The sequence below is a fragment of the Astyanax mexicanus genome, chromosome 11 (genome assembly GCF_023375975.1).
Source record: "Astyanax mexicanus isolate ESR-SI-001 chromosome 11, AstMex3_surface, whole genome shotgun sequence".
NCBI lineage: Eukaryota > Metazoa > Chordata > Actinopteri > Characiformes > Acestrorhamphidae > Astyanax > Astyanax mexicanus.
Window position 1 is genome coordinate 45,179,046 of NC_064418.1, and position 72,089 is coordinate 45,251,134.

Genomic DNA, 72,089 nt, shown 5'->3' on the forward strand with positions numbered 1-72,089 from the left:
AGCATGCTTTTAAATATATACAGGGGTTGTACAATGAAATTGAAACACCTGGTTTTAGACCACAATAATTTATTGTGGTGACGGATAGTTCTGGTGGAAACAGGGGAGTTGAGGTGCACATTGAATTCTGAGCAGCCGTGGTTTTATGTTTTTTTGGATACAATCCGGGTTAGCAACCGAACATCCCTTTCAGACAGTTTCCTCTTACAGCGTCCACAGTTAATCCTGTTGGATGTGGTTGGTCCTTCTTGGTGGTATTCTGACATTACCCTGGATACCGTGGCTCTTGATACTACACAAAGACTTGCTGTCTTGGTCACAGATGCTCCAGCAAGACGTGCACCAACAATTTGTCCTCTTTTGAACTCTGGTATTTCACCCATAATGTTGTGTGTATTGCAATATTTTGAGCAGAACCTCAAACAGTAAAATTACAGGTGTTTCAGTTTCATTGTCCAACCCCTGTACTTTACGTATACATTGATTTAAAGTAAAAACAGACCAGTGGTGAAGCAAACAAGCGCTATGGGATTTTTTCTTTTCTTGCTTTCTTCTTTTTGTTTTTTGTTAACTAATGCTCGTGTGCCATGACTCATAACTCATAAAACATGGATCTTTTATTTCTTTATTTCGTTAAATCTGTGCATCACACACTGCAGCTAAGAGAGGGATCGGCCACAAGGTGTCAAAATAAACTGTACAGTATGTAGCAAACACTGTGGAAACAGGGTGGATAAAACCCTCTTCGAAAATAACAAGCAGCTGAGAGCAAGAACCGGCAAGGAACGCCCGGACCAAAACACAGAGCGAGGCGGAACAGTGTTCCCCGAGCCCGTAGCCACGGGCAGCTCCTTTATTCCAGCTAAAGTGCTTTAGCGCTAAAGGCTGCATGGTGGAGGATGGGATTACTGTACTTCTTCTCTTCACAAACACCCAGAAAAGAGGATTACGGTTTTGGTCTCGACGCTTATTATTTTTTTTCTTCTGCTGTAATACGACGTTCAGATGTTTTTTTTTTTTTTTTTTTTTTTTTTTCTGAAATTCAGTGAGCACTGTAAATATATCTGGGGTTTTATTTTGAGTTTTTTTGGGAGGATCACAGAATATTGAAATAATGTGAAGGGGTTTTATATTATTATTATTATTATTATTATTATTATTATTATTATTATTATTATTATTATTATTATTATTATTATTATTATTATTGTTGCTTTAATCAGTACGTTTCTCACAATATTTCTTTCTTTCTTTCTTCTCATAGATAATATCTTATTAAAGAAAATGCCTAATGTTTATTAATACCCCCTCCAGCTCTTCATAATCATAGCTCAACATATATATATATATATAAGGAATAAGTATTCTATGATAATTAGGTAAGTGGGTTTATATATGTATATACAGGCAGTCCTGTGCAGTTTTAAAGGCAATCTTAGGAAAGTCATGAAAATGATTTGAATATACTGTATTTATCTCTGCAGTAAGTGTCTTTTTGCCTGATAAATACTATGTATGTGTGTTTGAGAATAATAAAACGAGAGATTGAGAGATTGAGGGAGTTGTATTGAGAGTTAGTTATGAGATTTAATACATATTTAGAATAAATAAAATGTAATCTACCTTTTAAACTCAATAGTAGTGACACTAATGCGTCACTATGATTCGTAAACTGTTTTTAGTTTAATCACATGCAATAACATGTTAACATTAACAAAAGTCACTTACTGCCCTGATAAACAGCTTTACAGATCATGTATTTATCCTGCACAGAACTGTATGTATATTGCCTTCACCTGAAAGAGAATTGTATATTATGTGTATTTTGATGCAATAAGTTTATCCCACAGAGCTGATTAATGTATATTACACAGTACAGACCTCTGAGCTTGTGTTTTCTGTAGTCAGCAGTACGCCCAAATAAGGAAGTCATCTAAGACAGTTTTATCTATTGGAAACATTAGTAGTATATAAAAAAATAGAAAAGTTAGAAATAATAAAAAATGGTGGTTCACACTCATATCTCACCTCAAAATACCGAATATAGTTTACTCAGCCAAATAAAACAAAACATATAAGCTGGCAATCATAGCCTTATAGTTATCCACTTTGAGTTATGAATTTGACTTTAAGGGCCCTATTTTACACCCTGTGCAACTTACAGTATGTTCTGATGCTCATTGCTCATTGCCATCTTACACCCCACCATCTGCCTGCATCGTTAAATAAATAGCAACAGTGCTAATAAGTATACAGTTTGATATGGAACATTACTCTGAAAATCATAACTGTAATTGCAATAGAAAAAAATATATATATAAAAATATATATTTAAGTAAATTTTCTAACGTCAAAATATAACAAATAAAAATCATAAGATTGGCTCTTTCCTGAACTCTATTTTAAAATCAATATTTTCATGAATGCAAATTTAACAGTTCATTTCCTCCAACACTTTGGTTTCATTGCGTTTGTCTAGTTTTTATATCTATTTTTAAACCTGCAGAATTTGGGTTGATTTCAGGGTACCACTATAAAATAAGACTTACTGATTATTAATGATTTTTAATGGTTGTAAATGCCTTAAAAACATTAATAATCAGTTATAACACATACGTAGAAAGGGCAACAATGACCTGTTGTTTGACAAAGAGTGAACGCACAGCCATTATTGTTGCCCTATGCTATGCCCTATTCTATATATGTGTTAAAACTGATTATTAATGATTTAATTTTTAAGGCATTTACAACCTAATTAGTAACTATTAATAAACTAATTGTAAACCATTTATAAACCCTTTATAAAGGTAGTCTTATTTTGAAGTGTTACTGATTTCGGTTACTGATCTGGAGTTATTAAGTAGAGTATTTTCAGGATGTATATAAGTTATTTTACTGCAGAAAAAAAATAACAAGGGGTTTTGTATCATCTACACTTGTAGCCTATATACATGGCAAGGCATGTTAAGGGGGTTTAACTACAATAGGAAGACACATCCTCAGAGGTCTGATTTCTTATACAAACCGAACACTACCGTTAAACAATGTTAAACAAATCAGTTCTGCCCGAATCTGCAAATACAGTAAATACGAGGCTCGTTCTTGTCTATGAGGGATGGGCCAAGCACTGAATTACACTGGGACTGGGTTCAGGATGATAACTGATGGCTAGTAACGATAACTGATGTATTCACATTGTCGTACGTTCATTACTTTTCCGGTTCTTCGCTGGCGTCCGCCGGCGTCACGCTCTGAGGGTCCAGAGAAGACACATATATTTAAGCACAGTTTACACGCCGACCATTCGTTTTATATTACGATATTACGCTACAGCAGCCAGTGAGGGGAGGGCCCGGCTCTTCCTGAAACACAACCCCTTTTGGAACGGTTGTTTCCTCGCGATTTTACTACTACTGTTAAACTGAGAAAATGTGAATAGTATTTTTATAGACTGTTGAAGAATCGGCCTGGGGCATTTGTAAATAGATGGGTAACTCTAAGCTCTTTTGGACTGCGATGCTATATTTCTCGGATTTTTTTGATTTATTGTTATTATCTTGATTTATCCTGATTTGGGTTTACAGCGTCTCGATTCATCTCTGTTTAACCACGTTTTTTATTTTTATGTTTATTATTTTATTTGTGCGTGTATGTGTACGCGCGTGTGTGTGTGTGTGTGTGTGTGTGTGTATGATCAGTTATTCTTTATTACTTTCTGTATATATCTGTAATTTGAACAGCACATACTTTCTTTGTAAAGCTTGTGGGTTTTTTGTAGTGCCCTGATGTGATCCTTGTGACTGTATTTAGCACAGCTTTTGGTGGATCTTGTGTTCTTTAACCTCTGCCCGTCACTCAAGTGGTGGGAGATGATTTTAATTTTGCTTATGTCGGGTATAGCCCCCCTGTGTATCTTTAATTTTATTCATATTTTGTACAGAAATCCCACTGTGGTGGTGTTTTTGAGGTGGGTGTATTGAGAGGTGGAGTCAGGTGAAATTTTTTGCAATACTGTTTAATCCCTTCCCTCAATGTGTTACAAACTCAGTTACCATCCTTTTATTTTTTATTTGATCCCCCTTTTTTATTTTCTCCAGCTCCAGCTCTGCTGTTCTTCTCTGCACAGCATTGTTCTTCCTCAGTACCTTCAGTACTTCAGTTCCCTTTAACACACTCAAGTACTGAATACAGCTGGTACTGAATGCGCTGTCCTGAGCCCCACGTTAAAATCACAATCTCCAGTAGTGCTCAGTGATACTCACTCAGTTCACAATACGACAATCTTTAGTCTGAATTGAATTGAATGGTCACTCTGTGGTAAAATACAGTACATTATAGTCTACACTTTCAAATTATTTTTCAGTTCAATTTATGCTTAACAATTACATTCGAAATAAACACTACATTACATTAAAATGTTATTTTTTTTTCTATTTACGTTGCAATTGTAAAAATGCTTTAGAATCCTCAATTGTATTTAACTAAAATCTATACTTTCAAATAGTTTTACACGTTTTTTTATGCTTACATTAAAAAGTTACATAAAGAATGTGTTTTAAATTACATTCTAAATGAAGTATTTCAGAACCAATGCTTCAGATTATATTTTAAGTGAAATACATTAGAACCCACAATTTTTAATTACATTCTAATTGAAATACTTCAGACCCAGCACTTTTTAAAAAATGCATTACTACAAATGCAGTATTTATAATTGTGATATAATAAAATCTGCTAATTATAATGTCATTGTATTATAATTGTGATACACTATCAAATGATTTTTCTATTAAATCCATGCTTAAAAATTACATTGGAAATTCATTACATTTTGGCACAATTTACTTTTAAAAATAATTTGTGATTGAAAGTGTTTGTAATTAAACCCACCATCTACATTTTCAAATAGTTTTTCAATTGATTTAATGCATATAATTTACATTAAAAATGTTATATTAAATGTATTTTTTTTCTTACACTGTAAGTAAAATACATTAGAAAGCACACTTTTAAATACATTAATACAAATATAATACGAATTGTGATATAATTGAATCTGCTAACTAATGTTCAGAATCCATGCTTAACCATTACACTAATTGCATTACACCAGAGCCACACTTCAGATGTACGTTTTTTTTTTTTTGTGTTTTTTTTTTTTATTGCAGAATGTTAGAATCTACACTTTAACACTACACTGTAATTGCATTAAATCTAAATCGATTGAATCTACACTTTTATATTGCTTTGTAATTGCATTACTTCAAAATATGCACTTCAGCATTACAATGTGGATTGGAATACACGCTTTTTTCCCCACTCTATTAAAATTGCATTATATTTGCATCACATTAGATTTTATCACTTTTAAAACTGCACCTTTGTCAGGACTATTCAACCAGTGAAAAACAGTAATTATATGATTATACTGTATATGATACATGTATTGACCACAATAACAGCGAGTTCAGAAGGTTAATAACATAGCAATATAGCAATTATTATTTTGTACTACACAGATGTAGAGTTTATGTGGATTTAATTTACTGTATTCTGAACTGCTGAGAACAGCTGACTGCAGACAATGATAAAGATAATATAGACAGTACAGTTACCAGTGCAATATAAATATATATATATATATATATATATATATATATATATATATATATATATATATATATGATAATTCTATCCTCTATACTACTGCAGGTAAACATCAGCATCATGTTGATCATCTGACTGCTGGTATTATTTACTGTATTTACTGTATCGCTCAGCATTACTCTCACTCAGAGTAACAGTGATAATCCAGGATCAGCTTCTCAGCAGAAGCTGAGCTCCGTTACTCTGAGGAAACCTGAACCGGCGGGACCTCAGGGCCGCGGTACCTGTCTCGACGCCGCTATTCCGAGTCGCGGCTGCGGCGTGGCGGCTCGCTCCCGTTAATTGCCCTCTAATGGTGTTTCTCCCCGAGATTAATGTGTCGTTGTGTGTTATCCACTCTGACAAATTGAATAATTGATTGGACGGCTCGTTTTGCCACTTTAGCTTTGAGTGATGACCTGTCAGAACAGACTCTTCTCTTCTTTTTTTCCTCCTTTTTTTTTCTTCTTTCATTTTTTTTTGTGTCTATTTTAAGAAGAGAGGCACCACAGAGAGCAGCACAGTCCGTAGCTGGGTTCCTGCTCACGCCTGCCGCCTACAGGCAGGAAACGAGCTCGACCCCCCACCCCACCACAGCTCTCCCCTCCTACCCTCGACGAAAAGCTAGAGCATTTAAATACAGTTCCACGGTTTTGTTACATGAATCTGTCAAAAATATATTTTTAATTTAATATAAATAAATAAATACCAATACAGTATCTAAACTACTCTGTGTGTGTGGTTCTTGAAGTGGGTCTCTACATTTGTGAACATCAGACATCAATAGGTTTGCACGTATAAAACAACTGAAGGTTCCTGGCTTTTTCTTGGCCATAAACTATGGATCTATAAGTGAGAGTTAATTAAGTGACTGTTTTAATGTGATTTTCTAAATGTGATAGTTGAGATTGTAAATCTGTACATGTAGAAGCTACAGAGTGAATCTCAGTGGAAAGACATTTGCTTTTGTCAGAAACCTGTAAAGAAACTCTTTTATGTGGCAGTGATTTTCATATTTTACATTTTTCCTTTTTTTTTTTTTATAAAATATAAGGAAACTGTGTTTAATATAAAATTTGCAAGTAAGGTTTAAGGGAGTGCTTTAAATTTAAACAAAATGGAGATTATTATTATTATTATTTTTACAATATCGACCAGCCCTACCACAAATCATATTGAAAATCTAACTGGGTTCTAAAATTTAAATAAATGTTGAGAAGAATAAAGTTGGGATGCATAAAAACCAACACTGATATAAGCATGGAGACTTATACCAGGTGTCCTACTCACAGTGAAGCTCCAATATTGAATAAGAGCGAAATAGAGAGAGAGAGAGAGAGAGAGAGAGAGAGAGAGAGAGAGAGAGAGAGAGAGAGAAAGAAAGAAAGAAAGAAAGAAAGAAAGAAAGAAAGAAAGAAAGAAAGAAAGAAAGAAAAAAAAAGAAAGAAAGAAAGAGAGACAGAGAATGAGAGAGAGACAAGAGTGAGAGACAGCAAGAGACAGAGCGATGGAGACAGAGAGAGTGAGATAGACAGAGTGAAGGAGAGGGAGAGAGTAAGAGAGAGTGAGAGACAGAAAGAGAGAGTGTGAGAGAGAGAGAGATAGAGACAGAGAGAGAGATACAGACAGAAAATGAGAAAGACAGAGAGCAAGACACAGTGAGAGCGAGACAGAGAGTTAGACATATAGTGAGATAGAGACAGAGAGCAAGAGAGAGTGAGAATGTGAGACAGAGAGAGTAAGAGGGACAGAAAGAGAGAAAGAGAGAGATTGGGGAGAGCAAGAAATAAAAAGAGAGAGAAAGAAAAAGAAAAAGAGAACATTGAACATATAAAACATATAATCAGATATTAATACAGAATACACAGAATTAGACAATCTAAAAAAAAAAAAAAAATCAACAGTGACCAGCATTGTAGTTTGGTGCTTTTGGAGGAAAAAATGGCTAAAAAAAACCCTCCTAAAGTACAGCTGGAAATTACTTCAAAATGTTACATATATAATAGACTTTAGATCATCAAAAGAAAGTGTAGTGTAGTAGAACAATAAATGGTTAAAAATTTATAGAAATATAGGAAACATTTATTAAGCTACACCTACAGAAGTAGTGTGTAACGTATGCACTACCGTTCGTTATTTTATTTTATCCATCAATAATCAACTCCGTTAGAGCATTGTATATCTCACTCTGGATTAAAGGGTTTTCCTGATGCAGGAAATGTAAATAGGTTTACCGTATCCAACAATATATAACATCTACAATAAAACACAATGGGTTTTTTTTCTCCTTAAAGCCGAAAACCCAGCAGGTCTTGGAGTTTTTTAAGCAGCCGCACACAGAGCTGTCTCAGTGGTCGTATAGTTTTAAGTGGGGTTTAAGTCACCCCTTCAGTCCAGCAAAATCAGCCCTAATGGCTCTGAACTTTCACCAGCTCTCCTAATGGAGCACTGCAGGCTCTTTTATCCAGACTGAGAGCGCTACTCTAAAATGCAGATGGCTGTCAAAGTCCTGCTGAATGTGCTCTCTGGTTATCATGCTGCAATCAGGTTTCTGCAGTGATAAAACTGGCAATACAGAGGTCTTCCTTTAAGGGGGAAAAGCAGTTCCAGAATATTTATTACACACATTATTATTATTATTATTATTATTATTATTAATTATTATTATTATTATTATTTTTATTTATTAAACGTTTTGTTATATATATATATGAACACATGTGGAGTTTTATGTACTTAATAAAAAAAGGCGAAATAAAAAAAAATAATAAGTATATTTTAGTTTCTTCAAAATAGCCGCCCTTTGCTCTGATTACTGCTTTGATTACACACTCTTGGCATCATTCTCTCAATGAGCTTCAAGAGGTGGCCACCTGAAATGGTAACTGTTTTCCAACAGTCTTGAAGGAGAAGGAGTTCCCAGAGGTGTTTATTAGCACTTGTTGCTCCTTTGTCTTCTTCACTCTGTGCTCCAGCTCACCCCAAACCTCAAATCTGGATTGGGTTCAGGTCCGGTGACTGTGGAGGACAGGTCATTGTTTTGTTAAGTACATAAAACTCCACATGTGTTCATTCATAGTTTTGATGCCTTCATTGAGAATCTACAAGGTAAATAGTCATAAAAATAAAGAAAACGCATTGAAAAAGAGAAAGTGTGTCCAAACTTTTGGCCTGTACTGTATATTTTTCTTTGTGTGTATTAAAACAACAAAAAAAAAAGACAAAAAAGCAAATTTGACAAATCTCCAGTGATATTGATGTTCCTTTTTCCTTAAACTACTAATTAATGATATTTGGCAAAGCCCATATATAAAAAAAAAAAAGAATCTTATCCAAGTGATCCAAGTGTGTGTGTGTGTGTGTGTATTTAAAGGGTATTTATAGAAGCAACTCAATAGCAGCTTTGCCACAAATGAGTGCCAATTACATCAACACCGCAAATGAACTCAATGTACACAAAGTGCCAGATGCAGACCGAGCTGCCAGCTAAACACTGACCCGGCGCCTTTTATTAAGCATCATTACAGTTAATGAACACTAGAGCTGCTGTGATTACCTAATTAAACTCAAATGTGCTTGATTTAAAACAATCATTGGGTAAAATTAACTTTTTAAACGAATTAGAAAAAAATGTGGCTTTTTTACAGGCTTTCCTGTTAAATCTATTATCTAAAATATGAAAGCTTCAACACGATTCATTCAATCATCAGACTATTCAAACATTGGAGCTTCCCTCTGCTGACCACTTTTATGGAGATGTGGATTTCATTTTCCAGCAGGATTTGGCACACTGCCCACACTGCCAAAAGCACTAATAGGTCTTATATAATAATCTAATTATCATTGTATGTAAGTCAAAATCATCAACAATAAAATAATTAAACGCTTAAAATAGATCACTCTGTGTTTAATACATCTATATAATACACGAGATTTACATTTTGAACTGAATCACTGAAATAAAGTAACTTTTCAATGATATTCTATTTTTTTTGAGAAACACTAGTATATATACTGTACATCTATATATAAATATAAAGCAGTTACACATTTTTACCTACGTTTTGCAAGACATATATGCCAAAATCATGTCACTGCACTGTATAGGGTTCTACCATTATGTATATTATATATACATCTTTGGAAAAAAAAATAAGAGATCGCTTAAAAATGATGAGTTTCTTTGATTTTACCAAATTGAAAACCTCTGGAATATAATCAAGAGGAAGATGGATGATCACAAGCCATTAAACCACCAAACTGAACTGCTTGAAGTTTTGCACCAGGAGTAAAGCAGCATAAAGTTATCCAAAAGCAGTGTGTAAGAGTGGTGGAGGAGAACATGATGCCAAGATGCATGAAAACTGTGATTATAAAAACAAATATTGATTTCTGAACTTGTTTTCTTTGCATTATTTGAGGTTTGAAAGCTCTGCATCTTTTTTTGTTATTTCAGACATTTCTTATTTTCTGCAAATAAATGCTCTAAATCCTAATCATTTTATGTGGAATTTGGGAGAAATGTTGTCAGAGAAACTGATTCAGAAACTGAAGTGGATTCTTAATTTAATTTTTTTCCAGAGCTGTACATTGTTATAAATGAGGTCCAGTTTTTCTGTAACACTGGATCTCAGGCTGTTGCAGTGTATGCAGTGTATATGGGTTAGCTGGGGTCCACTGGAGCACTGCAGGGCCGGCGTGTCGTACATTAACACGGCGCAGCTGATGATGAAGTGTCATTATTACAGTGCATGACAGATGCTGCTCTTTCCCCCATAAATGACATTATCATTGGAAAGCCAATATTTGTGAGCAGGGTGAGATGAGTTGAGGTCTGGTGCTGAGGCTCGCGAGTCCGACTGCTTTCCTGGCGTCTGTAATCGAGTGTGATGGGAGCCATCCATCACGCTCCGGCCAGGCTGCCGCTCGGCTCCGTCTGACGTTCCCTATGGATTTTTCGGCTCATATGAGGGATGATGGCGGCGAGAACGTAAATGATATTAAACGCCTTTAGCTGGGATCATGATCGACTAAAGACGCCATCGCTGAACTTCAAGTTTTAGGTTCGTATTTATGAATTAAATTTATTTCGATTTTTTTGGCCTTTGCATGCTTTAGCTGTCATTCAGAGGACCTGATTATATCAATAATAATACATAAATCCAGCAAAAGCAATGCAACAATCCCCTATGTCCACTGGGATATTTTTAATATACCATGCAGTTTATACACTCTGCGATTGCATGTTTTAAGGGTCTCATTCCATCATTTTTCACTTCATGTTTTTTTTTTTTTTTTCATTCATTTTAAAATGAAAGTTGTGGTCTCTAGTATGAATGAATGCCATGTGAGCTGGTGTTTGTGGAAAAAATAAAAATAAAAGTGCTCCAGTGATCCGGTATAACACTGCTTTAGTCCAGTGGAGGAGTGGGCGGGGAAAAACAATAGTAATTTATCTCATGAATATTCAATTTTTACACTAGTAACAGTCTTTACAACATGTGTAACAATGCCCTGCTAAGTGCAGTTCAGCCACTGACCTAGTCTGACCTGAGTCTCTGTAAAACGCCAAATCCACCGGAGATCCTACGTTAACCTATAGTTACACACAGAGGTGGGTAGCCCAGGTCCAGAATGTAAAAATCAACCTTGTGGTTGAACAAAACCACGTTTTTTTTTTGTTTTGTTTTTTTTTGCATATTTTACTAATTGTGAAAATGTGTTTACCCTATTGACAGATTTTCTTGCTTAATATAAGCATATTAGTCTCAATCTACATACATTTTACATTATATATGGATTGTTTGCAGTGCAGGGAAACCTGTTGCACTTTCAGAATTAGATTTGAAAGGAAATGTAAAGACTTCTGAGTTTATAGTAGAGGAATAGGATGGAAATTGGTATGTTTTGTCATTTAAACGTGCAGATGTGCAACACTATATATTATACTGCAACATGTCAGCAAAGACATTGGCTGGTCCAGGCTTATAATCAGTCACTGTTCCCTGGCTTACTGATTCTTAGTACTGAACAAAAGTTATCATGAATACCTCAGGTTCTGAAATGATGGCTTTTTTTTTTTCTTCTATGGCCTCAATAAAGGATACGTCTATGTTGGCATACTGACATCAGTTCTGTTTTGTGTATAAAATCAAGACAAATGTCAAATCTGGACCACAAGGGAAAAACTAGTAAAATAAAGTGTAATATAAGAGTCTTTTATTCAGAAGAGAGAATAAATACAAAACTGTGCTGAGAAAATCACCCACTATAGTATGGCTAAGAATTCCCCCTCTTTAGTGACCACTTGTTCCAGAAAGTTCTCTCTGAAGTAAAACCAGTAGGAGCTGTAACTCTTTAAATCCATAAGGACTTATGGGCCTACGATTCAATTTCTCATATATAACTGAGTAAGGGTAATGATGTGTTACTGAAAATCCCATTCGATCCCATCCCATCCTGGTGACTTACCATCTTACCGTAAGACTGCTGCATATTAGGGGTTGGACAAAATATTGATATGTGGATTCAAATATAAAAAAATATATATTTATTGAAACATAGGTGCTCTAAACTCCCTAAGATTCACCACCCAATTTGACTAAAGTAACACATTTTATTGCTTCATTACTTCTGATAGTGGCCCCAAGCAAAACAATAGGGTCAATAAACCTGCACTAAAAAGTATTGGTTGTTAAATTCTGTGAATCTGACACCAATAAATTCCTGGTACTTACTTACTTAAGAGTATTTATCCTCCTCAGCAACAGATATGCTGTGCTACAGCTCTGTAAAAAAATTAAGAGAGCACTTCAGTTTCTGAATCGATTTCTCAAATTTTGCTATTTATAGGTTTATGTTTGAGTAAAATGAACATTGTGGTTTTATTCTATAAACTACAGACAACATTTCTCTCAAATATTATCTCCTAACAAAAATATTGTCATTCAGAGCATTTATTTGCAGAAAATGAGAAATGGCTGAAAAAAAAAAAAAGAAAAAAAGATGCAGAGCTTTCAGACCTCAAATAATAATATTCATAAAGTTTTAAGAGTTCAGAAATCAATATTTTAATTACAGTTATCATGCATCTTAACATGTTCTCCTTTAGAACACAGTGTTTAAGAACTCCAGCAGCACTGCTGCATCTACCACACCTGTAATCATTTACATACTTAAAGTTCAGGCAAAAAATTTGGACACACCTTCTCATTTTCAATGCGTTTTCTTTATTTTCATGACTATTTACATTGTAGATTCTCACTGAAGGCATCAAAACTATGAATGAACACATGTGGAGTTTTATGAACTTAATAAAAAAACATGTTTTATATTCTAGTTTCTTCAAAATAGCCCCCCTTTGCTCTGATTACTGCTTTGCACACTCTTGGCATCATTCTCTCAATGAGCTTCTTTAAGAGGTGGTCACCTGAAATGAAAAGTTTTCCAACAGTCTTGAAAGAGTTGAAGGAGTTCCCAGAGGTGTTTATTAGCACTTGTTGCTCCTTTGTCTTCTTCACTCTGTGTTCCAGCTCACCCAAACCTCAAATCTGGATTGGGTTCAGGTCCGGTGACTGTGGAGGCCAGCTGATTTTTTATTTTTTATTAAGTACATAAAACTCCACATGTGTTCATTCATAGTTTTGATTCCTTCAGTAAGAATCTACAATGTGAATAGAATCATGAAAATAAAGAAAACGCATTGAAAAAGAGAAGGTCTGTCCAAACTTTTGGCCTGTTCTGTACCTGCCTCAGACATAACTTTGTTGTTTTCTGTTGGTAAACCCCGAGCTGATCTGGTTTAGCACGATTTTGGCGATTCCTCGTCTGCGTTTAAAGAGGCAATCAGAGAAAGGTGCTTTTGAGGAACAGAAGTGTCAGGGCTGTAACTGTACGCAGTGTGAGGAAATTTCCCTTTTAATTAACTCCGACAGCCGGCGGGGAGCGACTATTGTGAGACCCGAAAAAACTGATGCAATTACCCCGCTCTATTCAAGCGCTGCACAATGGTGTGATGGAGCCTCATTGTGGAGCGACAATGCCATAATTGTAGAGTGTCACACCTCAGTGCAGCCAAGGCATCGTACACTCTTACACGCTGAAAAAGAAAGGCCAGTTACGCCGGAGCGCACGCGCGACTGCGACGCGAGAGGACGGATAAGTATTAAAGTATTCTAATCACTTCATGATAGCCTCTTGACAATGAGAGCGCCCGTGGCACGGTTTGAAAGAGGGAGGGAAAGAGAGATAGAATGGAGAGCTGTAAATGGAGAGAGATAGTGAAATGGTGGTTCTGTTTTCTATGAAGCATCTTCCCTCATTTGCACAAAAGTTATTTTCAGGCGTTTCTGTGAAACAATATGCAGTGCAGAGCTGAAAGAGATGAAATAAAAGATGTTTTTTTTTCTGGTTATTTGTAAAGAGCTATAAAATGACTCATAGTAGCCAATCGGATTTGATCATGTGGATCTATTATTCTAATTGAATGAAGTATTTCTGCTATATGATCTCGTTGCCTCGGTTAAATTCCCTGTAAATTCCGTGTAAATGTGATTTGTTTCTATAAAACCATATCTAATTTTAACTATTATCTATAACTGTGCTACACCACAGTTGAGGCCCAGAATATAATGGATTCTTCTTTATTGAGTATTGGTCCCTTCCTGGGGTTTTCTCTCTGGGTAATTAGAGAGTTCCTTCTTTCTTTCCTTCTTTAAATAAAAAAAAAGCTAAAAATGGGCAGGGCACTGGGTGATGTATGGGTTTAGAGTCAGGGCAGGAGGGATATCTGCATATTGTGGTGTGTCTGCTCACAGTTGAACCTAAAAGGGGGCTACAGAGGCAGAAATTACCATAATAAAAGTGTTTTTTTAAAGGTTTGAAAGTATTTCTAATACTTTTAAGCAAAACTGGTATATTTCATTACTTCAAAGGAACACCTTTCAGCTATTAACAGAAAAAAATATATGGTTTAGCACTTAGTGGCTCTTTAAATGCTATTAGAAAGAGCCTTGGCTCTTCTGAACGCTCATCCTTGTGCTCTAAAGAAGCTTTTTCTTTTGATTCATGTCAGTGGTTCATATCCATGAATTTATGAATTGTTGCCTTTTGAGTACTGGTAACTCTAGAAGTTCTTAGAAAGCTCCTTTTGACTCTTGGTTTCTTTAAATGGTCTTTGTTAATCTCCTTTAATAATATTTTATTTTGAGTCATGAGTTATTAAATATGTTCTTATGGGACTTTACTTTACCTTGATCCTCTCATTGTTTCCTTGTTGCTTTTTGGGGATTTTTTTTTTCCTTTTACTTTCCAGTTTCAAAATTTCTAAATGTTCTTCCATCAGTTCTTAGAAAGCTTCTTCTTTAAACTTTTGTTCATCTCAGTGGTTCATTGTACTTGTAAGCCTTGGTTCCTTCAAACGTTCTTCCTTATTGGGTACATATACCTTTGTATTGTCCTGGCACAGTTTTGATTTCCTTTAAAAAAAATTGCTTTCTTTTTATGATGTTTTTTCAATGTAAATTTGATACTAAAAACTATATTAAAGCTATACAAGAATACATGCAAGACCATTTAGTCAACAAAACGTGTTAAACAACCCAGGATATGTTTTATTTAGTTTACTTTAGATTATTTTAAGTAGCTATATTTATATTTGAGGACAGATCTGCACACTCTTGGTATTTTAATCTCAGTGTCTTCATGAGGGAGAGACACCTGGAATAGTTTTCTCAGCGTCTTGAAGGAAGGAGTTCCTGGAGGTGCTGAACAATAGCTGCTGCTTTTCCTTCTTCACGCTGTGAATCTCCAGCTCATCCCAATTAAATCACCTTAAATCATCTCAAATCACCATCTCAGTTCATCAGTTCCTCAGGTTTATATCAGGGGATTAATGTGGAGGATTAACACCTTTTTTTACTGTTTACTACATACAGTGGTATTAATCTACAATGTAGAAAATTAATTAAATTATGAAATATAAACTTTGCACTGGTACTGTACATTAATTGGTACTTTAATTGGTGTTCTAATTGGTACTTTGACACATCGATAAATGAGTCAAAATACCAATTATGTGTCAAAAGACCAATTTTCTTCTTAAAGGGTTAAAGAACGGACGTGTTCTTCTCACCATGCCCATTAATTAACGTATACAGCAAATAATTACAAGTCCTTTGTCTCGGTAGTTTGTGCACTTTATTTTATCTGTAGCATCTTACAGACTTATTATCTCTATCTCTACTTTATTCTCTCTCTTTCTGTTATTCCCTCACACTTGTACAGCACAGGACAGACGCAGCAACGGCTGTCGCTGCAGAAGGAGTGATAGAAGCAGGACGAGTGTGAAGAGAAGGGGAGGCACACAATAGCTCATTAGTCTCTGTGGGGAATGATGCCTGTCTCCTCGTATTTGTCGGAAGAGCAAAAAGAGGTAATGAAAGCAAACTGTGAACGCAGCCCCATCTGTCACTTTAAACGCCTGCTACATGCTTTTATTCTAATCCTCATTCAGAAAGCTCGGCAAACAACCGGCGAAGACGCCGCTCCTCCCGCTTCAGAAGAAACTGTTGTGTTTAAAAGTGTTCAAATACTGTATGTTTACCACGTTCCTCTCTCTGTAAACCCCGGAGCCGCTTCAGTAATTCCTCCACTTGAACTTCACGGCAGACCTGCTCGCAAAGAAACTCGTCTTTGTCTTCTTCTGTTTTCCTCGAGCGCACCTTGCCATTCACAATTACACGCAAGCCCCCAAAGCGAAGAAAATTACCCCAATTACGCCCTCGCCCGCTGCCGGGCTGCTCCTCTGGTCATCTCCTCTCTCAAGTTTGTGCTTTTAATCACAATAGGCAATCACGAACCGGCCACTGACTGAAGCGTGGCCGCTCTGCCGGGCTGGCCGAGTAATTGCGGCAGAACGGCGAAAAAAAAAAAAAAAAATAAGAGAAAGCGTGAATCGTGATCATGTCAAGTCCTGTCCTTTCCTGTGTCCATCTGAGGTGTTTCATAGCAGCGTGAATGAGAGGAAATTTCATCATCAGCTCGCTTGTGTTCTCCTGTAGAGGAGCTTTTGTCGTCAGAGGAAGCTCTTAAGGCCTCTTCTAAATTCTCAGGTGAAATGTGAAACTTTTGCGTTTGTAGGATTTTAAGGTTTTTTTTTCTTTGCAGCTCATACAGCTTGCCATCAGCTGCCGGAGCCCTGAGAGAGCACAATTGTCCTTGCTCTCACTCTGGGTGGGTACAGTCAGGGGTGGGTCTTACCACCACGCAAACCATGCAATTGCTTGTGGCCCCAGGAATCAAGGGGCCCTCTGCTGGCCAAAAACACACACAAAAAAAAAACGCATTATATCTTTTTTGTGCATGCAAGTTAGACTAAGGTAGCTTCGGCACAAGCATGAAACGAAAGGAAGGAAGTCCAGCACAGAGAGCTTAACAAAGCTCACCATTTTTTTCGCAGCAGCAAGAAATGAATTGTCTGACAAGGATGAAGCACCTGAGACAGCTAGGTTGTCAGAGTCAATATTGCATTTTGCTATACAAAAGAATCCATTTAATCAGGGCCCCCGGAAAAAAAAAAAAACATTGCTTGGGGCCCCAAAACTTCCAAATCCGCCCCTGGGTACAGTAGATGGCGCTCTTTCCCCTCATCACTCCAAGGGTGATGTTGATCAGCACAAGGCTATGTGCGTCTGTGAGCTGATGTTTCAGAACCGAGTCACTGCGCTTTCCTATGAGCGTTAGCACTGTGATGCTACTTGGTAATGCTACAGCATTTCAAAGCAACAGTTCAAAAAGAAAAAGTACAAGGCAGTGGCTGAATTCACATGTGTCGGAGGAGGCATGTGCTAGTCTTAACCTAGACTGTGCATGTGATAGAATGGGGGGACTATTGGCCTAGCTAAATTTGGTTAAAATGGCAGAAAAAAAAATGAATTAGACACCACGTACAAGCATTCTGGTATATTTTTAACAGCTGACTTAATTCAGTGCCTATTTAAGAGTCAGACACAGCTCCCTTGTCAGCAGCTCTAGCCCTGTTTTCAATGCTATTGGTAGCTCTTCCCTGCAGTTACTGATATTCAATGCCTGATGACACCAACATGTCATCTCTACTCAGAACATAATGGATTATTATAAACCATGCTAACACTGAAAGTTCATTTAGAAAGAACATTTAGCAACATTTTGAAAAGGTTCCAAGAAGGTCAGCAAATAATGTTACAGACATAATACTCCAGGTACTTTATGTGTCATATAATAGTGGTGTGCATCAATTGTTCTAACATAGGACTAGATTGCACAATCCCTTCTTGATTGCACCCCTGAGATTTAAGGTGGTTTGGTGCAGTAACCTGTAGGACGATAAGAATTAAGGTGCTGTCTGTGTGACAGAAAGGTATTAGAATGTATTTTGCATTATGTTCCCAGTTGGATGAATGCTAACATTATGGAAACATCATTACCAGAATGTTTTAAAACCGTTAAATAAAACTGTTCCAAGAACATTGAGAAATTGTAACATTCAGAAAATGTTCAACTAACCACAGACTGTTAGCTGGGGAGTTATAGTGTGGAATTCCTCTCTCTGGTGTATAGTTACAGCGAATCCTCAGGCATGCCGCTATTTCAGTGCTTTCTGATTGGGTCTTAAATGCATGAATGAAAGCGCAGCGTAAGTTCTACTATAGACTCCAATGCTACGTCACCTAATTACCTATCCAATCAGATTTTCTCTTCTGCTTTAAATAACGATCACTCATTCAGTACCTTGCTGCATTTCAGACGCTGTTGGTCGCTCTTCCTGACGTTGTCCGCAGTTCTCTCGCTTATGTCCCGTTCTCGCTTCTAGTGTGTCCGACCGGCGTCTCGTGTTGGCCTCCTGTTGCTAACCTCCTACTGCTGGCCGCTTTGTCGTCGGACGCCTCCCGCTCCTACTGACGGCTGCTGCTCCCCACGTCCGGTCGGCTGTGCACGGAAGACGCAATCTGCTTGCCACGCGCCGCGCCGTTGGCTGGCGGCCCGCTACTCTACCCCCTCCTGCTCTGTCCCGCCGCCGCCCCAGCCCACTGTCGGAGATAAGCCCCGGCTGTCCCGGTCCTTCAGGCGGTCGCTGTCTCGGCGTGGAGTTCGGACTCTGGTTTGGTCGCTGTCGAAGAGCGCTGTGGATCTGCTTCCGGGTTGCCTCTCCCTGTAACGCAGTGTTCTGTCGTATTGTGCAACCCGTCGTGATGTGCTTCTCGACGCCAGTGCCCATGCGCGGGGCCTTTGTTTGTTTTCTTATTTCGTGGTTTTCTGTTAAGTTGTGGTCTCCCCTCCTTACTCTTAACTGTCCTCCGATATTTTGTTTCGGCTTTATTGTATTCCTGCTGAAGCATGTTTGAATATGGGGCTTTTTCTAGCGTTTTTACTTTATTTGTGTACTAGAATAGCGCGGTTCGATAGGGTGGCAAGTTGTAACTGAGCACCGGTTCACCCGGCCCCTCTGCCTTCGCTCCGCCTCCCCTGGCCTCTGCTGCTGCTGCGGCTGGCGCGGACCTGCCCGTATCTTTCTCCTCTGGCGCGCTCTCCCTGGAACTTTGACTTTTGCTGAGCTGACTGGCGCGCTCCTGCCTGGATCTTCTAATGTTGCTGTGCTGCCTAGCGCGCTCCTGGTTCGTTCGCCGCTACTGCGCTGCTGGTGCGCTTCTGTCGGATCTGCTGCTGCTGCTACTGCGCTGCTGGTGCGCTTCTATCGGATCTGCTGCTGCTGCTGCTGCTACTGCCCTACCTGGAGCTTCTGCCGGATCTGCTGCTGCTGCTGCTACTGCCCTACCTGGAGCTTCTGCCGGATCTGCTGCTGCTGCTGCTACTGCCCTACCTGGCGCTTCTGCCAGCTCTGCTGCTGCTGCTGCTACTGCCCTACCTGGCGCTTCTGCTGGATCTGCTGCTGCGCTGCCGCGTGTGTTTCTGCCTGGGTCCTCTGCTGCTTGGCCTCTTCCTCCTCCTGTTTAGCTACTGCCGTGCCTGGCCCGGCTTTTGGTAGGCCGTTTGTTTCTGCTGATGCTGCTATGGTTTTCCCCGCGCTTGCGTGCTGTCATCCTACAAGGTAAGGTTCTTCTTTTGCCTTCCTTCCGAAGCCCGTTTGCCCCCGGCGCGTGGATGGTCCTCTTCGCGGTCTTTTGACCTTATGGCTGGCCGCTCTTCTACCTCTTTTCTTTTTCTTTTTCTGTTCTGTCTTCTGTTCGCTGTTCTGTTGATTTTCCGGACTTTTGACTACATTCTAACATTCTACCGCTCACTGCTTCCTTCTTCCGTCGTCTCTTCCCCGACCTCGCCTCCCTTACTGTCACGTGCAGTTACTCATGATTGGGTTTTCACGTATTCGCTTCTTCGTCATATTTTGTATCATGTGCATGTTTGTGTTTCTCAGTGCTTTCAGTCTCTTGCGTTCCATGTCATTGCTCCTTGCACTTTGCTCCGTAAATTATTGATGGCAGTTGGCAACATCTACTGCTCTGCCTAGTTTACGTTTTTCATAATGGTAATAATATTGATAGTACTAATAGTGGTAATGGTAGTAATATTAGTACTAATAATAGTGATATTGATAATAATGATGCCGATGTTACTCTTTATTTTGTAGCACCTTCATACGTTTCAATGCAGCTCATCGTGTGCTGTACATGGAATAAGCACGAAAAATAAATATGTAATGGTTCATAATAATGCTAGTGGTGCTAGTACTAATTAGACATAATGCTAGAATACGAACTGATGTACAATGAATTGTCCAACTGTAGTATATTATTTATTGGTATATTTATTTATATAAACCATACATAATGATAATAATAATAATAATGGTACTGCTGATACTCTTACGAATTATTGTACCTGTAAAATGGATTAGTTGTTAAAGCTTAGTTTAAAGGAATATGTCTTCCTCTGCGTTTTAAAACTGTTTGCTGCTGACCTGCTTCCCGGCTTATCTTCTTCTTACCTTTTCTTTTCTATTTGATCTTCTTATCTTTTCTGTTCTTCTGTGTTTTGATCCGTATATAGTGTGTTTCTTTATTCTTACTGTTCTTTATTTCTTATGAATCGTGCTGTTGCTGCTGGATGTCTACATTTCCTTAGGGCTATTTCATATCTATGTATCTGTATCTTTATCTGTCTCTGGGTTCGCGATTTCGCTTGGGTGCTTTTCGTGTGTTCTCTGTTTGCTGTGTCGTTCGTGGCTTTTCTAGTCTCGCTTTCTTGGTTGTGGTCCGGTATTTCTCATTGTTCTCCTCGGCGCCGTTTCTTCGGCTGCGCTCGGTGCGAGCGCCGCTCTGTTTGTCGGTTTTTGGTATTTATTTCCAAGGGCGATAGTTTGCCGACTGTTGGCTATTAATTTTGACCCTCGCCCCTGGATCTGCCTCTCAGTTCTGTACGAAATGATCGGTGGTGATCGCGTGCGTTTCATTACTTTTTATTTTCTCTGAAATTATTAATAAAATACGTTGTGACCGCGAAGCTGTGATCACGATCCTCATTTAAGTTGTTCTTTCTGCACTCCGATTATGTCATTGCTCAATTTAATTACCTGGGACTCAGTAATTATAAATTAATTTCATAATTGGTAACAAACTTTCTCTCTACAAAATTATTGATGCCAATTAATAAGGAACGTCGTAATAGTCAGATTATCCGAGTTCGTTTTCTAATCCAGCTATATGCTTACTCCTCAAAGGCATTGCAAAAATCCTCTTCCTCAATTTAATATAGCTTGCCATTTACAGAAATAAATCTAATTTACAAGTCTTATATATTCTCCCTATGTTTCCACTGCATACGGCAGCTTTTATGGATTTAAGCGCACAGGCATTTCACGAGCGCGCGCCGACAATATTTATTTGATCAGTTCAATGCCTCACGCTGTCTGATTTAAGCTCTACTCCTTCCTTCATTTCTGTTTGCGCGAAACATTCTGTTGCAGATAACAGGGCCCTGTTTTACAATTAAAATACTAAAAGTGCACTTCTATTTCTGTCTTCACTTCTGGGGCAGCTATCTGCTTTCACGCTCTTCTAAACTTTATGCGCCTCTGTTTGGTTTCACCTAGCTACCCTATGGCGAAACAGTGGTCAGATTTCACCTGTCAAATGTCAATTAGGAAACGCTGACCATCTCCATCCTGCTACGCTGGTCGCTCTCTTTAGGAACGACGCAGCCACATCCTCAGCGAAGCTGACGTCACCATTTGCTACTTGAAGAAGACGGGTAATTTCGCCACACCTGTCACACACTTAGACCAGAACTGGACCTACTGCTGAACGCTCAGCAAGCTCATTCAACACTGTCTAAGTAAGTATTATTTATAAGCAAACACTGGAGGCGGTGGAAGTACTACATACTTTAGAGTATGTTAATTTGTGCATCAATCCGGCGATTTAAATGATCTATTATACATCAACATTTGCTTTTGTTTCAATGCTTCACTAACAGTATTAACCAGTATTAAAACGATCTGTGATGCTCTCCCAACACTGCTGATTATCACATGTCTATACCTATAGCTTAATGCATTATGGCCCGTGGTCATTTACATCAACACATGCCAGGAGACAATCTCCTCTTTATCTTGGGCTCACAGCCCAGACGACATGACATGAGGATTATTGCATGTTACTAACAGCATGTTTTTTCAGGGGTCGAACCCCGCGCTCAGCGTTTTACAGGGCGCGCAGCCCGTTACTAACAGCAACGCATGCTTTGGGGGCGGTCCCCGCGCATGAGGGCTCAACGCCCAACCTAGATGCATGTTTTGGCCCTTGGCCCTCACTAACAGCAATGCATGCTTTTCGGGCTCGACGCCCAAGTGTATGAATGTAGAGCCCGTGGCTCGACTGCTCGAGGGCGCACCCCTCGCATAACCTCTTCTCTTTCTTTCTAACCTCATTTTCCTTCTCTCCTCCTTCGCTCCTCTATCCCGTTGTTTCCCTCTGACCTCCTTTAGGCCCTATTGTATAATGTTTTCCTTCTACTATTTCTGTATTTATCTTATAACATATTTGTGCTGTATCTTAGTCGCTTCAGACAAAAAGTCGGCTAAACGTAATTTAATGCAAGGTAATATTATGATCGACGAATACAGAATGAACAAATGAACGAAATAAATAAAAGAATGAGGTAGGCACGCAGCCTACATATTTGTGGCATTCCCCGCGTATGATCGGATGAATACAATGAATGAACGAAAGACTGAAAGAAGGCATGCTACCGTATGTCTTTTGGGGACGTCCTCTACGCATAAAAGAATAACGAAAGATGAAATGAATGAATTATAAGGGCTCACGCCCTCGGGGGCGCACCCCGCTCGAGCTAGTATCTAGAGTATGGAAGAGGGCTCGCGCCCTTGCGCTTCGGGGGCGCTCCCCGCTCAAGGCTCGCAGCAAGCGCATGTATGAACGAGGGCATCGGCCCATACTAACAGCATGGAAAGTTGGCGCGATCAAGCGCATCACTGGGCACTACACTCATGTTAACTCTGCTTGTTATTGCACAGAACACCCACATTTAGATGCATCCAGCATGTGCTCACATTACGCAATTCACAAGTTAAATGATAAATAAACTCACTCATGCATGGGGATATTCATGGTATAAATAAAACACACCACTGTCCACAATCTCGGTGCAACATAAAATCGTAACATTGTATTATGCTATTATTAATTAAACATTTTTTTTTTCTATTACAGGAAGTAGAAACCAGGTAAAGATCTGCGGTGGGTATATTTATAATTTATACTTTTGGGGTTGGCTCCGCCCTGTCTTCAGTGTACGACAGGATCTGCAGAGCCCAGATGTATCAAGCCCTGGGCCGATGACGGGCCTACGCCAAAGACTCTAATACATGAAATTGTTTCTATACGACTTTCACGAACATATACGTGTACTTGTTTCGCCTACAAATATTTTGTTCAAACATTAAATAATTCAACTAACTAAATTTGCTTCCGGAGTCGTAATAGTAGAAATGAAAGCGCAGCGTAAGTTCTACTATAGACTCCAATGCTACGTCACCTAATTACCTATCCAATCAGATTTTCTCTTCTGCTTTAAATAACGATCACTCATTCAGTACCTTGCTGCATTTCAGACGCTGTTGGTCGCTCTTCCCCTCCTCCCTCCCCGCCGCCTCCAGGTTGGTCCCGTTTGGTTGCCCGGGGGTTGGCTCCGCCCTGTCTTCAGTGTACGACAGGATCTGCAGAGCCCAGATGTATCAAGCCCTGGGCCGATGACGGGCCTACGCCAAAGACTCTAATACATGAAATTGTTTCTATACGACTTTCACGAACATATACGTGTACTTGTTTCGCCTACAAATATTTTGTTCAAACATTAAATAATTCAACTAACTAAATTTGCTTCCGGAGTCGTAATAGTAGAACTGCTGTTCTGTGAAGGCGGCTGTACAAACCACCACTCCTCTTTTTCGCCCATGCAATTGGTGCCAGAATTATAGTGTAACATTAATTTATATAATATAGCCCAACAGCTCCTCTGAGGCCCTGATCGCTTGTCTGGCAAAAGCACTTTTCTCAAAACCCAGAGTTTCTGTAAAAGCGTTCCAGCAAGAAGCTCTCCCAGGACTCTTCCACAGGGCTTTATGATATGAAGAAGTGAGTGCCTCACTTTCACTGTTATAATGTTTTGATTATCAGCTTGGATGTGGAGAGATTAAAGGGAGAAGTTTGCATTTAGAGCCATTTAGAATGCTTTCATACAAATGAACCTGTTATTAAACTTACTGTCGTACTGACTGGTAAAAAAGCATGGCACCTACAACCTTAATTATGGTGTCCAGGGTCATATAGCATACAGTTTTCCAGGACAGGTTCAACTTGGAACAGGTCTTATGAGGGTTGACCAAAGATTTTGAGTCCATGTTTTTAGCATCATAACCAGAGGTTGGCTTCAGAAACTATTTAAAATGCATGAGTGCTGCCGGTATTGCTGCAGAGGTTGAATAAGTTAAGAGGGCAGTCTGCAGTGCTAAGACCATATGCCACACACTGTATCATCTGCATGGAAATCATTTTAGAAGTAAGCCTCTTCTGAAGCTGATGTACAAGAAATACTGCAAACAGTTTGCTGGCGACAAGCTGTCCAAGAGCGTGAATGCAGAGCATGATCCCCTCTCTTCAGAAACTGGGCGGAATAAAAGTTTTTCAACTGCCTTGCTGAGGAATCGAACGGTAAATATGATGGATATGAATTGGCCAAGTATGTCTTTATATTTAAATCCTTTTTAAGTTATCTGGTCATTATTGACTGGCTTCACAAAATATTACTTGTTAAGGTTATAGGCGGTGGACAGTGGATGTGGTGCCAGTGGTATTTTGGTGTGAAATTCACACAATTCCTGTGAAGAATTTAGGTGCTCTTATCTGGGGAGATGTTGCAGTTTCTGAAGCTGGTAACTTTGATGAACTCTTGCTCTTCCTTTCCTGGGTCGGTCCTAATAAGAGCCAGTTTCATCATACTCTTTTTGATGGCCTTTGCAAGTGCAGCTGAGGCTAATTTCAAAGCTCTTAAAATGTTTCGGAATTCCATACTTGTCATAATATGGATTAGAACATTATTCAAATAGGTTAATTCACTGTATACCTGTAACTCTACCTCTTCACAACTTTACAACTGACGCTCTCAAGTAAGTAACTCTTGGTGATGCACAGCTGTTAACTGGATGCCATTCCAGGAGACAGGAGAAAATCCAGCAAAGATGTGTAAAGCTCTCCTCTAAGAAGGAGGTGCTACTTTGAATAATCTAAAATAGAAAACGTATTCTGGTTTGTTTAACACTTTTTTGTTTATTAAATAATTCCATGAGTTTTTCTTCATAGTTTGGATGATTTATCATTAATCTACAGTGCAGAACATTTGAAAAATAGTGTAAAAAACAACACTGAATATAAGCTCTGTCCACATTTTGACTGGTACTGTGCATTATTTTTTATTGATATAAAAAAACATATTTTCAAAACATATTTGTTGCAAATATACATGTTTTTTCTATATGTGAAGTGACTATAAAACATGATCTAAAGAAGAACAAAAAAATCAAGAAACTATGTTGAATTTTTATTCAGAATTTTTTATGTTAATGGTAATGCATTTAATGAAAAATTCAGGAACAATGCATTGTAATAATAATAATAATAATAATAATAATAATAATAATAATAATAATAATAATAATAATAATAATAATAATAATAACAATAACAATGTCTATACTACAGTATAGCCCATCCCAGTGTCAAAGACACACATATGGCTCATATTCAGCTTCCTTAATAATTCAATAATTTCTGTCCTCTTTCTCTGTGATATCAGTGATAATAAAACCACTAAAAATAACCACATTGAGATTAGAGTCCTGGGGTCCTGGGGGTAATCAGAAAGTAACAAGCACATGAAAATAATTACAACCATCATCAATTTGTCTCTTTTAGCAGGAAATGTTTACTTTACTGTAATCATGACTGAAACAAGACATTTCTTCTGTGTCTGTTCGAATGAATGAATCTTTTGAACGAATCTTTTAGTGAACGGATCCTAATGATTCAGTTTATTTAAAGAGCTGCTGTGCCCATCACTACTAGTTCGCTTCTGTAAAGAAATTAACAAAATAAAATAGTTTTTGTAGTCTTTGTAGAACTGTTAGAATTACATACAGGTCGGAAAGCAGGTCGCAGTTCTCGAAAGAGGCGCATTTCTCGCGAGCGTTGGTCGCACCCGCCTAGGAAAACTTACAGAGTCTGGTTTAAGCTCAGAGGAGCTCCGGCACAGACACGAGAGCATCGCTTTTCCTCCTATTACACCTCAATGCAGCGCTGCAGTGAGTTTCAAGCTGTAATTTCACTTATTTAAAAAGTTAAATAATCAAAGAAATCCTACATAGTGTGCCTTTGATAAATCAGGTACAATGTAAGACAATCTAAGATAAAACAGAAAAATATCTAGAAATAATTTAGATTTTTTCCTATTTTTTTATATTAGGGTACCTGTGTGAATGTATACCTACTCTTGGAGCTGTGCATACAGATCTTTTTAAGCCCTGCTACCTTCACGATGTGGTTTCCTCACTCCAAATGGAAAATAACCAACTTTCAATGTATTATTTAGGCAGAACTTGCTGTTCTTTAAATATTCTGACACATTTGAAGCAGAACATAAAGCTAAATACACCCAAATGATATGAAAACAAAACATGTGCAGGTATTTTTTTTTTTAACTGAATTAAAACACAATCCTAAAAAAAAAATCATTCCACTAAAAAAAAAAAAAAAAAAAATCAAAGAAAGCGAGCAGTACCCAAACATTCAGCAGACACTGAACATCAGTCACCGAGCTCCCCCACAGGAACTGCATCACACTGCAGAACTGCCAAACTACCACACGTCTTTATTTACCCTCCTCCCTCAGGAACCGAGTAATGAATGGTAATGCATTCAATGAAAAATTCAGGATCGAGGGATTGTGGGTTTTAATGCGAGCATTAATAATAATAATGTCTATACTCCGGTATAGACCATACCAATATCAAAGACACACATATGGCACATATTCAGCTTCCAAAAAGATTCCATCCATTTTTTGTCCTCGTTTCTCTGTGATATTAGTGATGATTAACCCTTGTGTGGTGTTCATATTTTTGTTACTCGTTTACTTTGTTACTTGTATTTAATTCAGCAAAATTAAGCAATTTTACATTAAAATGCTTTACACATGCTTGCTTCACCTAAATTGCAAGCAATATAAACAGCTTACATGGTTAATATTTGCCCTTTACCTTTCTTATGTTACATTTCTTTTAAAAAGTGCTACTCTTTTTTTATTAGTTTTTTAATAAAATGTAAAAGAAAATGAATTAAACTCAAGATATGAGTAGAAAATTTGTTTAGTTTCAAATGTACAAATGAAGCAATGTTTATTATCCCTTGGCCAAACATACTGTATGTAATATAAATGTGTGTGTGTGTGTGTGGGGGGGGGGGTACAGTGTGTGTTTATCGAAAATGTGTTTTGATATATGTTTTTCACAAAAAATGAGCCAATGCCAGTGAGTTTGAGTTAGAAAAAATATTTTTTTAGTATCATTTGATGAAAAATGAGAACACCACACAAGGGTTTAATAAAGAGAACCGCGCTGAGATTAGAGTTCTGGGGTCCTGAGGGCAATCTGAAGAGCTGGATTATTTAATAAATCAGGTAATATGTAAGATAATGTAAGATAAAAAGTATTTTATCCTAATATTGTATTAGACATGTTTGTTTTTTTTTGGTGAAGAAGCACTGCATTTTGAAACATATATAACTTGTTTGGGATGTAAAATTACAATAAACAAAGTGTATTTAAAACAAAAGACAGAGTAGGTTGATTAGCAATTTATATATGATGCTAAGATCAGAGTAAATTTAATAAGGATGCAAAAATAAAGGGATTTTTCAACCTTTTGACCTCTGAATTACTATCTAAGGGCCTCTGTGAAATCAGGACATAATTTACACAGAAATGACTTAACTGGTAATTATAAGAAAATGGGCCCTTTTTAGTGATCTATAGCGCACTAGTCAATTGCGGATCGCATTGTTTGATTTAGAGCGTGACGGTGTGTCTTTGTCGTTTGTCATGGACTCTAATTCTGTGACTCAGAACTACACTTCCCAGAATTCCCCTCTGCGCTCTCCCCTAGACTCTTCCAGTCACGTGCCACTGCATCTTGCGAACTCTCCGTCATACCAATTAATCTAATTGTTGTATTTTTTTTTATTTTTCCAAAACTTATCCAGTCCTGGAAATTGCTATTTTGAAATGCCATGGCTTTTCCAGGTTTTTCATGACCGAGTCCTGTATTTATGGCGTAGATGGCAAGACCCAGCCAGGAGCAGGAGGGCTGCTAACAGGGTATTGGGAGGAGTTTGCGTCTCTGCGGTTTGCAGCTGATGTCCTGCTGTTTTCTTCATGTGGGGACCTCCAGCCTTCACTTCAGTGGTCTTCAACTGAAAGTAAAGCAGTCGGGAGATGTGAGAAATAGCAGCTTCACGTCTGATGGCATTGCTGCCTCCAGGCAGGGGGTGAGAACATACCTCAGATAGAGAGGTTTAAGAAACGGTGGCTCTTGTTCAGAACCAAGAGGAATAGGGACTGTGGGATAATGATGCCCCCTGGTAACCTCCATTGTAAATGTACAAACCACAAACAGCTGGGAGGAGACATCAAGAAAGAAGAATCTCCACTGGGAGAATTAAAGACTATATGGAATACTATAAAAAAGTGTAAAGTATTGGGGACACCTGATTGAACTGTTTATCCTGCTTTTGTTAAAGAAACTGTCTCTACTGCCCATAGAAGACTTTCTACTCTCTACTCACTTCTGTGAGGATTTGATTGTATTCAGCAACAATAAAAGCACAACTTGTAAAAGAAAAGTGCATTTAATTATATATTTTTAAAGTATACGTATATAACACAGAAAAGTTTACCAATATTTTGGTGCAACTTTAAAAGAAGGCTCCTTAATAACAGGTTAATAAATAGTTTATAAAGGAGTTTATTATTGGTTATAGATAAAGTTGTAAATACTTAAAACAAAACATGAATAAGCACTCATGACACATAGAAAAAAAACTGTGAAAATATATTTTAAATATGGAGCTTGTGAATATATATATCTGTGTCTGAAAATGAAAATAAGGTATGTTCAGCTAATTTTTTTGTGTATTGCTTTTATTGCTATCTTGGCAATGAAAAAAAAAAAAAAAACAGATGCATCACTGACTCTAAACAACCTAGACATACAGTATGTCAATAGTCAGTTGTTCATTGCTATCTTCACAACATGTCCAGGTAGCTGCGCCCAGGTAGCTGAAATACTATAGCAATGTGCCAAAGTCAGAGCGCACCTGGCTCTTAAAGCGAATAGCAAAGTGACATGCTGATTGGTTTATTGCACTTTACGCCTAAAACACTGCATTTCTTTTTGTGCGTTTCAAGCAGCGAAGCAAGGTGTACTTTTCCCGTCGTTACAATAGCAAAGACACACTGATCAAGCTTTAAATCAAGCTGCACTCTGAGCAGAAGTTGATGGATCATCAAATAAACTATAGATCACTAAAATAGGGCCCGCAGTGTATTTCTTGAGTTGCTTAAGAGTCCCTAACCTGTTGATGACAAATTTAACTGTATTACATGTAAATAGTGGTCTAGGACTGGTAGAGTGAATGATATTAAATTGGTAAATTATACACAATGTTTGGGATTGTTGGTGTTCAATGAAGAAGGATTGTGGAATGTCGCTCTAGTTATGACAAGATACAGAAAATAAAAAATGACCATATTTAATATATAGTACCATGTAATGTACAGTAGCCCTTTTGTGGTGTTCGGGTCTGTGGGACCCGTTTTCATTTTTCATCAAATGATACTAAAAAAAATATTTTTTCTAACTCAAACTCATTGGCATTGGCTCATTTTTTGTGAAAAACATATATCAAAACACATTTTCGATAAACACACACTGTACAACCCCCCCCCCCCCCCCCCCCCCACACACACACACACACATTTATATTACATACAGTATGTTTGGCCAAGGGCTAATAAACTTTGCTTCATTTGTAAATTTGAAACTAAACAAATTTTCTACTCATATCTTGAGTTTAATTCATTTTCTTTTACATTTTATTAAAAAACGAATAAAAAAAGTACATTTTTGAAAGAAATGTAACATAAGAAAGGTAAAGGGCAAATATTAACCATGTAAGCTGTGTTTATATTGCTTGTAGTTTAGGTGAAGCAAGCATGTGTAAAGCATTTTAATGTAAAATTGCTTTATTTTGCTGAATTAAATACAAGTAACAAAGTAAACGAGTAACAAAAATATGAACACCACACAAGGGGTAGGTCATGTTTAATTACTACGGATTAAAAAAATAAACTAATAAACCAGCATTTAGTCGAAGCCTTAAGTCATTGTGAATAATGGAACAACCTACACAGGTTATTGCAGTGATCACACTGACCGTAATTAGCCATCCACCTTGCTCTGCTTGTTCATTGGTGTACCAGCTGTGTGTGTGTGTGTGTGTGTGTGTGTCCTGTGTACATGAACGCGAGCTGACAGGCAAGTCTCCCGGATGCGTGATGACTGCAGCTCCTGCTCTGTCAGTAATTAATTTCCATTCGGCTCGCTCCTCTGTGGCCAGACAGCCACTGAGAGACAAATAACCTCCAAACCTGATAAAATCAGCCGTGACATCCATTAATTAATTCCGAACATATCATCACCTCTTATTGTGAGACTGCTTTAATGAGCCAATGTCACCCCGACCACTTTTTTCTCTTCTTTTCTTTTCGTTTCTGTTTTGTCTGTGAAAATTCTGCTCTTTCTCTTCATAAATGGGATTTAAAGCAGTTTGTTTTGATCATTAAATGACCGTAAGTCCACAGTGTATTGCCTGAGGCTTTGAGAACCTTTTAATAGGCCAGGATTTTTGTCAATTGTCTGCTTGACACCACTAAATCTTGAGGATTTCTATTTAAGCATTACAAAAAAAAAAAAGCTTTCATGTTTGATAAGGAACATTAATAAAAATCATAATTGCACACAGTAAAATGAGCAGTGCTGGATCAACACCTAAAGAGTTAACTTTAACTCTCCTTTGGAGCATATCCCACTCTAGAGAGAGTAAAAATTACACTGATAGCAGTGTTAAATGTTCAGTGTTAATATTTACTCATGCTAGTGTTGTTCATTAGTGTTATAGCAACACCTAAAGGGTTAATTTTACACCACTTGGAGTATGTACACAGCAAAGGGGCAAGTGTTAAATTAACTCCCACAGAATTGATTTTAACTCTTTTTCAGTGAGTTAAATCAACACTTTCAACAAATAGTTAAACATTAAACACCTTGCCTTGAGTTCCTTTTTAACTCACATTTGTATTTCTTTAACTTCCTAAATTGTTACACTAACACTGAAAAGAGTTAAATAAATATAAATGAGAAGAAGATTAGTCAATTAATATGACTTTTGTATTATTTAATTATTATTCAGGACAGGTTAGCGTGTAATTTTCCATTGTATTTCTTAGTGCAAAACCAACACTTTATCACAATTTACTGTACAAAGGACGGTAACTTGCTCTTATAGCCTACAATATATTGGCTAGACAAACAACCATTAAACAAAATATAACACAATACCCAATGTAAGGTAGCCCTGGTGGGCAAGATTTCACACTGATGGTAAGTTAGGATCTGAGGGACACACCCATTATGCAAATAACGTGTTTAACTGGGCGGAGTTTAATCAAATCTCTGTCGATTTGGCCAGTATTTATTTTGTTTAGTGGGATTAACACTGAAATATTCAACTGTGTCAAATAACTCCAACACTGAACACCATTTAACACTGAAAGAGTTAATATTACACTTTGAGAGTGAAAATCAACTCTCAGCTGTTTAACTCTGAAATTTCAACTCTCCTGTTTTTGCTGTGTAATTGTAATAGAACATATACAAATATACATTATATTCAAGTAAATCTGCTAACGTCAAAATATAATGAATGAAATCAAAAAATTTGGTCTTTCCTGAACTTTTTCAGTATCAATATTTTCCTGAGTACAAATCAAACAGTTCATCTCCCCCAATCCTTTATTTTGTTATGTTTGTCTAGTTTTATCTATATTCAAACATGCAGGGTTTGAGTTTGATTCCTGTTACTGATCTGAAATTATTAAGTGAAGTTGAGAGAAAACAGGCAGCTTGTCCTGTAGGAGATTTTAAAGCCCTCATTTTTTTAGACTGTAAATAAGTGTAATGGGTGGGGCATTAGCAGTAGCTCTCCAGCCCAGAATGTTGTAGAACCCAAGTGCAGAGCAGCAGAACAGGAAGCAGGTAAAAACTCGACAGGAATCCCTCAACACAGGTGGAAAACAAAAACCCGAAAACAGGCTCAGAGGAAAATCTGACATAGATTTGTTCCCTTGAGCTTCAAAGATCCAGCGCCGATTGGCTGGTTGGCGTTGCTTATAAGGTGTTGGTAGCAGGTGTTAGTAATTAGCTAAATTAACCCTCAGCGCTGGCATGGCACGCCCTCCGATGGCCCGGAGGACGCCTCGATCGGGCACCAGCCCTAACAATAAGTTATTTAACTGCAAAAAAGGGTTTTGTATCACCTACACCTGTAGCACGAATACGGGAGAAGGCATTTAAAGTTTTGTTGGAGTTACAGGGGCCGTCGAGACCCAAGTGAAAATACAAAAACACGCAAAAGTGAATTTTGCATAATATGTCCCCTTTAAGAAAAGAATCATGACAAAAAATTATTAATGTATATCACCATGTTTCTCCACCCTGCTCCTGGAGCAGGTGTGTAAAAGCAGGGATACCACTAAAATATGCAGAGCATGGTGACTACAGTAATGAATGATACTTTCCCCCCCCCCCTCTCTCTCTCTCTCTCTCTCTCTCTCTCTCTCTCTCTCTCTTACACACACACACTCTTTCACTAACTCATGCACTATATCCTCCATTCCTCCCTCACTGCTGCAGGGTGTCAGATCTACTGGCCAAGCAGTGATTATTCATTCACTCTATGTGTGTGTGTGTGTGTGATGTCTCTGGATGTCGGACAGGTCTAGTGGGAGCTCTCACTCTGCCAGCTGAACACACACACACACACACAAACACAAACACACACACACACACACACACACACAGACACACACATATACACACACACACATAATATATATATATATATATATATATATATATATATATATATATATATATATATATATATATATATAATATATATATACTGTATATATATATATAGAGTGAGAGAGAAATAATGAAATAGAGAAAGAGAGAATTAAAGAATGAGTGGGAGAGAGTGAATGTGATAGAAGGGGAGAGAGAGAATGAGTTAAAGAGTGAAACAGAAAGAGAAATAATGAATGAGATAGAGAGGGGAAGAGAATGAGCTAAAGAAAGAGAGAGAGACAGAGAAATAAAGTATGAGATAGAGAGAGTAAGAGAATGAGATGAAGAAAGAGAGAGAGACAGAGAATTAAAGAATGAGAAGGAGAGGTGAAGATAATGAGCTAAAGAGTGACACGGAAAGAGAAATAACGTATGACATAGAGAGGGGGAAGAGAATGAGATAAAGAAAGTGAGAGTGAGACAGAGAAATAAAGTATGAGATAGAGAGAGTAAGAGAATGAGATAAAGAAAGTGAGAGAGAGACAGAGAATTAAAGAATGAGAGGTAGAAAGAGAATAACAGAGACTGAGATAAAGAGAGAGAGGGAGAGAGATAGAGTACGTGATGTATAAAGAGTTTGGGTGATGGAGAGGTAGAGGGAGCTCTGGGTGGTCTTGCTGTGTGTGTGTGTTGGTGTGATCTGTGGGGGGGGGGGTCAGTGAGTGTGTTGTAATGAGTTTAGTGATGTGAGATTTATAGTAACTCTGTTAAAGTGATGAGCAGAGCGGAGCGTTTGGGGGGGTAACTGGGGGTCTATTTTTGCATTGTTTATCTCGTAGAGGCTAATTGAAGTGTCACAACTTGTTATGCTGGTTGTGTCCTCCACTCGTCCAAGGGTAAATGACAATATCAATCTCTCTTTCTCTCTCTCTCTCTTTCTCTCTCTGCACTTTTTCTTCCATCATGTTTCTCACCTTCTTCCTTTCTCTCTTCATCTCCTTTTTCTCTCTGTCACTGTTTCTCTCATATTACATATTTTCTATTGTTTCTATCGTCTAGAGTGTTGTATATATTTGCAGATAGTTTTTTTATTGTGTGTATTTTTGCACCCTTTTTATTAAATGAGATGTTTATATATTGGTGACAGTTATATTTTTTACAGTGAATATATTTTAATTTTAGTTATTGGTAATAGTCATAATTTGTAGTTTATTCATGCCTTATTATTGGACATTCTCTCTCTCTCTCTCTTTATTTATCTATCTATATCTATCTATATCTATCATCTATCTATATCTATCTCCTAGCCAATGTGACATAAAAATGGTTTGCATCACTGTCACGCCCTTGCTCTATTTCCCTGTGTTTCTGCATTTCCCAGTGTGTTCCCCAGTAATTTTCCATTCACCTGTGTGTAATTTGTAGCTCCGCCCCCTAGCCCCAGGTGTTTTCACTTCCTGTGTGTGTTCCTGTCTATTTATAGCACTGTGTTTCTGTCTGTATTCGTCGGTCTTTGCACCTTCTCCTGTTGTTTTGTCTATCCGTGTTTTCTAGTTTCTCTCATCCTGTTTAGTTATTTTTTGTCTAGTTTAGTTTCTTGTTGTTTTTCCCAGTGTGTTTATGTTAGTTTTATCTCTCGTTTAGTCCTTGTTTGTTTCTTTTTTCATTTGTTATTTAATAAATCTTTTTTGTCTTACCCGCTTACCCTGCGTCCCCTTACAATCACAATATTATTAGATTGTTTCTCACATTACATGTTCAGCTAGACCAAGACTAACACTACATGAAAATGTTACATTTAACATTCAAGTAACTAAAAAATTGCAGCAATGTTACCAGAACATTTAAAACATTAAATATAAATGGTCTACGAACATCTAGAACAATTGACAACTAAGAATATTAACTGTAAAGTTCAGAAAATGTTCTAATACTATTTCACCACCGTTCATATATTCCAATTCCATACCTCACTATTGTCTTTCACATTTTTTTTTACTTTTCAGCTTTTTTTTCCATATTCCGTGTCTTGCGCTCTCTCTCTCTCTCTCTCTCTCTCTCTCTCTCTCTCTCTCTCGTACACATCTCTTTCGCATAATGTTTTTGCATTTGAAAACTTTAAATACATATTAGAGAATATCCAAATAATTAGACAGATTAACTAACTAAGAGGCATTAAGTGTAATTTGTTCAGAAAATGTTTTACTATCTGTCACAGTCTCATTTATCTCTATTTTACATTTGTCTTCCATACTTTTTCTCTTTTTCTTCTATCTCTCTCTCTCTCTCTCTCTCTCTCGTATGACTTTGTGTGGAAACCCACGTCAGTCGCCTCATCCGCTGCTGTCAGGCCAATAACTGTGTCCTATCAGACCCCATCAGATCAGCTGCTCGGCCCTATCAGACCCACTCAGCCCCTCATCAGACTGCAGCCCTGAGCACCCCTCACCTCCGAGTCCCCACAGAGACGCCCGCTGACACCACACACACACACACACACACACACAGTACAGTACAGTACAGTACAGTACATGATAGACTGCATACTTTTCTTACTCTTTACTCTCCATTTGCTTGGTTGGATTTTCTCAGTCAGTTTTATGAGGTAGAGTCACCTGGAATTCAGGCTTTCAGTTAACAGCTGTGCTGAACTCATCAAGAGTAATTGACTAATGTTCTATTATGACAAGAGCTACTCAACTAAATAAATAAAAAAAGACATTTTATTTCAAGAAAGTATCCTCAAGTGCTGTCACAAAGAGCATCAAAAACGTTATGATGAAACTGGCTCTCATCAAGATTGCCCCAGGAAAGGAAGAGGAATTGTGGTGCTCCATCCAATATTTTTGGATCGGATGAGTTTATCGCTGGACGAGAAATTATGATCTGTTTGGTTATAAAAACTCAGTGAGTTAAAATAGTTCCATTGCTGCTCGGTTTGTAGCTGTGCTGTTTGGTTTGTAAGTGCTGCATCGTTGCTAGGTTACCTGTATGTTAACCTGTAGGTTACAGTGCATTATCGGCTGATAATGTCACCCACAACGTCTCTTAGCCAATCACATTGCAGGGTCGGAACTAACTGTGGTATAATCTGACCTTATCCTGAAATTTGGACTTGTTATGCAATCAAATCTTGTCAGCAAAACCCCACAAAAACAAAAATGATGTATTTTCTCAACATCAGGATAAATACTGATAATTACTTTGGTCCATATTTTGGTTTTAGAGCGATAATCTGTTTGGTAACAGGAAGAGGTGCATTAGAAAAGCTGAAGCCTCTGAAAGGCATATTGGGAAATTGCCAGGAAACACTGACCAGTAAAAGAAAAATGTTCGCAGAATTTTGTTGGGGGAGCTGCAGGGCATGGCGAGGTTAGAGAATCTACCACAGAAAGAGTGTTGATAGAAGTAGGAAGGCTGATGTATTCCTTCTGCTTTTTGTATTTTACGTTTTTTTTTATTCCTGCAGACGTTTTGTCTTTGAGCTATAGTCTATGAAACACAGCCCCCGAGCCCCGAAACACATTTCTCAAGTAGTAGTACACTGTCTGATCCACCTGGCTACTCTTTACCCACACACAAATAAAATATCTCCCACAGTCCAACAGGCAGAATTATGCACTCTACAATACACCAGCCAATATGGTTGGTTGTTAAAGCATTGTGAAAGTGACCTAGAGTGTCCAATAAGGTGTCCATTTAGCAGTAAATGATGATGATAATGATGATGATGTTGCCGTAATATTTCTTATTAGGTGCCCATCTATGATGGGTGCCCTTCTGCCCTTCTTGTAGGAATGCCACCCTAACTAAACTACTAGTGTTTCAATGGGTTCCCTTCCTGGTAGAGATAATGAATTGAATACAATGCTATCTGAGTATGAAACATGAGAAACTGCTGGATATTCTCATGGCCTTATATGGAGACACTGCCTGTACCATCTGGTGGTCACATGATAACTTTACACTCAATTGATTGGAAAAAAAAAATAGTGGGAATCCCAGTCAGAGGTTTTTACAGCCAGTCTAGGAAGAAACATGGGCCAGGTAAAAATTCACATCCAATTGTACGTCAAAAACTAGATTATTTACTAACTGTAGAAAGCTAAAATTTGTTTTTGGACTAGAAAGGATTTTTTTGTAATTTTTTTTTTATTATGGTCACCATATGAGCACATTGTTTTTTTGCATAGCTTAGTTTTTATGCTTGTTATATTTGTTCTACTAATCCCAAAAAGTTAGAAGAAATTAAAAATGGTGAGATTTTCCATTTGTTCCAATTCCAAACTTCTTTTTCATCCATTTGTATTTTCTATGTTTAAAAAACTCCTGAAGAGCTCTTCAAAGAGCACTTACTCTCCTAACACCTCTAACTAACTACCTTCTACTACCAGATCAGGAGAATCTCTCACTGTCTTTAATAAACTCCTGAAGACAGAGCTCTTCAAAGAGCACTTACTCTCCTAACACCTCTAACACACTAAGTACTTCTAACCTCATTTCCTTCTTCCCCTATTTACTCCTATATCCTATTATTTCCCTTTGACCTCCTTTAGGCCCTATCTAAAGATGTTTTTACCTTTAACTACTATTACTTTTGTACTTCAGTATTATAAGTCGCTTTGGACAAAAGCGTCTGCCAAATGTAATGTAATGTAATGTAATTTCCAGTTTAAGCCACGCCCCCTCTAAAATGTACAGTACATGCTCTAAATTGTTGCCTTAATATGCACCAGCATACAGTGATTTCATCATTCTCACCCATACATGACCAGCAATGCAAAAATAAGGCTTGACACTTGAAGCAATGGACAGCATTGAAGCATGTACTCTACACTACCACCAGTCTCACTAAAATGAGGGATATGAAGATGATCTGCACCGTTATTGCTTTTTCTATTCTGCAGATTAATCAAACGTGCCCCCCATCAACGCATCAACGTGGCTGGATGCTCATGTAGATGAATGGCGTGTCATGATGACACAGTGATGATGGCTCGTGAATATATACGCCGTAGTCTCTCTGTCTCTCTTTCTCTCTCTCGCTCTCTCTTCCTCACTCCGACTGAAGGCTAAACTCAGTGGAATGTGCTGTAATTGCTGTTTTTAGGGTTAAATTGATGAATTGCAGCCCCAGTCGTGCATTATGTCCTTCGATTGCAATTTAATTTATCCCGGCATCAATCATTTACCAGCCCTTCCGCGCTCCGTCCTTGGCGGCAGGGCCGCACGTCGATTCGGAGCTTCTTTTCCCAAACTCACCTCGGCGTAGGTAAACAAAGCGATATGAAGGATCGCAGCATGCATGAAAGAGAACCTCTCCCTGATGCAATAAACATCCCTCCGCCTCCACCTGTCACTGCGCTGCTTATTGTCTGCATTCGACACCAGGAACCGTCCCAGGGATGCTAACCTTTCATGAACAACACTTTTTTTTTCCCTAGAATGCTAGAAGTACAACTGTTATACACCACCTTTACAGTGCTAAAACTGATAGCATGAGCAGTTCAAAATGTTTTTTTTTTTATCTTTATACACTAGAATTCATCTTATTTAACTGCTGATCTTAACTTTATAGAGCCGTAGTACCTCAATAATTCCAGTGTGCAAGTTTGTGAGCAGTGTCACATATTCTTATTAGTGCACTTGTTGCTTGTTTGCATGTGGTCTGTTGGTTATATAGCAGCATTGAACTCTGGAACGTTGAGCCCAAGGTCACCATGCCCAATACCAAGTCTTAATTGAGGGATATAAAGATAAATCAATCAATCAATCAATCAATCAATCAACCTTTATTTCCACTCGGAATACATTGAGGCTAACCCTCATTTTCAATGCAGCTGATCATTTACAAACGTAAAGGGACTGAGAAATGAGTTTTAATTATAAAATCTAGCAAAAAATATAAGATTTAATTAAGAAGAAAGAAAAATATTCTGAAAAAATGAATATGCAGACTGGCTAAAATGTAAAGCTATAAAAATATAAAAGAGATAAATAATTAGAGTAATAAAATAAAAGCACAATTTAAAAAGAAAATAGAGGACTAAAATAATACCACAATTATAAAAAAAAGTAATTGATAGAACTAAAATAAATAAAATAAAATAAAAATAAAATAAAAGGTCAAAATAAATGAAATAAAAAGGTAAAAAGCCAAAAGTAAAACAAACCAGTAATAAATAAAAAATAAATAAATAAACGAATAAAATTATGAAATTAAAAAAATAAATACATATTAAAATAATATGATATATAATAATATAATAAATAAAAAGACGAAATAAATAAAATAAATAGAGAGCTATTTCTAGTCAGTGGTCTTACTGGTTATTGAACATTTGGGCCTTTGATTGCTCCCCATGCCACTTTGGGCAGGTGGAGCATAATTTAACGTCAAATTTCAGTATGGTCAATATGATTTTCTTGTCTTGTCTTGTCTTGTCTAATTGCCATAGTGAAGCATTGAAGCTGTGGTGCAGTAAAACTCAGCTCTCTGGAATGATGAATCTACATCCATTAGTTTTTGGGATGAGTTTAAGAAGTAAAACTTAGAGCTCCAATCATCCAACGTTGGACCCTCCATTGGTGCTCCATATGCATATATATATATATATATATATATATATATATATATATATATATATATATATATATATATATATATATATATATATATATATATATATATATTATAAGATTAGAATGGAAAACATGGACATGCCTTTACAATTACATATAAATACTACACAAGTATTGCACATATTATAGTATTATATCTATTTGTTGCCATTGTGTACAGAGTTAGAGAACTGTTTAGAGATTGTTGGGAACGTCTAGTCCTTTAAAGTTCTACATAAAGTCCAGCATATGGAGTTCTGCTGCAACATATCAAAACCGCTTCTGTTTAAGATTCTTCAAAGTAGCCCCCCTTGGCCTTCATACAGCTTTACACACTGTTGGCATTCTCTCAAGCAGCTTCACGAGAACCTCCCGGGAGGCTGTTTCAAAAGGACTGAGAAAGTTCCACACATTCTGAGACTTTTCTCAAGTCAGATTTTGGATTTTTCCAAGTGAAATGAAGCTGTCACTTTTTTTGGCCAACTTCTCGAGGCCCGAGCCACCGGGAGGGCTTGTTAGAGTATGTGTGGGTGTAAAATGAAACATATCTAGAGACGTCATTGATATGTTTGCTTAAAAAGAGAACAAAAGTGTGCTTAAAAAATAGCTAATTGGTAAATGGACAATTATGTGTGTATAAACACGTAATTATAGTGATTAGAAACTTCTACATAAAGTGAATTACAGTGAAATATCGTGATTTTTAAATAGCTATATAAGATATTGCATAAGATATTTTTCACCACAGAAGCTAGAAATCAATTTAACATTAGGTTAGTATTAGTCTAACATTTATTGCATATTTATTACATATCATATTATTACACTTTTTTCCCTTTGTAATTAAAATCTCCATTCTAAAGTAATTGGGTATTATTTTTTTTTTATTATTATTATTATTTTTTTAGCTAGTGTGTGAAAGCTGTTTTTTTTGAGTCCTGTTTTTGAATCTAGGGTCTGGTTTCCCAACCAGTGCTTTATTAAATATTGTATTGACATACAATACATTGTATTGATGTAATAATTGTATTAATATGCTTTAGTAAGCACATCAAGGATTTCGTCTGTGCCTTAAGAACACTGACCCAACTACGCATTTCATTACACAGAGCGAAATTATTCATATTATGTTAAATATTTAATAATATTAAATAAAAATCACTGTACTATGCAATAATATTTTTTTTTAGGAATCTAGACCGGTTCCACGGTTTAGATGTAAATGTTGTGTGTGAAAACAAATCAGAGATAATAAGCCCCACCCCCAAACAAGCCCAAAAACAGTCCTGAATGCACACTCTTTTATCCGGCACTAATGTGAAAACTATTTTACTTTCAATGGAAATCAATCTGGAAAAAAAAAAATAATAATAATAAATATGCCATTCTAGACTGATGAGGCCAGTCAAGATCATTAACATCTACTGCACTGTCCACTTTGGGTGGTAATGCATTTCAATATGGATTCCAGGTACACATGTGACACTGGTGATTGAATAAAAAGAATGAAAAAATGTGCATCTGGCGCCCATGATCAGGCCTCTGTCCAGCTCCAGTTTTAGTTCACATGGCCTTGCCCTGAGCATGCTGGCCAGTATTCACACTCACTCACTCACTCACTGACTTATTCACAAGATCACACCTCAAAACTTTCTTCACAATCACTTTTTTACAAAACACACAGCTGTTTCATGACATTTGGAATGTCAGTGTCACATGGAGAAGGTCATGTCCCATCTTCATGTCATCTTCAATGCTCAGTGACGCATGTAGAGACAGGAAGTGTAGCTTTACTGCCTTCTCTGAAATGGACTGAGCTGCTGGTGGTGATGGTGGTCTCTCGCTGGGTTAATGGAGCCATTCATCCAGGTCTGTGGTGGATTATCAGGTGAATTTGCTTGGAGAGTGTTCTGAGGTGTCAGCAATGACAATAAATTACAGCTACATCCTCGCCTACTGCCCCCACTGCTCAGAGGGACAGGAGAAAAGAGCTGAAGCTCAGGAAGAGCTGCCAGTAATGGTGTCTCATCTGTGGACACAGAGTGACCAGAACTGGTGGCTCTTAAAGGCAACTTTCACTTTTATTCTGGGATTTTATTACCCTTAGACCTTTTCCTCCGATGTGGAACCAGCACAGTTCTGGTTTGTGAACCAAATTTTGAACCATTCCACGCATTTCCACCAACAAAAGTAGATTCTGGAACCAGGACTGTTTGTTGGTTTGCAGTGGAAACGATGTTCTTATAAGCCTAAACAAAACTGGTTCAATAAGAGTTCTTTTGATGGAAAAGCACTAACTGAGTAGTTAATGCTAAGTTGAGTTTGAGTTAACTCAGTTTTAATATTATACTGCATCTCGATTTAGTTTGATAAGAAATTCTGTGTGAAATGGAATGCGAAATGGTTGATACATGACATGATAAACATGATAACAAGTTCAAGCTTTCAGAAAGAGACTGAGAATGAAAGTACTGAGAAAAAGTACTGAAAAAGAGGTGAGAGAGTACTGAGCATGAAAGAGAGAGTATTGAGACAGAGTACTGAGGGCAGTAGACAGTGTTCATAGAGAGAACAGAGACTCTGAAAGTGAATGAGAGAAAGGAGAGAAAGTACTGAGCATGAAAGTTACATACTGACTGAGAAAAGAGCACTGAAAGTGAAGCTACTGAATCAGAGTGCTCAGAGGTAGAGTACTGAAAAAGGTACTAAGAATGAAATAGAGTACTGAGCACAAGAGAGACTACTAACAGTTAGAGAGAGAGAGAGAGAGAGAGAGAGAATAAGAGAGAACTGAGAGAGTACTGAGACTGAAATAGAGGTGAGAGAGTACTGAGCATGAGAGAAAGTACTGAGACAAAGTACTGAGAGTTGCAGAGAGACTGAGAACAAGAGCACTGAGAGTGAAGCTACTGAATCGGAGTGCTCAGAGCAAGAGTGCTGAAAAAAATTCTAACTGATCACAAGAGAGAGTACTAACAGTTAGAAAGAGTTTGAGAGTGAGAGTACTAAGAGAGAGACATACTGAGAAAGTACTGAGACTAAGATAGAGGTGAGAGAGTACTGAGCGTGAGAGAGAGAATACTGAGTCATGGGACTTACACAGAGACTGAGAGAAAGTGCATGTGCACATGGGTACTGATACAGAGCTAGTACTAAAGCATAGTACTTAGGGCAAGAGTACTGAAAAAGGTACTAAGACTGAAATAGAGTACTCAGAGAAACAAGAGAGACTACTAACAGTTAGAGAGAGTGAGAGTACACAGAGAGAGAGAGATACTGAGAGAGTACTGAGACTGAAATAGAGGTGAGAGAGTACTGAGCATGAGAGAAAGTACTGAGACAAAGTACTGAGAGTTGCAGAGAGACTGAGAACAAGAGCACTGCGAGTGAAGCTACTGAATCGGAGCGCTCAGAGCAAGAGTGCTGAAAAAAATTCTAACTGAACTGTACACGAGAGAGTACTAACAGTTAGAAAGAGCTTGAGAGTGAGAGTACTAAGAGAGAGACATACTGAGAAAGTACTGAGACAAAGTACTGAGAGTTACAGAGAGACTGAGAACAAGAGCACTGCGAGTGAGAGTACTAAGACAGAGCTAGTAGTGAGGCAGAGTACTCAGAGCAAAAGTACTGAAAAAAGTTCTAAGACTGAGAGAGAGAGTACTGAGCACAAGAGAGACTACAAACAGTTAAAGACAGAGAGATTGGGAGTGGGAGTACTTAGAGAAAGAGAGATACTGAGAGAGTAGTGAGACTAAAAGGGAGAGAGAGTACTGAGAGCAAGAGAACTCAGAGCAAGAGTACTGAAAAAAAGATCTAAGATTGAGAGGGAGTACTGAGCACGAGACTGTGAAAGTTGTGAAAATTGTGAAAGTACTGAGAAATTAAGTCTGATACAAACATGCACTGGTGGGGGACGGGGGGGTGGACGGGGGCAACCGCCTCTCTGGAGCCCCTATGGAGCTCCTATGGTAAAAAATGCATAACTAAAGTACCCCCTAGAGTGGCCAAAAAGATACAAAATCTCTATTTGCCTCTAGATCAAAACATGTTGAGAATGTGTTTTAATAAATGCCCATCAATGGGTGCCATTCTACACTTTTTATAGAAAAGGATGACATTAAGAAACCAGCCCTTTAAACAGCCTTCAGAGTTGCAGTTCTGATACTAGTGTAAGGGAGTGTTCTTCTTCTTTGGTAAGTCTCACTGTGACGCTCCGCGGTGCTCCGAGGTTCGGCAGTCTCCTCTCAGTGAGCGCTGAATTCTGTTTTATTATTTTCTTCCGCAAAAATCAATTGTCCTCTCAATATTTGCCCTGCTTTCCGAAAGGGGTTGCCACGGTAACCACCACTCACAGCCTACGAGAGCGAGGGAAGAAGGAGAAGGAGAGGAAGAAGGAGGCTGAGGCCCTCGGCGAAGATTTCGCTCGCCGGCCACGCAAGCTGGATTAGCGCCCCCCGGAGGACTCATTGATCACTGCAGCCTTGAGCCTCAGGTTTCCTTTAAAACACTGACTGACTGGCAGAAGAGATGAAGAGAGATTTCACAATGAACACAAGCAATGGGGGAAAACAAAAAAACAGAAAAGAAAAAGACAAAAGTCTGTACATGATACTCTGATATCACATCACTGACAGTGTTTACCTGTTTTTTCCTGAATTAAACAGGTTTAGGAGGGGTTTTTTCTCACACCTGTATCACATTGTATTGATGCATTTGATCTTGTTTTTTTTTTTCTCATGAAAATTGCATCTTGCATTGCATATACTTGACACTGATTATTTTGTAGAAGGGCATGTGCCTTGATGTGTCTCCATGTTGTTAATCTTGTGGGAGGCGAGATATTCAATATATTTAATTTATATACAGTAAATGGAAAAACTGGACAAAATGATGTAAACAGAATTATTTAAAGTCATATCAAATGTTGCTGTAACAAACAGCTGAAAATCTCCTCACACTACACTTGATGAGCAGCAGTTAGACTGTAGGGCCACTCTGGGGTGAAATAACTGTAAAAGTACTCTACTACATAAAAAAAAAAAGTTCTAATTCAATTTAAATTCAGCTTTCCAAGCTCTGGAAATGATATGCCTTGAAGATCAAACTGTGAGTTAGAAGAGCTTTGAATACAAATTTTAAAAGGTTGTTACTCAAGAAATACCCTGTAATCAGTTATTATATCATTTTAATTTTACACGACAAGTACAGGGGTTGGACAATGAAACTGAAACACCTGTCATTTTAGTGTCTGAGGTCTCATTGCTAACTTGGAGCAGCCTGGTGGCCAATCTTCATTAATTGCACATTGCACCAGTAAGAGCAGAGTGTGAAGGTTCAATTAGCAGGGTAAGAGCACAGTTCTGCTCTAAATATTGCAATGCACACAACATTATGGGTGACATAGCAGAGTTCAAAAGAGGACAAATTGTTGGTGCACGTCTTGCTGGCACATCTGTGACTTTGTGATGCATCAAGAGCCACGGTATCCAGGGTAATGTCAGCATACCACCAAGAAGGGCCAACCACATCCAACAGGATTAACTGTGGAAGCTGTAAGAGGAAGCTGTCTGAAAGGTATGTTCGGGTGCTAACTGGATTGTATCGGGAAAATAAATTATTGTGGTCTAAAACCAGGTGTTTCAGTTTCATTGTCCAACCCCTGTCCGTTTAAGAAATATGTAACCAGTCCTGTTCATAACCACCAACACTCTAAAAAAGGAAAGTACTCTTCAGTCAGTCTTGCTGTAGCTTTATCTCAGAGAGAGAAAGAGAGAGAGAAAAACCTCCACACAGAAATCCAGTCTGATCCTGCAGGGCTTATGGATGAGGCCTGCCTTCATCTCCTCTACTGCACAACAACTAAATCCAACTCTAAAGCTGCCTGTGCTGCTCCTAATACACTGTATATCACATCATGTGCTTCATCTTACTGCTTTCAGTCCACGTTCTTCTTCTCCAGCTGCATTTTATTTGCATTTTCTGCAGCGTCGCAATATCAGTCGCATCTGACAATCTTTGTTCATATTAACTTGTTATTTATTCAGCAGTCATTGGAAATGCTCATTGAGCATTTGGTACATTATACACTGACATGCCTTCTGGAAATGGCTTGGGAATCGACACACTTTTATAAGTAGGGAGGTGGTATCTTGTAAGAGGGTTTAAACACTAGCCACCGATTGAAGTTGGTTGGAGTGAGGCTTGATAGTTTTTGGCAGATGGATATGGTAATTTAGGTTCTGTGGAACTTGGCAAAACTGTGGAAGATTATACAAGTGTGCTTTCGGTGATGATACAATACAATATCCCATATGATTCCAGACCAATTTCTAAAAGGATTGATGCCTAATTCAAAATTTAATTAGATAAAGTCAATGAGAAGCTTATTCTTGTTTTATTTTTTTTTTCTTATTGCAAAAACATCCAAACTGTTATCAGTCCTATATCTTCCTGACCTATCACTAGACCTCTCTTTGACAGTACATTACACCAGCTTTGGATAGTGAGACAATGATTTGTATCGTACCTAGAGGATCGCTTCTACCAGGTAACAATGCAGGGGATAACATCTGCACCTTGCATGTTCTCCACTGGTGTTCCACAGGGCTTAGTGCTTGGTCCTCTTATTTTCTCACTCTACATTCACTCTCTGTCTGAAATAATATCTCCTCAAGGATTCTCATACAACTGCAAGGCTAATACACTGATTCACAGCTAACCCTTTCATTTCCTCTTTTCGACACTCTCAGGTCTTATCCCTCATCTAAGCATGTCTTGCTGATGACTCATCGTGGATGACTGCTCATCACCTGAAGCTGAACCCCAGCAAGATTGACCTACTGTTCATTTCTGGAGCTACAGATTTTCACCACCAGTCTCGCCTTCTCCTTCAAGAATTTGTTGGTTACTCTACTGGTAGACTTTTTTTCTCTAATCGCGTGTGGGAAGGAGAGAGATAAAACAGAGAGGGTTCTGATTGGCCTGTTCTCTGCAAAGAGTCTGTGAGACAGCCAATCAGTTTTTAGTGTGGGCGGGCAGTGTTTTCCCCCCCTCCCAGATGGGATTTGTTCAGCGAGTGAGAGAAAGCAGATCATGTGGAGGCAATATTAATAAATATTGTAATATGATATGAAATGTTTTTGACGTGCAATTTTTTGTGATATTGTAACTATCATTTTGGCAAATAAAGGCCTTTTTTCCAAAAAAAAAAAAGAGGGAAAGCAGAGGCAGGGCCTTCCAAAAATAAAAAAGATTAAACTCATTTCACCTGTGAATACTCTAAATAAAATAAAAAAAGTAAAAAAAAGTAAAATGAATTAATATAAAAGTAAAGTTTCATTAGCCTTTGGTGAGTGTGCAATTTTTTTTTTCTTTTTTGGCCGGGGGGTGGTGGGGGGGGTAGTGGTAGGGTAACCTCCCTGAAATCAACTTTTGCAACTTGGGATGTCTGACATTGTGTAATTCTGTGGGACAAAGTAAACCCAATACCAATCAAAGCCTTACTTTAATCAAAGCCTTGATGTTTTATATTATATGGACTCCTAACAGTGGAGTAAGTCACAAACTAATATAGAAGCCCAGTTAACCAAAAAAAAAAAAAATACTGTTGTATATATATTTGGTCATACTGGCCAGCATTAGCATCGGCTAAATACCCTACATGTAAATGTAATGAAAAATAATAATAGCTGAACCTTTAAAATATGCCTGGATCAGTCCAGATCACCAGATATTTATCTTACCATTTGTAAATGTAGTCATAAACAGCAGGTACTGGAAATGAATTTCATCTTTCACTGAAATGCAGTTTGTTTTTCCAATTAATTCATTTAATAAAAACTTGTTTTTAAGCACTAAATATATAAAAAAAGTGCAATTCTCATTGTTATCAGCAGTATCAGTGGTAATGTTTAGGCTATACCCCTCAATCCATTGCAACCTCATCATCTGCTTGACTTTGTCCCTCTTTGACCATTGATCAGAGATAATTCCTGTATCAGAGCATGATCTTCAGCTCTTCTCCTGCTGCCAGACTCCCAGTTAAATTCTCCAGCTCTCCTCAGAGAGTCTGTTCACGCAGAGTCTCCACAGGGAAAGCTTCTCCTCCTCTCCCGCCCCTCATTTCCTCTGATAAAAGGGAATATCTGCCTCTCTCTCTCTCTTTCTCCTGCATTCACTACACCTGCTGTATTCTCCCCTGAGGAGGGAAGCAAAGCAGAGCATCTGAATCCACACAGCAGCCCATTAAAAAAAGCTACCGTGCTTTTCTGCTTATCTCCTTCATGTTACAGGAAGCCTTTAAAGCCCTAATAATTAGGCTTAATATGCCTAATCTTGTAGACGGGCTGAAATTGCGAGTGGTCTGTTCTTAAAAAAATACATGAAGAGGGGTTGGTTTGTACAGACCTGAAAAGCTGGTCCACAAAAAGCTAAGTACAAAGTAGACCTGGAAAAACAGAATACAAAAGATAAAGAAACATGAAGAGAGAAAAATGGGCCAGCTTAGAGCTTAGCCCAACTCAGCCCAAGCCCAACCCGTCCAATAAACTGTCATTATGAGCCCAAGCCTGATTTAACTCCCACATTTTTTTTTAGGTAGTAAAATGTTAAAACTGAGCATTTTAAAAAAACATTTTCAGGCTGTTTGAATGAGCGAAATCTGTTCAGAATGATGCTAATTAACATTGCAACACTGAAGAAGCATAGACCCATTATTGAGTAATTAGTACATTAGTAAATTTGGCTACAAGAATGATGTCTGCATGACTTTCTCTTTAATCTAATATATTTTAACATGGTTTATGAATTCAAAGCATGTTCTGAACAAATGAACACATATTGTTTATACTGTTTTTAGCATATAGCCTATGTGCAAAAACATGCAAAAAACAACAATAGTGCTATGCACTCCACACTCTTTAAACCTAAATAGAACCGGAACAATTACATAATTTACATAATTAGATAATAAGATGGTGGGGTGTAAGATACAGTAGCAATGACCATTGTGATACACCTATTTTTTTTCCATTGTAAATATGTTTTTTTATATATATATATTTATTACACAGCATTACAAAGCAAATGGAGATTTTTTTTTTTTTTATTAAACATGGGCTCAAACTAGGCATGAATCCCCAAATTCCTTTTATACTGGTCTGCCAGTATACCTGGCAGGGTAGTGCTGTTTGGGATTGTGACTCTGAGGGGGTGATGCAGGCCAGGCTGTGGGGCTTTGGTTGGGATTGGACCAGGTTGGAGTGGTAATGAATGGTGCTGAAGCAGCGGAGGACACAGTAACACACTAATCTCTCATCTCTCTGCTCCAAGCAATGGCTAATTAATACACTCCAGCCAAACCCACTGCAGCGCTCCCGGCCTTCACACAGGAATAACAAGCAGGAACATCGGTGTGTGTCAGATTAGTGGTGTGTGTGCTTCAGCCATATTTAATTATATATAGTATTATGAAGTTGCCTGAGGTGGAGGCGGTGGTGTTGGTGGTGATGATGGTGGTAATGATGGTGAAATTGGCCCCAATATGAAGCTTACTTACTAAAGAAGAGATCAGCTATTGATATATTTATATTGTAGAAGAACAGAATGACCTTCTCTACTGCACAGTGTTGCCCAAAGGCAACAGAAAGTTTTTTTTTTTTTTTTTTTTTTTTTTAACCCCTAACAGGCCTTGAACCGTATACAGGCTACAAGTACAGGTGATACAAAACCCCTTTTCTCTGCAGTAAAATAAGGTAAACTAATTACATCCTGAAAACTTTCTGAAAGCTTTGTAGTGAATAAGACCCCTGCAGGACACTCTCTACTCCACTTAAAATATGAGATTAGTAAGAGAAATCAACCCCAAATTCTATTCAAATAGAAATAAAAACTCCTGGTGTGTGTGTCTGTCGATATACAGTGGCTGTCACAGCGGCTCCCCAAAGTGTAAAACATGGTAAAGTAGCTCCACACCTCCTTGCAAGTATCCGGCGGAGAGCCCTGACATTTAAAACGAGGCATTAAAAGCTTAAAAAGTGCACAAGAAGCTAATTAAAAACACTGTTTGCATCCTATAACGCTAGCTAGCTTCAGCTAGAGTCCCACTTGTCACTGAAATGAAATCAACATAGACGTATATAAACATAGACTCCGCATAGCGTAGCAGCTGGCGCCAGGAGTAATGGCAGCGCAAGGAGCTGAAGCTCGCGTTATGGGATGTAAACAGTGGTCTGAGCACTGCCATGGTTTTTAATAAGCTTCTTGTGTACTTTTTAAGTTATTAATGCCTCGTTTTAAATATCAGGGCTCTTCGGATTCTAGCAAAGAGGTGTGGAGCTACTTTGAGCTGGATAACGGTGGAAAATGAGATTTATCAGGGCAAATTATTTATCAGAGGTAAGTACTTTTTATCATGGTTTACTCCGCCAAAAATCCATTTTACACCTGAGTTCTCCGTAAAGTTTGGGGTTTTAAAGATTGTGACAAAATGTGAAAAAGTTCAAGGGGTGTGTCCAGCTAAAATAACTGTGGTTCTGTTGTTATAGACATCAGGGATGAGAATCAAAATAATGTATTTTTGAATTGGTGTGTGTGTGTGTGTTTGTGAATGTAAAGCAAGGTTTCTGTGAGAGAGAGAGAATGTAGAAGGAATGTGAATGGAGGGAAAACGCCTGCGTTCAGCAGCTTTTTCATGGCGGCGTGTCGGCGGTGTGTCAGTCTGCTCTTCAGATTAGATAAACAGTTTGGTGCAAACAGACTCAGTGAGTTTGACAGCTCAGTAAGTGAAGCATCTCCAGAGCAATGCAGTGGAAGCGGGTGGGTGTTGGGCGAGGGGGGTAATTTCATTTCATGTGTAAATATCTGTTTGGTGTCTGCGAGTGCAGATGCACCCAAAGCCAGGCTGACACCTTTGACAAGCAATTACTGTTCGCTGTGTGCAGCACAGGTGACGAGCGGTGAAGCCCCGGAACAGGAGAGCATGCGGTTCTTACGCTGCTGAACGGTATGAAGAGATCTGGGACGACTCGACGCGTCAGCTGTGGGTTTACCGGCTGGATCTACAGATTGCGTGTAGGATGTGTGTGAATGCTCATACTGACGTACAACCTGAGATAATACGGTGATAGATCCTAACATTCCAATAACCTGTGATTGATATCAAAGCATTGGTTCAATCCTCAAAAAATTTGAGGTTCAGTTTGTGATGATGCTGCACACCAGCTCTAGCAGGAGACGTTTTTAAAGTAATGTGCATTGCCACTAAGTTCGAGAGATCACTGGTTCGAATCCCAGTCATGCAGCTTGCCAGAGAGCACAATATGCCTTGCTCTCTCTGGGTGGGTACAGTAGATGACGCTCTTTCCCTTCATCACTCCTAGGGTGATGTCGATCAGCAAAAGTCATCTGTGAGCTGATGTATCGGATCCGAGTCGCTGCGCTGTCCTACATGAATTGAACAATTGGAAGGACCTGCAAAGTTCCATATGTGACAAGGCCCAAGCTGAAGATGGGTCATCTGCCGAAGAGTTTAACTTAAAATTTACCACCATCTTCCTCGGACTCTATCAGTTCGGGATCAAGAAAATGTTTTTTTTATGCTATTTTTTATTATATAGAAAAAAAATGGTGTAATAATTACAATATAGCACAGCAACAAAGTTGCACGAGTTAGAATGCTATATTTACCCAGTACTGAGTATTCTATCTATGTCAAAATTCTATTCTATATCAAATTTATTTGTGCTTGTAGAACTATTTTTTCAGTTCAGAAAGTTTAAGATTTTAATTAGTTAAAATTAATGTTTGTGGAAAAGCATGGACAGGAAAAGGTTCCTCAAAAGAAAAGCTGCCACAACTGCCCTTTGCTGGCTGGTTGCAATATGATGTGTAGCTTCACCCATTCCTACATGTTTCAATGACAAAGCAACATCTCACTTTTTCTCCACTAAACTTGTCTTTTTGGTCACTAGTATCTCACATTTTATTTCTCCTTTCCTTACTTTTTTATAATCCTTGTTCTGCAAAGTCATAAATCGGGGCTGCACTTGGAATACATGGAATATCTAAGTTGTAGTCAAGCTGTCAGATTGCTAACTAGCTAGTTAATCCTTCTATTAATGTTAATTTGTTTGTGTTTGTGTTCAAATCTTAAGTTTCACTTACTGGACAAAATGGGAATTTAGGGGAAAAAACTTTTTGTACTTTTTGGTTCTTTAGACTGTGCTGTAAACTCAATGAAGGCAGACTGAGACGCTTGGTTTTCGGGAGAAGAAATTTCTTCTTCAAAACAGTTTCAGTTACAGTCATTGATCTGTGATACTCACTCATGTGATTCAGATGCATTCGATTGCTTTCTAGAATCCTTTAACCTCAGGAACCAGAAATATAATAATTATTGGCCTCAATTTTCTTTTTTTTTTTTTTTTTTACAATAATAGCTATAGTTTAGCTGCAGAAAACACACCAACACACACTTTCCCACACATTCCCACATGGATACACTCAAGCATTTGTCTACCTTGGCCTTCCAACAGTTGCTCTTATTAAATTGAGATTGAACTCTGTTGAACGTTTCCTCTGGATCTTTATTCTCTCTAATTTAGCCGCACGGCTGCGTCTCAGATATGACAGACAATTACTGGAACAAATTGAAATAGCTTTTTACTTATGAGGCGTTATTTCTGCGATGAGCGATTGAAATTATAAGTTAATCCATAAGCGGAACAGTTCAAGCCAGAAGGGCCAGAACACATATTTTGGCGGAGGTCTAATAGATTATGTTTTTAAGTGTGTGTGTGTGTGTGTGTGTGTGTGTGTGTTTGTGATTTTACTGCTTGTTTTGTAGATGATATTGATCTGTGCGTGTGTTTATAGCTGCTGCAGGGCTGAGGGCCCTGTGTAATTTGATGGATGTGGCGTCCCGCCCGCTCGGTGTTGAGCCGGTGAGTGCCGCCCCCTTCTGTTCGGAGAGGTGCATTATGGGTGCAGTGGGGAGGGGAGGCAGTGTTTGGGGCTGTTCCATTAATATGATAAATGAACTAATTATAGCTGGTAAACTCTGCAGAGATAAAAGTCTAAGAAAGCAGTGTGGAGACAGCTACTATACAGTAGCTGCGGCTAATAAACACGGAGAGCTTGTTTTGTGTGTGTGTGTGTTTGTGTGTGTGTGTGTGTGTGTGTGTGTGTGTGTGTGTGTGTTTGTATACGCTGCCGGTCAAAAGTTTTAGAACACCCCTATTGTTTAGTAGTTTAGCAGCAGTGTTGCACGGCATAGACAAGCTTGTTTTTGTGTTTTTTCATCTTATCAATGACTTTATTACTGCAGTACTTCAACTGTCAGACCTCTCAGGCTAAAGCTGTTTCCATGTTTGTCAGCCAGACGTGACTCTTCCTGTACCTTGCTTTCTCCAGTTTCAAAGAAAGAGTCTTTTAATGGTGGCACTATGGCTTAGTGGTTAGCACGTTCGCCTCCCAGCACTGGGGTCTTGGGTTCAAGTCTCTATCTGGGTGGAGTTTCCATGTTCTCCCCGTGTCCCACAGTCCAAAAACATGGAGATCAGGTAAATTGGATACTCTAAATTGCCCAGAAAAATTGATTACTCTAAATTGATCTGGTGTGTATGTGTAAAGTGTGTGGTTTGTGTGTGTGTAAATGTGTGTGTATGACTGTGCCCAGATATGGATTGTCACTCTGTCCTGGGTAATTGCTGTAAAGCACGATGCAGTCCTCCAGGTGGATGGTCGTTTCCGGTTGAGAGTACGCTGTGCGCTATTGGCTGCCACTTCTCACTGGTGTGTGGATGAGTGATAATGTGTAATGTGCTTGTGTGTAAAACGTGTTAATTGTAAAGCGTCCTTGGGTTTCTAGAGAGGTGCTATATATGTCGAAATTCATTCATTCATAAAGGTGTAGGAAACAGTACTCACCGATTTTGGCTTGGCAGTGTATCTTCTTGAACCATTCTTTGGTAGAATGACTTGTGTGCATAGGGTCATTGTCTTGCTGCATGATTCTTGAGATTTTCCTTTACTATTTTCTGATATACAGTACTGTGCAAAAGTTTTGGGCACCTGTGGGAATTTCAGTAAAGAATAAGTGTCAAATCTGTGAAGTAAGTGTTTTTTAGCTCAGTAAAACACATTACAGCTTTACAATAAATACAAACAGCAATTTTACAAAAAGCAAAAAGCTTTTACAGCCCTGTTTTCCTTAAAACATCTCCTAATCTCTCCTCCTCATCTGAGTTTAATAGAGTTATTATTTCTAGTTCTCATCATATTAATCAGCACCTGATTTGGTAATATGGTAAATGTGGTAAATCAGGTGAGCTGCTGAGGGAGCTGAACATAAAATACACATGCTGGCTGAGGGAAATCATCCAGGAGAAATATGGAATCTCTACACTTTGTTCTTCAGCTCGGCTCACAGGATATAACATACTTAGAGTTAAAAATGAGAATTCTGCGTTACATTTTACTGTATGTATTTTTTTATTTATTTATTTGCATCTGTTCAAATCATATGTGGTGATTTTTTACAGGTAAAAACATTCATATTGCTGAGATAAATGGATTAATGTCATTTGCTCAGTGCTGGAAGGGGCAATCCATGGCCCAAATGCAGCAAAGCAATGGCTCAAACCATGATACAACCACCACCATGTTTCACAGATTCGATGCAGTTCTTATGCTGGATTGCAGTTTTGTTTTTGTTTTTTTTTCTTTCTTTCTGTAAATACATCACTTTTCATTTAAACCAAGTGTATGCCATGATACACTTTCACAAACATATGCGATGAGGAGAATACTTTAATAGATCCCTGAAAAAAAAAAAAACTGACTTACTGAATTAACTGAACACTGAACTACACTATTTCTTAGCTTGGGGAAGAAGATGAGTGCAGCCAAGCCAAGTGAAGGGCTAAAGAAAAGCCTTTGAGAAGCTTAAATTAATCCAGGATCTTTATCTGTGTTGATATCGGGATATCTAACAGCGTTATCGCCCTTAGCATTTTTTTTTTTTCGTACATCCCTAATACCTAGTCTGTTTCTAATCTGCTATGATTTTAAAAGTCGTGTACTTTTAAAGTCTCCAAGGCTTTAACCGTAGAAACATAGAGGTTTTTTAGTCATATCGCCAACTCTAGCACACAGGGGCATTGCACCAAGACAGGAATATAAAGTGTGTTGGGTGGTGGGTGGTGGGTGGGGGGCAGATGGTGGGCTGTATGTCATCATGTTATATTCCATGCATTTGAATTGTTTTCCCAGTCAACTTAACAAAAGCGCAGCTCCTCAGGAACTTTCCGCAGGCCGGTCATCTGAGAGATTTATGCCCGGGCTGGAGCGAACACTTCCAGGGGAAATTACACTATAAATCCAATGGCACTTGCATTTGCACTAACAGTAATCACATAAGCCTGAAGAGCTTTTATAGATCCCCCATGCAGCTTGTTCAACTTCTGCCGCTGGCTACTGTAGTGGAGGAGGAGGAGGAGGGAGGTGGTAGGTACATGAAGTATGGTGTTCATAAAAAGTTAATTAGATACATAGGAGGTTTATGAAACAATAATTGGGCGTAAGGTTAGGACAGAGAAGAAAGCCCTGTTATGTGTTTATGAGGCTTGGGGGGGTTGTCCTAAGTGGCCCGTTTAAATTCCACCTCTGCTGTCGGCATGTGTGTGGTTCGGGCGCTCCGTCTGTTAGGTCTGCCGAGCAGAAAGCAGGGCCTGAACTGCAAAAAAATAATACATTTTAACAAGTAAAACTTTCTAATTTCAGGCTTTTTTTTTGACTGAGATTATTTTAGGTAACACTTTACTTGGATGGTCCATTTGGTGGCCTCTTTGATGCTCAACTGACATTCAACTAACATTCAACTACATGTCTATTAAATGCAAATGAACTAAAAGGTGAAAGTAAATCATTCTCTATTGAATATAAACCTACATTCAACTCTAACCCAAACGCTTATCTTTATATTTTAGGATTGGGTTTAGGGTTAGATTTTAAGTTTAGGTTAAGGTTAGGGTTAGGTGTAGGGTTAGATTTTAGGGTTGATTAAGGGTTAAGGTAAGGGTTAGGTGTAGGGTTAGATTTTATGGTTGATTAAGGGTTAAGGTTAGGGTTAGGTGTGGGGTTAGATTTTATGATTGATTAAGGGTTAAGGTTAGGGTTAGGTGTAGGGTTAGATTTTAAGCTTAGGTTAAGGTTAGGGTAAGGGTTAGGTGTAGGGTTAGATGTTAGGGTTGATTAAGGGTTAAGGTTAGGGTTAGGTGTAGGGTTAGATTTTATGGTTGATTAAGGGTTAAGGTTAGGGTTAGGTGTAGGGTTAGATTTTATGGTTGATTAATGGTTAAGTTTAGGGTTAGGTGTAGGGTTAGATTTTCTGGTTGATTAATGGTTAAGGTTAGGGTTAGGTGTAGGGTTAGATTTTATGGTTGATTAATGGTTAAATTTGGGGTTAGGTGTAGGGTTAGATTTTAGGGTTGATTAAGGGTTAAGGTTAGGGTTAGGTGTAGGGTTTGATTTTATGGTTGATTAAGGGTTAAGGTTAGGGTTAGGTGTGGGGTTAGATTTTATGATTGATTAAGGGTTAAGGTTAGGGTTAGGTGTAGGGTTAGATTTTAAGCTTAGGTTAAGGTTAGGGTAAGGGTTAGGTGTAGGGTTAGATGTTAGGGTTGATTAAGGGTTAAGGTTAGGGTTAGGTGTAGGGTTAGATTTTATGGTTGATTAATGGTTAAGTTTAGGGTTAGGTGTAGGGTTAGATTTTCTGGTTGATTAATGGTTAAGGTTAGGGTTAGGTGTAGGGTTAGATTTTAGGGTTGATTAATGGTTAAGGTTAGGGTTAGGTGTAGGGTTAGATTTTATGGTTGATTAAGAGTTAAGGTTAGGGTTAGGTGTAGGGTAAGGTTCTATTTTGAATCATTTACGTTCAACATAGGGTTAAGTTAAATTTAATGGACATTCAATTCAGTGTTAGTTGAATGTCAGTTGAGCATCAACAAGGCCATAAAATGGACCATCCAAGCAAAGTGCTACCTTATTTAATATTTTTGTCCTAATAAGCATTGTAAGTGGAATCTTAATCTTAATCAGTCTTACTTACAATCTTTATATATTTAGTCTACACTGCAAAAAAAAAGAAGTAAAATTATGTAATTTCAGGCAATGAATATATATTTTTTTGTCTTCTAAGATTATATTATATTATATTTTTGTCCTACTAAGCATTGCAAGCATTTACTTTGCTTATTTACTTTGGAATGATGAGCTTTTCTAAGTCTTTTCTAAGTCTTACTTAGAATTGTTACCTTATTTTAAGTAATCTGAACTGCACAAAATATAAAATCTGATTCTTCTGTGTTAAAACAATATATATATATATATATATATATATTATATATTACTTGCGATGATTTTTTTATTTTTATTTTCTATTAAATGAGATGGATTTATTATAAAAACTTTTAACTAAGACAAATCTGCAAGACAAAAGTTGCTTTCAGTCTTTATATATTTTGTATTTTGCCTACACTGCAAAAAACGATATCTTAGCAACTAAAATTGACTAATTTCAGACAATAAATCTTTTTTTTTTTTTTGTCTTATAAGATATTATATTATATTTTTGTCCTACTAAGCATTGCAAGTGTAAAAATACTTTGCGATTTTTGTGGAATAATTATCTTAATCTTTTTTATCTAAGTCTTACTTAGAATTGTCACCTTGTTTTAAATAATCTAAACTCAAATTAAGCACAGAATGTGAAATCTGATTATTCTGTTTAAAACAATATATTTAATTGGATTTAAATATCACTTCACTGAGTTTGAGCTTTCATATTTAAAACATATATATATTTTTTGTCTACACTGCAAAAAAATAAATCTTAGCAAGTAAAATTATCTCATTATCTCATTTTTTAATCATAGGATTATACTGTATCATATTTTTGTCCTAATAAGCATTGTAATGTAAAGTGATCTTACATTACTGATCTTAATCAGTCTTACTTAGAATTATCAGCTTGTTTAAAGCAATCTGAACTCAAGTTAAGCACAAATGTGAAATCTGATTCTTCTGTCCAAAATTAAGACAACAAATATGTGTAAATATTACTTCAGTGAGATTGAGACACATTAAAAAATAATGTGTGTGAGATGTGATATCAACGCCAATGGGTGTGTTGGATTGGAAATGAGGTGTGTTCAGGTAAATTTCTGGCGTATTGCTATATTCTTGACACTGGAAAACACAGGTGCTCCATTGACTGAATACAACCTAGACAGATGTCTACAGTCATCGTACAGACATTGTAGACTTGGCAGTGAATTGTCAACACAGGTGTATCGCCAATGCATGTCTCCCCCATTTGTTACGCACACATGGACATGCAGCAGTGCACAAACCCATAGTGTGTGCATGTTGGCAGCTATGCAAACTTTTACATCAACAACAATGAATGGAATAAATGAACGTGAACAAGCAGGTCAGGTTTTCTTGATAAGATTTACAAAAATAAGTCTAAAAACAGTGAAACATGACTTAAATCAAACAAAAAAAAAAACATATTTTTGGCTTAGTTTTGGACGCAGGACTCAGAATAATGTGACTGGTGCCTTTCTGTGCTTATTTTGTGCAAATTACTTAAAATAAAGTGAAAAGTTTCATTTGCAAAGGAAATACAAAAGCACTTCATTCTGCAGAAAATTCTGCAAAATTGCCAAATTATGTAAGTCTATAATGTGGCATTTTTGGTCGTTTTGGACCACTTTGTCAAACTCTATATGTCCATAAGATTATAACTCAAATAAACTGGAATTTTCCTGGGCATTTTTTTTTTATTATGTCCAGTCTCATTATGTTAGCATTATTTTGCATTTGTAAACTTTTTTTTTTACAGATTTGTAATGAATGAATGTATTAATTGAAATAAATGCCTAATGAATTAAAACATCATTAGAAAAATGAGCTCTAAAACAATAATGTATTAAATTGAAGTTTGGAGTAGGTTCACACAGAAATACATTATTTTCTAATAACTTATGACACTTGACAAATCAAAGATCAAGTAATTTTACATGATATTTAGATGACCATTTCTCCTTTTAACTTTTTATGATGAATTTAAATGATTTTACAAACTGCTGTACACTATTGTTTAATTTAATTTAATTTAATTTAATTTGATATACTTGCCATATTTCCAATTTATTAGAACCCCCTGCGCTTTAGCTTCACCATGTTGGTGTACAGTTAGAGACTGAGGCCCATCTGTTGATGCACAGCTTGTGATGGTCATCCTCTAGACCTTCATCAACGGTCAGTTTCAGGCTTTTGGCTGCATTTTAAACAGATTCCTACAAACTGCTTCTAATCTGTTTCAATTCTGAGCACTCACATCATACTGGAGTCATTTTATTTATATGAACTAAATCTGTATAATTAGTTTTAAATCAGTGTTTTCAGTCATTAGCTGGATACTTTTAGTTGGTATCACAGTCCAGGTTGTGGGATGGATGGTCTCTTTATTGCTCATATTTTTCTTAGTTATAAAAATTCCTCACCTTATGTTTTTCACACTTTTTAAATAGAGACTTCGCCATATGTTTCCTGCATGTGTCGTCCTGAGATCTGTTTTTTCCTCTGTAAGAGAGATAAGTAAGTAAGTAAGTAAGTAAGTAAGTGTTTGGAGCTGTGGAGCCTCAGCCAGGTTTCAGGTCTTTCAGGTCTGGAGCTTCTAATGCTTGGTTTCTGCTTTAGGCAGAAATAAATTATTTAGAAATAAATTATACCTATAATAAGGGTTTAATAAGGGCTGGACTGGTAATTCAAGGATTCAAGGATTCAAGAGGAATGGCATTCTCATGGTCCAGTTACATCAAAAACAGCAATTATTAAAATAAGATAAATAGAATTCAATAGAAAATTAAATCGAATCAAATAGATATACACATAAATACACACAATTAAAGGAGAGTAGGGAAGTAGCAGCAACATGAAGTCCAGAATGTGAATTAGCCATAGCAGCATAGATAAGTGTGAATGAAGAGCAGTCACATGGTAAAGTGTCTTAGTGCAGGTAATTGTCAGTGTTGTTTTAAATGTAATTGTAATTAACCCTTGTGTGGTGTTCATATTTTTGGTACTCGTTTACTTTGTTACTTGTATTTAATTCAGCAAAATTAAGCAATTTTACATTAAAATTGTCACGGAAGGACCCAGGCAGGGTGACGAGGAAAGTGGACACAAGTGCAGGTGAGGGCGATATAAATAAATAATTTATTAAATAAATAACAAAGAAACAAGGAAACGAGGAACAAGTAAACATGTAACAAAGAAACACAAATTTAACCAATAACAAACGAGCGATGATAATAATAAACAAATAAGGAATATATATACAAGGGAAATAAACTAGAAAATAAACAAGGCAATAAACTATAAACGTGAAAACAAGAAATAAACGAGAAACAAATGACTAAGGTTAAATACAGGGAACATAGAGCTAAACAAGAAACTAAACTAGACAAGGGGAACTAAACTAAGCAGGGCAAGGGAGAAAACAATGGAAATAAAGGAAACTAGAAATATACACAAGAGATAAACAGAGGTAAACACAGAGCAAGGACTTGGGCTATGAAACGCGGTGAAACAACAGAGAGACAAAACAACAGGGGAAGGTGCAAAGACCGACGGAGGACAAGGTGGCAGAGGAGGGCTATTTATAGTAACATAAAACACACTAGAATTGGAAACACCTGGGGAAGGGGCGGAGCTACAAATGAGAAACACATGGTGGAAATCTACTGACAGGAGACACAGAGTCACTTGGGGAAGACACACAGAGACATGAGACAGGGCTAAGACGTGACAAAAATGCTTTACACATGCTTGCTTCACCTAAATTGCAAGCAATATAAACAGCTTACATAGTTAATATTTGCCCTTTACCTTTCTTATGTTACATTTCTTTCAAAAAGTGCTACTCTTTTTTTATTAGTTTTTTTTTTTTTGTTTTTAAATGTAAAAGATATGAGTAGAACATTTGTTTAGTTTCAAATTTACAAATGAAGCAATGTTTATTAACCCCTGGCCAAACATACTGTATGTAATATAAATGTGTGTGTGGGGGGGGGGGGGGGGGGGTGTACAGTGTGTGTTTATCGAAAATGTGTTTTGAGATATGTTTTTCACAAAAAATTAGCCAATGCCAGTGAGTTTGAGTTAGAAAAAATATTTTTTTTGCATCATTTGATGAAAAATGAAAACAGATCCCACAGACCCGAACACCACACAAGGGTTAAATGTAATACATGTAATCTGGAATAATGGGCATTTTCTCATGGACGACAGTCATGAAGGGCCGATGCTGTTGAACTTTTTTTTCTTTCTTTTTCTTTCCTTAAAGACGTGCACACAATTTAGAGAGGGCAGCCCATTGGTCCATCTTCAGTATAGACAACAAACTGAACCAATCAGGGTATAACACAAAAGCCGCCCCACCCCTTTTCCTGTGATGTCCCCTGTATATATCAGTGTAGCCGTGTGGAGAGAAGCTGTGTGCAAAGAAACGGAAGAATGTTGCTGTAGATGCTGCAAAATGTGCTAAAATCACAGATATTTTCATATGGTTCCCCCACACAAAAGTAAATCTTAGCAAGTGAATTCATCAGACTTTAAAGCAATACATCTTTTTTTATTCTTTTTCTGATAAGAATTTATATCTAACGAAGCATAATATATATGTAAAGATTATTTGGCTTATTTTAGCAATACCCAATCAGTCTTATATTTTACCTTATTATAAATAATCTCAACTAAAAATAAGCAAAAAAATTCTGATAGCTATTCTGATAGTTTTGTCCAAATTTAAGCAAAAAAAAAAAATCTGTGATTTTTTTACTTTTTGATGAAATCTATACTTATTATATACTCATTATGAGATTATGAGATTTATTCTTTAAAAAAATATATATTTTTTCCCCGTTTAATATATGCATATACAGTGCCTCTCAATTTACATAGATTTTGTCTAGTTTTTGCCAGTAAATTTTAGTTTTTTTGTTTTCTCTAATAAGAGTTTGTGTCTTACTAAGCAAAAAATAAAGTGTAAGAATATTTGGCTTATTTTAGAACTTTCACCCAATTTTCACATGGAATCAGTATTTTCGATTTTTTTTTTTAATAAGCATAAAAATTTACCATTCAAAGTTATTCTGGTATTTGTAATCTAATTTAAATAAAACATCAGTGATATTTTTGCTTTTTGATTTAAGTCTATGCTTATTATATACTCATTATGAGATAATGATATTTCTTCTTTTAAGAAATCTGACATGGAACAATTGATTTTTTTTTGTCTGTTTTTTACCAATTATATGTTTATTTATTTATTTTATTTTTTTGCAGTGCACACACACACACGCACACACACACACAGGGGTTAGTGGACACTCAGTTTGCCATGCAGTAACATGTCCTTGGAAGCTGCTCTTGCAGGCTTTGAACCATTATGCTAATTATCTGTGATTTCCTCTGCTCACGCTCACACTGAGTGGACTGCAGTCGGCCTCTGGCTCTCGGTCGTCCTGCCCAGCGCCGGCCGGCGGGGCTTTCGGACGTTGGCCACGTTTCATTGTTCTAAGTTCACCCTGATCCAGGGTCAGGCGGACTCGGGCGGGGGTCAGAGGTCACGGTGAAGGGCTGAAGGTTGGTGGAACAGTGTCTCTGCCTCCTGCACTGAAACCACTGTTGCCGTTCTGAAGCCGGTGGGTTTTAGACACCAGCTGCCACGCTGAGGAGCGCTGTGACAGATGGGTGAGCAGCGGGAGACGCTGGGAGAGTGAGGAAAAACACACACAGTGTGGCGAGGAATCTGTCCTTCCTCTGTTTCTCTCCCTCCTCGTCCTCCTCCTCTTCCTCCCAGTGTGTCTGCTTCATCACACCATCCTTATCAGTCTTCCCACCAGGAGGATACTGCTGGAGTTATTAGCAGCAGAGGAAAACACCTCTAGATAACATGTAGCGTGCCAAGTGGTGCTAAAATATGACCAAGTATCTCCATTTTTGTTGATTTTTAGTTCACTACATAATTTGACCACACAAACTGTCCCTTACACTGTCAGATTTTTTTTTACAAATGGGCCAATAGAAATCCTCTAAAATCACCTGAAATAAACTCTTTTTACTTTGATTTCTTTTGAATATTATTGCCCTATCTCCACCTTAAGTGTTTTCACCTGCATTCATCTGTAGCTCCACCCCCTCGTTACCATTCCCCAGGTGTTTCCTGTTTCCTTTCCCAACTTGTGTGTGTATTAAAGTGTTGAGTTTCCTTTGTCGGTCATTCCTGTGCATGTTCTGCATCGTGTTATACCCCACTAACAGTCTACTAGTCTTACCTTCCTAGTAGTAATCCGGCAAAATCAGAACACACATGGCTCTTAAAGGGAATGGCAAGTGACACTCGGTTTAATTTATTGATTCAAATTGGTTTTTTTTTTCATGTTACGCCCAAAACACACCCATCATTAATTAAGAGATTAAGAGAAGGTGTATTTTACCACCGTAATAATAGCAAAGACACAGTAAAACACCCTAAATCATGCTGCATGGTGCATGGTTGATGGCTCACCTATACTTCCGCTCATATATACATATTTATGGAAAAAAATAAGCTTAAGTGGTATAAAGACCCCTGGTATTGAGCTGTGGAGCAATGGAACTGTGTAGAACTGTGTAGAACTGTGCTCTCTGGAATTATAGTGCTCTATTTAATATATATATATATATATATGTAGTTGGGGATAAAAAGTAGTGAGTTTGCTATCTTCCCAAAGAACCCCAAAAAAAAGGGTAAAATGGGCAGATATAATTTTGGAACATCTCCATTGATTCATTCATTATAAAATTCTGAATTTTAATTTCTCCTACTCTACCTATTTGGGATTAGTAGAACGAAAGCTTAATCTTTGTACAGGGAGTTTAATTGCTAAAAAAAACAAGACGGTCCTCGTTATATAAGATCAGATAACCCAAATTAGTCCAAAAACAAAAAGTAATCTTTCTACATTAAGTAAATAAACTGACGTCTAACAATAAATTTGGATGAGAATTTGTTCTATCTGGCCCACGTTTCTGTCTGGACCGGCTGTAGAAACCTTTGATTGGGATTCCCAACATCTCGTTTTCAATCTATTGAGTGCCATGTCGTCATGTGACCGCTAGATGGTAGAGGTAGTGTCTAGATGTGAGTCCAAAAGGGGGGAACATTTTAAAATATTAAGTATAAGTATCATGGTGCAGAAAAGCCGAGGATTCAGGGTTGTAAGAAGAAAGGATTCAAATTTTGCTAAAACTGGAACAAATGGCAAAAATAGATATTTGTGATACACACTTTGATGTGATATATTGTAGGTGTGTGGGTGGATGGATGGATGTGTGTAGGGGTGTAGAGAGGGGGTTAAGGTGGCTGACAGCAATTTCACAAGCACTTCCTTTGCCAAGTAGCGCTGAGAATGAAATGAAAAATAAAACGTGAGAGTACGGTGGGATCAAAAAAAAAAATTTCTAACACATAGCATGTTAGCATGCTTCCTTTATATGTGTGCGAGTGTGTGGATGGATGGATGGTGAGTTCACAAGTGCTTCAGTAGCCAAGCAGAGCTGAGAATTTGCACGAGTTAAAGGTGTTTTTTTTTTTCATTGGCTTGGCCTGTGTAAAGTGTTTCAGGAAGCGAGGAGTGTGAGGGTTGTTTGATCACAGGATCCGTCTACATATGTAAAGCTGGTGGGAACAGCATGGCTAAACCGCACGAGGCTGCATGAAAGCATCGCCTCAGGATAGAGACTATTCTCTGGGTTTAAAGGCCCTGTGGGTGATACTCTTATAATCATAGCTGCTGCGAGCGCTGCCTGCCCAGAGGGTATGGCTGTCACCGCACCCACACTCCCTCCATCGCTCTCGTTTTCCTCACATTTTACACTCCGTACTGTACTTTACTTTCTCCGCTCTCTTTCATGCTCTTGTGATTTCTTTTCATGTACATAGATTGGGTGGACTTGTGTATGTGTGTGTGTTGTGAGGTGCATCCATGTTCTTTTAAATGAGTATGTAAATGCTGCCATGCTCTATTCAACCCAACATTAAATGGCAAGCCTGAAACGACCATTCAGTATAGTCATTGTCATGTTTTCCTTGTGTCTAAATGATAGGCTGTTTCTATTACATTGGGAAATAATCCATTCCACCCAATCGATAGGAGAATGCACATACCACTGAAATTCTGCTCCGGGTTTTTCAGGTTTTCCAGGTTCCCTTAAACAACTCATTTACTGCAAATATCCATTGGCAAAAACTAGACAAAGATATGCAAATGAAGACAAATATGTGTATATTAAGCAAAAAAAAAATCTACCAATGGGGTAAGCAATGGCAAAGTCTCAGAATGAGTGAAGTAACACTGTCATGTCTGGTGCTGAAAGCACACCTGTGTCCCCCACACTCAGCTCTACCTGCGAGTTCCAAGCTTCCAACTACAATACCCAGAACGCACCACACCATGACATCACGCTCACTCCCAATCACATGACACACTGCGTGACACCTCCAGGAAGTCCTGAGTATTGAATACCCTTTAGTATATAAGGACCATGCTCACGCTCACACCTCGCAGAGTAATTGTTTGGTTCGTCCTGCATTACAAAGCGTTTCTCTTGCCCTGGTTTGATATTCCGTGTATGATCCTGTTTTCGTGTTTTTCCGACTTTTTGATTTTCTGATTTTTGCCTACGCCCGTGTTTTGGATTTCTGTGTATGACCTGGACTGTTATATCGTTATTGGATTACTGCCTTCTCTGTGATACCACCTGCTCATGTATGAACCCTGGACTGTCTCTCGTTTATGATATGGTTTCCCTGTGTTATATCTCACTGGTATTGAACCTGCTCGTCTTGACTATCCTTGTACAACCTTGCTCTTTTAATAAAGCTACTAACTTGTATCCATAGTTGTAAGTCTCATCCTTGTCTGGCCCTGACAAACACCTAAATCAAGCAAAAAAGTCACTGTTTTTGGACACAAGAATCAGAATGCCTTGATTGCTGCTTGATTGTGCTTATTTTTAGTTCAAATCACTTAAAATAAGGTACAAATTCTAAGTAAGAATGATTAAGATAATTATTCCTAAAATAAGCAAAATAATCTAACACTTACACAATGCTTAGTAAGATAAAAAGTCTTATCAGAGAAGAAAATAAGATTTATTGCCTTAAATTTAGAAAATTTCACTTGCTTAGATTTAGTTTTTTGCAGTGTTGGGTCCTATTTTAGCAATCTAAATCACACACCAGTTAATTGAGGATCGCACAGCTGGATTTATACTGCAAAAAACATCATTCTTAGCAAGTGAAATTTAACTAGTTTTAAGGCAATAAATCTTATATTTTTCTCTGATACATTTTTTTGGTCTTGTGTAAGATTGTTTTACTTATTTTTGGAATATGATCTTATTCAGTCTCACTTAGAATTTTCACCTTTTTTAAGTAATTTAGACTCAAAATAAGCACAAAAAGTTACTAGTCAAGTTATATTGATTCTTGTGTACAAATTTAAGCCACAAATAAAGGATTTTTGCTCGATTTCAGCTCATTTCACTCATTTTGAAACTTTGTGATTGCTTATTTTAAAAAAAATCTTTTTTAAGTAAGTCTTAGTCAGAAACTGTTGGACACACCCAGCATGCAAATAGATTGTGACAGAAGCCAATGGGGAAAGAAGCTGCCAATGGCAACAGACTAAACTCAGTTATTAAAAGTTGGTTCAACTCAAAGATCTCAGTTTGAATAGTACAGTATCTGTGCCCAAAAATGTTCAACTAACTCAAAGTAGTTGAGTAATGTTTAGAAATATCCAATTTTAGGCAAAACAAACAACGTATGGGTTTACAGTGCATTGCTATCTAAATACACAACCACATGAATACACACACACACACACACACACTCACACACACAGTAATAGCGTGAAGAAGCATACACTGTCAGCTAAAATAGACACATTTATCCTCAGCCACATTCATTCTGTCACTCCTTCTCCCAACTAAAGACCAGGAGAGGGAGGAGAAGCTCTCCACACGCCTCCGTCCCGCACCAGGCCGTGTTCCGGAGAACGTTCCGTTTATCTTCTGCCCTTAAGCCTGGGATCACGGAAGATGAAAAGGTTTAGTGGCGTGAAGCTCTTCTCCCAGCCGCTGCATCTGTGATACTTATTCATTCATGACAAAACCCATTCACGCTCTGACAGCACGCGCTCCCTGATGTATAGAGCCGGCTCTCTGAGGCGCACGGCTGCAGAACACGCCACACGCACAGGGGTTAAGAGATAGTTCAGCAGAAAAAAAATAAATAAAAAATACGTACACAATTTTCCCCTTAACTCCCCTTAAATGTGCACCATGCTTGTGGTTTCAGTTCTGAACTGGAGCTAAAAGGCTAGTGGAAGCTTATACTGCACCAGTGAGCATTGAGCTAACTCTACTTTCCTTAAAAAAACAGTAGTGCACTAAAGTATTGCAACCAGTTGGTTGGGTTTACTGGTTTGGTCAACATGGTCAATAACACAGTAATTAATCACAATTCATAATTAATTTAAAAATTATAATTAAATAGAATACTTTATTAATCCCAGAAGGATTGTTACAGTAGCACCCATTTATGTAAAAAAAAAAAATAATAATAAATAATAAGGTTGTCAGAATGGGGTGCGGGAAGGACGAGGAGGCGGACGCAAACGCAAACTATACAAAAATTTATTAACACAAATAAACACAAAATAAACATGGAATAAAGAAACCAGGACTGAAGAAACATGCAAAAACACGGAGCACTGAGAGACGTAAAACATACAAGGATCGACGCAAGAGAAGGGAACACAGACTATAAATAGTGGAGCACACACACAGGAAACAGGAAACACCTGGGACTAAGGGGCGGAGCTACAAATGAACACAGGTGAGTGGAAAACTACTGAGACAGGAGACACAGAGGAGCACAGGTCACGTGGGGATATAACACAGACATGAGACAGGGCCAGAAAAGGTAAATAAACACAGAAACATGAGAACAGACAGGGACCACGTGACAAAGGTATACAAAATACAATAAAAATACCTATACCTATGATAATAAACATAAATATATGCACCATACGAAAACCGTTACCAATTATGATTGTACCTCTCTAAATGCACCCAATCACTATTGCACCTCCGATCACCATGGTCAGCCATTAAAACATTCCACAAAAAGGCTACAGTCACACCTTGAGGGAGGAGTTTGATAGCCACTGGTAGGAAAGACTTCCTGTGGCGCTCTGTAGTGCACTAAAGATACAAAAATACAGGAGAAAAAAGAAGAATTTAACCTGGCAAACACTATTCATACACTATGTTGGCAAAATTAAAGTGAAAGTACTGTTCATTTATTCTTTAATAGGCAAACCCTAGCGTTTCCCAGACTTTTAATAAGCTGAAAAAACCTTTAACTAAATAGTTTTACATTATTTTCAAAGTATTCTGCCTCCTCTGTTACATGTGAAGTCAGACTCCGCCTCTTTTCGAACTGCTGCTGATTCAGCATTTTCGAGTACCAACATTCCACATTCAGGGGAAAATGCAGCAACTTGGTTCTGATACATCAGCTCACAGACGCAGCCTTGTGCTGATCCACATCACCCTAGAAGTGATAAGGATACGGAAAGAGCGCCATCTACTGTACCCACCCAGATAGAGAAAAACCAATTGTGCTCTCTCAGGGCTCCGGCAGCTGATGGCAAGCTGCATGACTGGGATTTGAACTTGCAATTTGAGCCCCTTTACAACATTTTGAAACAATAAAACTTAGTAATAAAAAAATAATGCCTTGATTAGTGTGAATTAATAATTAATTGAGACATTGCTTAATCTGTACTGTTAATTGTGACTTTGATTTAGTAAAGATTCTAATTCCTGGGCACATCAAGATCACTTTTTGATATATTTATATATTTGATTATATATTTTTTAGCTGGAGTATCACAGTGAGTGGTTGTAGGAGGAGAGGGTGTGTACGCTTGTGCTGCCAGGTTTGATGCACGGTTCAGGAAAGCGACTGATGAGGGCGGGTGGTGGGAAATCTTTTTGCAATCACTTTCTGTTTCCGGACGCTGGCTGGCCGATTACGAATATGAATCTGTGCCGGTGCTCAACGTCTCCCTCGTTCTTCCCTCCCTCTGCGCAATTTATTCACATTTCCCTGAGTGAACACACGGCTCCCGCTGTTTATCTGTCAGGCCGCACGGAGTCCTCGCAGTTTCACAACGTCAACCCGATTTCATCCCTTCCGTTCCTTTTCTCCGCTGAAAATCTGCGGGAGGAGACGCGGGGGGCGAGGGGGGAATAATAATTCATATAGTTATTATTATTATTATTCATTGACATAAATATATTGTTGCTGTCACACACAAAAAAACTTAGTTCTCCAAAAAATAAAACAACTTTACAGAATAATTAAAAAATATATATTTATATTGTTCTTTTTTAATGGAATTTGGATTTAAACCTAAAAATATGTTATACTAAGCAATTCTGGCGCATTTCCATTGGTCCATTCATTAGTTTAGTTTTTTATTTAAAAAAGCGGTCAGATTTATACTGTACCATTCAAAAGTTCGTATTTATTATATATTTTTTCTTTATTTGTTTATCATAATCTAATTTTGTTACATTGTCGATTAATATTTAAGACATCAAAACTACAAAGTAGACAAAAACAGTAGAAGTAGACAAAAAAAAATGTTAAACAAGGGAAAAAAAAGGTTTTATACATTAGATTTAGTATTTTTAGTACCACTTTAAAATAAGGATCACAAATAACAGTACTTGCGACATTAATTAACATTATTCAATTATTAAGTAATGTCTCCACTTATAATTAATTAAACATTATTTAATGAGACGTGATTCCACATTACTCAATTTTAATACTTAACAATGCTATTAAAGGGCTCCGAACGGCGATCGCTGGTTCAAATCCTGGTCATGCAGCTTGCCATCAGCTCCCAGAGCCCTGAGAGAGCACAATTGGTCTTGCTCTCTCTCTCTGTGGGTGGGTACAGTAGATGGTGCTCTTTCCTCTCATCACTCCAAAGGGTGATGTCGATCAGCACAAGGCGTCTGTGAACTGATGTATCGGAACCGAGCCGCTGCGCTTTCCTCCAAACACACTGTGAGACAGTTACTCCAACAAAAACAGGATAATCTTGTTTTAAATGCCATAGATTTTAGAGGGCAAAATATTGATTAAGCAGGTGTCCCAATACTTTTGTCTTTATGTTGTATAATACAGAATAACTATACAAATTTTTATACAAAGTTTTATGGTAAAAGTGCTGTGTTTGTAATTGCTACAGAGAAATATTGAATATAATATTTATAATTATTCTCCACAGCAAGAAAGTTTTTTAAAAACTGCTTCCAGGTGTGAACATTTACCCAAATTCATTTGGACTGGAAATGTGAGAATCATCACCGCTAATACCTGCAATTTTGGGATTTTTTTCCCTCATTGATATTTTAATAATTCACGACTGTCAGTGAATTTCCATGCAGGAGACTTCACTCATCTTCATTACGGATTAGCATATCCACATTTAGCAGTGCGCCGGCTCATTGTGATGCAGAGTGAGCGACGGGCTGAAGGCCGGAGGGTCTCCTGGCCACTCTGTGCCCTCTCTCACCCAGCAGTGCACCTCACACGACCCTGAGACTAGGCAGACTGCACGTCGGGGGCTGAATGCCAAGAGCACTGATCTATTCAGCTTTTCAGCCCTGCTTTTGTCAGACAAGACATCAGAGCACGACCAAAACTCGTCTAAGAAAAGTAAGAATGAATCGTGGGCTGCCTGAGGCCCTGCAGGCTGATAGATCAAGTGAAACAAGCTTACTTGCAATTCATGCAAAGATATTTCACTCTAAAAATGGATGTAAATTAACTATCTTTAATAAACTCCTGAAGACAGAGCCGTTCAAAGAGCACTTACTCCCCTAACACCTCTAACTAACTACCTTCCACTACCAGATCAGGAGAATCTCTCACTATCTTTAATAAACTCCTGAAGACAGAGCTCTTCAAAGAGCACTTACTCTCCTAACACCTCTAACTAACTACCTTCTACTACCAGATCAGGAGAATCTCTCACTATCTTTAATAAACTCCTGAAGACAGAGCTCTTCAAAGAGCACTTACTCCCCTAACACCTCTAACTAACTACCTTCTACTACCAGATCAGGAGAATCTCTCACTATCTTTAATAAACTCCTGAAGACTGAGCTCTTCAAAGAGCTCTTACTCTCCTAACACCTCTAACTAACTACCTTCTACTACCAGATCAGGAGAATCTCTCACTATCTTTAATAAACTCCTGAAGACAGAGCTCTTCAAAGAGCACTTACTCTCCTAACACCTCTAACTAACTACCTTCTACTACCAGATCAGGAGAATCTCTCACTATCTTTAATAAACTCCTGAAGACTGAGCTCTTCAAAGAGCTCTTACTCTCCTAACACCTCTAACTAACTACCTTCTACTACCAGATCAGGAGAATCTCTCACTATCTTTAATAAACTCCTGAAGACAGAGCTCTCCAAAGAGCACTTACTCTCCTAACACCTCTAACACACTAACTACTTCTAACTTCATTTCCTTCTTCCCATCCTTCACTGTTGCCCTTTCTACGTATGTGTTATAACTGATTATTAATTATTTTAAGACATTTACAACCTAATTAGTAACCGTCAATAAACTCACTGTGAACCATTTATAAACCCTTTATAAAGGTAGTCTTATTTTAAAGTGGTACCGATATATTTAACCGAAATTGCTGATCCGAACAACCAATGATTTTTAAAGGAAAATCCTGAAATTGATCAGGGGTGCCCAAACAATGCTCACCTGAGTGTGACGTCACTCCCAGCTCCGACATCCGACATCCAAGGTAAATGGAACACAGCCTCAGTTTCAGTTTCAAGGGC